Source organism: Saccostrea cucullata, unplaced genomic scaffold, assembly GCF_032062105.1.
Source record: "Saccostrea cucullata isolate Sc308-1 unplaced genomic scaffold, CSIRO_AGI_Scuc_v1 ctg741, whole genome shotgun sequence".
Classification (NCBI taxonomy): Eukaryota; Metazoa; Mollusca; class Bivalvia; order Ostreida; family Ostreidae; genus Saccostrea; species Saccostrea cuccullata.
The window spans coordinates 80,526-152,614 of NW_026927006.1; the positions used below are offsets into that span (position 1 = coordinate 80,526).

General features: G+C 33.8%; 3 protein-coding genes across 7 annotated transcripts; 1 reads left to right on the forward strand and 2 right to left on the reverse strand.

Annotated features, from left to right (window-relative positions):
- Window positions 1–6,663: 6,663 nt before the first annotated feature.
- LOC134273222 (conserved oligomeric Golgi complex subunit 5-like) lies at window positions 6,664–29,368 on the reverse strand. Of its 4 annotated transcripts, none has more exons than XM_062755413.1 (22): window positions 29,284–29,368; window positions 28,943–29,082; window positions 28,468–28,580; window positions 27,956–28,025; window positions 25,890–26,010; window positions 25,570–25,700; window positions 25,043–25,208; window positions 24,415–24,527; window positions 23,795–23,872; window positions 21,732–21,819; window positions 19,592–19,787; window positions 19,159–19,314; window positions 16,975–17,074; window positions 16,696–16,806; window positions 16,404–16,466; window positions 14,558–14,572; window positions 11,499–11,602; window positions 11,161–11,289; window positions 10,602–10,787; window positions 9,910–10,036; window positions 8,835–8,914; window positions 6,664–6,807 (listed from the first exon to the last, which is right to left on the reverse strand). In XM_062755413.1, the coding sequence occupies exons 1-22, from the start codon at window positions 29,324–29,326 to the stop codon at window positions 6,693–6,695; spliced, it is 2,445 nt and encodes an 814-aa protein (XP_062611397.1). In that variant the 5' UTR covers window positions 29,327–29,368; the 3' UTR covers window positions 6,664–6,692. The 4 variants fall into 4 exon arrangements, with proteins under 4 accessions (XP_062611397.1, XP_062611396.1, XP_062611400.1 ...); XM_062755412.1 differs by having other exon boundaries at window positions 21,723–21,819; XM_062755416.1 differs by lacking the exon at window positions 14,558–14,572.
- Window positions 29,369–29,559: 191 nt separating this feature from the next.
- Window positions 29,560–35,833, forward strand: LOC134273223 (tRNA-dihydrouridine(20a/20b) synthase [NAD(P)+]-like). The gene is made up of 7 exons (XM_062755417.1): window positions 29,560–29,817; window positions 31,772–31,893; window positions 32,143–32,218; window positions 32,395–32,436; window positions 34,515–34,655; window positions 34,962–35,256; window positions 35,651–35,833. Exons 1-7 carry the CDS (start codon window positions 29,714–29,716, stop codon window positions 35,822–35,824), a joined length of 954 nt encoding a protein of 317 aa, XP_062611401.1. The 5' UTR covers window positions 29,560–29,713; the 3' UTR covers window positions 35,825–35,833.
- Window positions 35,834–36,608: 775 nt separating this feature from the next.
- On the reverse strand, window positions 36,609–56,154 carry LOC134273224 (serine/threonine-protein kinase Wnk-like). Of its 2 annotated transcripts, XM_062755419.1 has the most exons (17): window positions 54,403–56,154; window positions 53,554–53,729; window positions 52,523–52,743; window positions 51,590–51,747; window positions 51,062–51,150; window positions 49,263–49,488; window positions 48,760–48,957; window positions 47,708–47,852; window positions 47,488–47,552; window positions 47,135–47,227; window positions 46,748–46,822; window positions 45,358–45,545; window positions 44,847–45,063; window positions 44,308–44,502; window positions 41,325–43,475; window positions 40,273–40,487; window positions 36,609–40,032 (listed from the first exon to the last, which is right to left on the reverse strand). In XM_062755419.1, exons 1-17 carry the CDS (start codon window positions 55,402–55,404, stop codon window positions 39,060–39,062), a joined length of 6,387 nt encoding a protein of 2,128 aa, XP_062611403.1. In that variant the 5' UTR covers window positions 55,405–56,154; the 3' UTR covers window positions 36,609–39,059. The 2 variants fall into 2 exon arrangements, with proteins under 2 accessions (XP_062611403.1, XP_062611402.1); XM_062755418.1 differs by lacking the exon at window positions 46,748–46,822 and having other exon boundaries at window positions 40,911–43,475.
- Window positions 56,155–72,089: the final 15,935 nt, after the last annotated feature.

The following is a 72,089-nucleotide window of genomic DNA, read 5'->3' on the forward strand; positions in this document are numbered from 1 at the left end:
CTCAAATTTTGAATATAAAAAGAACATATTGACTCTGAGCATTTCTCTTTTGATTTTTACTTTTACAGAATTATATATGTGAATATTAATTTTTTTTTGAATTTGTATCAAAATTTATGAAAATCAGTCCAAATTGTTTTACAGGGTAACTAGGTCGTTTTTGAAAGTTGATAGGAATTAAAGAACAAAGTACGGTATTGGCCAAAAAATGCCGCTTGTCAGACCTGCTCGGTTCAAAACATTTTAAAAAGCTTAGGATTTGTAGAATTAAATGATATATAATTTATATACCTGTCTCAAATTTATGCATTGCAAAAATAACGCTCAATACTGTACCTTTCATAGCAAAACGTCAAGATTTTACGAAGAATTTTGACGCGACGTCATACATTTAACCACAGGAGTCTGAAGTTTTTATCGTCAAAAAAAAAAAAAAAAAAAAAAAAATCCGGAAAATTTTTTTCCTACCCTTAACTAAAAAAACCCCAGGATGGCAACGTGTTTTGGGGTGACCCACCTAAACAAATAGATCTGGGCTTGGCCAGAAAAATCTCGCGACTAATTCAGTTTCCGGAGCGTTTTTGTTATTCATTTAATGTGAAAAATTCAATCTGCTTGACGACTACGGGCTGTTCCTAGCCCCTTTTCCACTTTGACAGCTCATCCTGGACTCCATGCCACTAAACCGGAAGAGAATCTCGCAGTGTATATTTGACGTTTAAGAAAACTAGCCTAGGTCACGCAAGTCGTTTGACCCCCCACTTTGGTGTGAGACCATGCATCGATGCAACAAACGTGTAGGTGACCTAGACTATTAAGAAAACTTGTTCAAATGAAATAAAATAAATAATTGTTCAACGTAATTTTATTCAGTTATTTTAAATATATCTAAGAGAACTTTAAAAAGTTATTTATTCTTTTTCTTACTTGTACGACGATGTGTACCAAGGACAGATAATTCAGTTTTTACAAGAGCCAAATTTAAATCACTGAAAAGCCATGTCGACAAATAGACTGGTACCCTGACATTGGTTAACGGGCGCAAGCGCCCTAAAAAACCAACCTAGCGGCAGCGACTGGAATCAAGGGCAGAGAACCAGTGCTATGTCGACAAAGAGCCAAACAGTTAGACTAAGCGCCCTTATAAAGCATTATTTTGTTTGAAAAATATATCTTTTTGTTTGAAAAATATATCTTTTTATTGATCACGTACGGTAACATAAAATTGTACATGAAGTTTTACATGCATTTTTTTTTTGGTTCTTTTCTTCAATTACGTCATATAATCACCTCGGAGTTCACTTCCGGTTTAGTGGCATGGAGTCCAGGATGAGCTGTCAAACCACAGGTACTTGGGTCGTGGTTTATAAATATTTATAATGTACCTTATTGAAAGTACTTTTTTTACATATCAATAAGGTACATTATAAATATTTATAAACCACGACCCAAGTACCTGTGTGTCAAATAGGGATGTGCGATTTTATCGGTATACCGGTATATCGCGATTTTTTGTTGCGTGATACGTATCGTGATACGGAGACCTTATACCGGTATTTAGGTACATATTATAAACTCCAGAAATTATTCATTATTTGTTCAATATTTCAAATTTCACTTACAGAAAGTCTAAAAAATGTTATACAAAGTGAAAAGAACGGCATCTTACCATCCAAACATGATTAATTTATGTACATAAAAATTTCAAAATAGTGAAATTTTGTTTTTCTAGCATTTTTAAGAAAAATAATGACTATTCATTAAAAACCATTGTAAAAATTGCTTATAAAAATATCACGATATTATCGTGATACTTTGGGAAAAAATCGTGATATATCGCGATATGAAATTTTTGGCGATACCCATCCCTAGTGTCAAACTGGAAAACAGGCCATGAACAGCCCGTAGTCGTCAAGCAGATTTGATTTCTTAACTTGAATAAATAGGACAAACACTCCGGATACTAAATTAGCTGCGAGATTTTTCCGACCAAGCCCAGATCTATTTATTTAGGTGGGTCCCCCCAAAACACGTTGCCATCCTGGGGTTTTTTTTGTTAAGGGTAGGAAAAATTTTTTCCGGATTTTTTTTTTTTTTTTTTTTTTTGACCAATTAAACTTCAGACTCCTGTGGTAGAATTTAGTTCGCATCTTCCTTACTTCAAAGCATAACATCAAAAAATTGTACAAAGAAGATTAAAATATCGTATTATTTTCGGCGAATTACTGCTTATACCGTACTTTGTTCTTTATCTAGATGGGCAATCCGGTTTTGGAATTTTCAATTTCACCCTGGAGGTCAAATGGGAAAAGAAGGACGCTTTTCACTTTACAAAAACCTGGTTCCCAAAACTCCTCAGAGAGTGTGTCTTATGCAATAGCCATTTCACATTTGCAAGATGATTTGGGGTATCCTGCAGATGTGGAATAAGGTTTCGAAATTTTATTTTTACCCCTGAGGTCCATAGGGTAAAACTAGAACTGTCCAATAGGGACAAATACCCCCCGCAGGGTTTTTCAGAGAAGGTGCCAATTCAAAAATACTTTATGGATCTAGAGGTGTTCACAATTTACTTACAAAAATTTGCAGTCTGTGAAATATAATTGCTCATCATGTTTCTTAATGAATGAAACAAAGGTGCAACCAAATGAAACATCAACACTAATTCATTGTAAATCCATTGTAACATTATTTTTTTTTATTTAATTTGTTTATTTCTGCATTAAAAAAATATATTGCAATTATGTGTTTTGTCACTGAGACTGCAACTGATTGTTGAAAAAAAATCATATTATACAAAATCAAATTAATCTTGATAACTTTATATCAAATTCATTTGAAAATAAAGAGCTGGTCATCCAATAATGAAGTGCTTTGACAGACAATAAATTACAATTAAGAGAAGAGAGATCTTTAATTCCTGTGCCTGATTCCCAGGAGATTACACATGGTTGATAATGAGATGCCTTAATGTTCAACTTCCCACACCAAACTCATTAATTTATCTTTAACTGGATGCATGTCCAGTCATTATTCTCAAGAGATAAATAAAAACATAGGTAATCAGAGATTACAGAGCTCACCTCAACGAATGTTGTCTTTAAGTAAGGCAAAGTCACACAATTAACCAACAAAAAGTGTACATTCCAAAAATGAAAATATTTAAGCAATTTTGATCTGATACTTTGAAATAGACCTACATAAACAATTTAAACTAGTTCTTCTTCATGAAAATGTAATCAAAATCCAGCATCTGAAGCAAATTTGAGAATTTTCATCTCTTGATGAAAACTTTAACCTGTTCACTCAACCGCAAAATGTAGGTCAGATTCAGCATCCGAAGCAAGCCCGGTAGTGTGCATCCTTAGATGTATCATCCATGCAAGTTTGGTCAACATACGGCTTATAGTTACTTGGAAATGAAACCTGCACCAAAAACTTCAACCTGTTCACTCAACCACAAAATGTAGGTCAGATTCAGCATCCGAAGCAAGCCCGGTAGTATGCATCCTTAGATGTATCATCCATGCAAGTTTGGTCAACATAGGTCTCATAGTTACTTGGAAATGAAACCTACACCAAAAACTTTAACCTGTTCACTCAACCGGAAAATGTAGGTCAGATTCAGCATCCGAAGCAAGCCCGGTAGTATGCATCCTTAGATGTATCATCCATGCAAGTTTGGTCAACATAGGGCTTATAGTTACTTGGCAATGAGACCTGCACCAAAAACTTTAACCTGTTCACTCAACCGGAAAATGTAGGTCAGATTCAGCATCCGAAGCAAGCCCGGTTGTATGCATCCTTAGATGTATCAACCATGCAAGTTTGATCAAGGTAGGTCTCATAGTTACTTGGAAATGAAACCTGCATCGAAAACTTTAACCTGCTCACTCAACCGGAAAATGTAGGTCAGATTCAGCATCCGAAGCAAGCCCGGTAGTATCCATACTAAGATGTATCATCCATGCAAGTTTGGTCAACGTAGGGCTTATAGTTACTTGGCAATGAGACCTGCACCAAAAACTTTAACCTGTTCACTCAACCGGAAAATGTAGGTCAGATTCAGCATCCGAAGCAAGCCCGGTTGTATGCATCCTTAGATGTATCAACCATGCAAGTTTGGTCAACGTAGGTCTCATAGTTACTTGGAAATGAAACCTGCATCGAAAACTTTAACCTGTTCACTCAACCAGAAAATGTAGGTCAGATTCAGCATCCGAAGCAAGCCCGGTAGTATCCATACTAAGATGTATCATCCATGCAAGTTTGGTCAACATAGGGATTATAGTTACTTGGAAATGAAACCTACACCAAAAACTGCACCAAAAATGTTAACCTGCTCCAAAAACATTAACCTGGTCATTCCTTTGCTGAAATTGCAGCATCTGAAACTTTGACTGGTACAATGAAACACACTAGAACCATCTTCCATGCATGTCTAATCAATATAGGACATAGAAGTACTTAAAAAGAAAACTGCTCCAAAAAACTTAACCTTAACCTGGGACGCCGACGCCGACGTGGACGCCGACGCCGACGCCGACACCGACGCCGACGCCGAGGGTATTACATAAGCTCCCCCAACTTCGTTGAGGTGAGCTAATTACATTATCTTCTGTGCAATGTAAAAACTGTGTTTTTAACACTTGATGATGTTTCTTTTTTTTTAGTTTATATGAGTTGTTTTAAGCTGTACAGTAGTATTTTTGTAAAGATATTCTAGATTCTATGTCTCAAACCTTATACATGAGCCCAAAATGAACAAGTCAATTAAAATAAAAAATAAAACCTGTAAAATGCAAAAAAATGAACAAAAAGAGATGAAAATTCCAGTTGCACACCTTCATATGGTGAATAATAAGTGTACAAATTTTCAGATTAATCCTTGCAATAGTTTCTGAGAAACGGTCCGGACAAAACCACAAAATAAAAATGGAAAAACACCTGTAAAATTCAAAATAATAATCGAATCAAGATGAAAATAGCAGGTGCACAACTTCATATGGTGAATAATATTTGTACAAATTTTCGGACAAATCCTTCCAATAGTTTCTGAGTAATGGTCCGTACAAAATCTCGTCTACAGACAGACAGACAGACGGACAGACAGACAGACGGACAGACGGACATGATGATTCCAATATACCCCCCCTAAACTTCGTTTGCGGGGGGTATAAAAAGTTTTTGCTATTAAAAAAAAAACTGGTTCCCCAAACTTCTTGGACTACATTTTACTCAGTATCTCATCTTTTGCAATACCGGTATGATTGAAAGTGTGCTATAAATGTGTAATAAGGTTACGGAATTTTCATTTTCATTCTGCTTAGCCAAATAGGGTTAGTGTTTTTTTCTTTTTTTGCAAAAAAACATTGGTTCCCAAAACTCCTTTCCTATTTTACGCAATAGCCAAATTATCTTTTACAAGATGGTTAGAGTGTCCTGCAGATGTGCAATAGGGTTTCTTTTTCATTTTTTCTGTGAAGGTCAAATGGAGGTTTAAAAATTACGGTTATTTTACCTAGTAGTCTCTTTTCTTTTGCAAGACGATTTGTTAGTCTAATTTTAGTACATTGTGTACATGTACATGTAACCATATGCATGTAAAAAATCATTTCCTGTATTTCGTTTTAAGTCAGTGTTTTTGCAAATTCTGTGGCCGATTCAATGACTTTTTTTTGCAAATACAATCTGTCCTTGGGTCAAATAATGACTGACGACTTTCATACAAACTGTTAACTAGCCATTTTTTTTTCTCAATGAATTGACTACTGATTTTTTCAGTTTACCCAACTGTGACAGGCACACGTTGGTGTAACCGATCGGCAAGGGAATGCTTACTCCCAAATGGCACCTGATCCCACCTCTGTTTTAAGAGGTCTGTATGTGTTAGTTCTGTTCTTTTAAAATTTGTATTGTATTAATGGACTTTGAGAATACTCACTCTTTGTTTTCTTAACATTTGATTAAAAAGAAGCTATGGACCGGATAGAAATTTTAAACCTTAATTTGTTCTGATCTCTGCTACCATTGACTTGACTTTGACTATATGACCTTCGGGCAAAGTCGAGGTGTTTTTAGGTCATTAATCTTCTGTTTCACCTGAACGAATCCAAACGACATTGCGACAAGATTATGACACATTCTCCACTTAAACTTTTTATGTATAAAAGTATTGGTTTCCAAATTTTCCATTACACTGATAGAGAGCAGACAATAACTGAGCTAAGAAAATATCAATAATAAATAAATGTGCTAAGCATTTTCTGGTCTCTTTTTTCAGAGCTACAGGACCCATTTGACAAAATAACTTTAGTATAAGACCAAAGTGTGATTTTGCTTTTAAGTTCTATTTTTACAATAATATCAAAAATGGTTTTGATCATTTTTAAAAGAATTTTGGAAGATATGTTTATGCAGATAATTTCTAATAGAATCATTAATTTTGTGAGACTTTATAATCACCTAAGGTTTTTGGTCATAATTGTACCTTTTTTTTTTGGTAAATCTGTTCTACCGCTAAATGAAAGTAATTAATGAATATAATTTTTAACTTTTCCATTCTATAACTCTCTAATCAAAGACTCAATACTGATATAAAAGTCAAATAATATTTATATTTATACACAATGTATTCACTATATTTACATAATAAATAATATGTTGAATTGTAAAACATTTAATAATAATCATCAAGAACATGTTTGAAGCCCTTTTTGTAATAAGTCCAACATGATTGGATAAATTTCAGCAAACTCTTTTGCTTGCCTGGATTTCATTTGATTTACATATCCCTCCAAAGCACCCCTGCAAAAAAAATATAAAAAAAAAATAAATAAACAAAAATCAAGACATCCATGGACCAAAATGATTCATTTGGGGTCATTCAATAATTCAAAAATTGTGAGCAATCTGTTGGGTTTCAGATATTTTTACAATGTGTTTTCTTTTTATCAAATTTTTTGGCATATCACCCTTGCACTTTTCTGACCCAAAATCAAAGTGCAGAAGAGGCAGTTTCTCAGGAAATGGGGTTATTGTAGTTTTTCCACAAATAAACTATTTTTCAATTTGTCAAATTACAACTGTGGTTTATGAAAATGTAAAAGAAAAATTGACAGACAACATGCAGCTGGATGATAGACACACTTTGATCAGCAATGCCTACTTGCGCTTTTTCACAGCTGAGCTTGAAATATTAGTACCTGCCAAACTGCTGGAACTATGCTAAGATTGAACAAGAGGCCCATGGGCCACATCGCTCACTTAAGCTCATTGGCTACAGAAAAAAAGCAAAAACTGGTTCAGCATTCAAAAGTGAACAAGGGTAGCGGGAGATTGAATATTAAACTACCTGATGATGCTTCCATATCGAATTAACAAACGTCAAGATTTGTTCTATTTATTCATTTTTAAAAATCTGATCCCCCATTGTGACCCAGCCCTACCCCAGGGGTTCTCATTTGAACCAATTTGATTCTACACTACCTGAGGATGCCTCCATATCAATATGCCTAATCATGGTTTTTCTGTTCTTGAAAAAAGATTTTTTTTCCTGTGTATTCCTTTGTAAAATTTTGATCCCCCATTGTGGCCCCAACCTATTCCTGGGGTCATGATTTGAACAAATTTAAATCTACACCACCTGAGGATGCTTCCATATAAATATGACCAATCATGGCTTTGCTGTTCTTGAGAAGAAGATTTTTAACGATATTCTCCTATATATTTCTATGTAAAACTTTGATCAGCCATTGTGGCCCCATCCCATCCTCGGGGCTCATGATTTGAACAAACTTGAATCTACACTACCTGAGGATGCTTCTACTTAAGTTTCATCTTTTCTTGCCCAGTGGTTCTTGAGAAGAAGATTTTAAAAGATGCCATTATTTTTTTTCAATTCTTATTATCTCCCCTTGAAAGGGGGTATGCTCCTTCATTTGAAGAAACTTGAATCCTCTATACCCAAGGATACTTTGTGGCAAGTTTGGGTGAAATTGGCCAAGTGGTTCTGAACCCCTTCCATGGCAAAGATTTTAAGCATTTTTAGACAAAATTATATTAAGATTTCAATGCATTTTTTTTGGGGTATTTCTTGTAATTTTTGTATATACCAATGTATATATATTCTGAAACCAGGTATTGTGTTGTTTCTGAAAATGATTATAAAAATTTCATTTCAGTTGCCATGGCAACGAAGTACACCATAACCATGCTGGAATTTCCATTTATTAAACAATGATTTTTATTCTAGTTTTTTGCATAGTTAAATATATAAAAAAATATTTTATTGTTGTGGACATTAAAAATTATGAACATGTTGTACATGTTTTTACAAACCAATTTTAAGTATTTGGGGGGATTGGGTAGGGTTGGGATGTAAACATGTACCAGAATTAAGCATTTTTACATATAATGTGTTACCCCCACATTGATTTCGAGAATGGCAAAATCGCTCAAATAGTGATCAAAGTTTTACTCAAACTAGCACAAACTGGTACGACCAATTAAAAATATTTTCTGAATATTATTTTTCCGTATTTATTTTCTCTTTCCAACGGTGCAAGATTTATTCTGATATGTCTATTATTCAAAAAGTTATGAATGTTTTTTCACACTATACTTGTTCTTCAAGTCAGAGGCGTAGAAATGCGTATATGCCATGTAAGGGGTTAAGAAGAAGTTGAAAATGTGAAAAGTCTACGGACAGACAGACAGATAGACAGTCAGAGGGTCAGCTAGGCAGGTGGATGTCAGACAAAATGTGATCAGAAAGGCCCACTTGAGCCTTCACCTCAGGTGAGCTAAAAAGTGACTCCATGGTTAATACTTACTTGATAAGAGTGAGTCTATCCTTTTCAGAAGGGTGGTCCTCTAACCATTGTGAATACCTACTGATGGACCAGTCAGCTGACTAAAAGTATTTTAACAAATTATTTAAAAAATTTTCTGCAGGTTTTGAAAAGTTCAGTCAATTACAACAAATGTACAGTCTTCAAACACAAAACAAAAGAATCAAACAAATTGTAGGATTTTTCTAGCTTTTTCAATACTTTGACACATATTCAATCTCACAATTTGAATTCCATTAAGAAAATATAATGTTCACTTTTTTTTTAAACCATGTTACAATGAAGCGCATTGAGGTGGTAAAATTTTCCATTTGGATGGAACTTCAAACACAAAACAAAAGAATCAAACACATTGTAGGATTTTTCTAGCTTTTTCAATACTTTGACACATATTCAATCTCACAATTTGAATTCCATTAAGAAAATATAATGTTCACTTTTTTTTTAAACCATGTTACAATGAAGCGCATTGAGGTGGTAAAATTTTCCATTTGGATGAACATTTTGAGCTATCTTTAGAAGTTGATTGCCATATGACGAAACACCCATTTCTTTAGAAAGGAAAAACTTGAACAAATGGTTCATTAGAATACCTGTGGAACAGGTATTCCATAAATATAATAGCCAATCAAATTGACTTGCTACATAAACACAGAGTAAGCATGTGTTTGATCGAAACATGTGTTATGGTAACTCCAATAAATATAATAAATTCATAATTATGGACAAATTCATTGCAATATGTGTTTTAAAGAAGCAGGAACTCTCTAACTCTCTCTCTTATAACGTTAAAAATCTCCACTTCGGTGTAATTCATGTTGCTTGTCACGAAGAGTGGGGTGTTCTTAAACATTACGACGATTGTTTCTTTTTCGTTTCTAAAGATATGGGCATGTCATTATGTTAAAATTGATACTCAAAACATGACTCGGAACGTTTCATCCAAACAGAAAAATTTACCACTTCGATGCGCTTCATTGTAATATCAGTTAAGAGAAATTTCTAAGGGTAACAGTAATGACAAGCTTCTGTTAAAACTTTAAAGTGTGTACTGTACCTGATGGGGAGATTTCATTTCCTGTGGAGCTCTCGCGAACAAGAAGTGCAGAATGGTACTGTATGGAATGATGTCACCAATGGCCTGACTTTTACTGATGTGTTCAGCATTCTGGAACAGGAGAGGCCTGAAAATAAAGAGAACATAAAATGATTTATTTTTTTTATATACCATTTAAGGAAAAAGAGAAATTATTTCTGTCAATCCTGAACACAATTAACCGCTAATTGATAATCCATTCTATTGCTGAGATTAAACCATTTTTGACTAATGGACTGTTTTGTTGTAAAAAATAAATTGCATGGTAAAAAAATATAAGAGTCTTAAAAAATTTTAAGCTTCTGTGACAGAATGCTAAGGAGCATGTCACGTGACTGCCCCTATCACGTGATCAGTGCATGGGCAGAATGGTTGCAGATGCGCATTAAAATCAGAGAGGAGTACTTTGAACACTGAAACCCTATATCATTTCTTTTTTGGAAGTTATTCAGTTAGTTCGCGAACTTTTTGATCACCCCTCGTACTTTCAGCTTATATGACTGCATAATCATTTTAAATGAGTATTAACATTTTTAGTTGTAACTTAAAACAGCATCAATTACTCAAATTTCTTTGTATTTCCTTACTATGATAAACTTTTAAGGAATATGTTATATTGCTCTGCTCCTTATATGAGCCTATGATGAACCTACCTAAATGCCCTGAGTAATTTGTAGTGGTTTCCAAGATCAGACACTTTCCTACAGAAGGGTGATATGGCTAACTCCATCTGGGCAAAATCAGCGGCCAGTCTCATCTTACCGCCCTCTCCAAGAGGCCGAATCAAACTGGCGTGCCTCACAAAGAGCTCAACGCAGCGACAGGCAATAGGTTTTATACTAGTAAAAAGAATCGGCAAATACAGCAGTCTTATGTCACTTTTGAAATCATATACCATGAATCTTGAGACTTTGGATGCCCCCAACTTTATATCTTATTCATTACTTTCCATGCCAAGGAGAAAAAAAATTCAGATCCAAATTGTACTTCAAAAATGTTGAGTGAAGTATGTTGTATAGATCTCATATTTGATGTGTAGAGGTAATGAGTTGTTTTTGGCAATAGTCCTAATTTGATTAAATGTATTTGTAAAGATTGCCCAAAAATTTGAAGAAATGTAGCAATAATGAATTGAAATTTTTGGCAATGTAGCAGTAATGTTGACCTCAGCTTTGTTTGTATAGAAGGATCAATTAAAAGCCATATATTTACCTATCATATATAAAATCCTGACACTCGTATCTAGATAAATAGTCGGTCTGACAGCGAGACACAAACTCCTGGAGCTCTCTCATGTACAGAGAACACTGTGCCTCTTTGCTTGGGTCTGGTGTAGCTGAGCTGTAAACAGAAAATAATTTTATCAAGACTACCTTGGCCTGTAATGATATTTCTTAAATCATTGAAGATTTTTTTATTGTATATAATCCAGCTTGGTCAACATTCCAACTTCAGAAAGAGGAAAGTCCAGCTGGGAAACATTCCCTCTCAATTTTCACAGATTTTTTCTATAAGTTCATTACTTCCACAAAAGTGTACTAAAAAATTACCTTGAGAAGTCCTCTTGGTGCATGGTAAGAATGATGGCTTCTACAGCATCAAGGACCGAGGACATCAGAGGAGAAATAGCATTACTCATGAGGACCACCACTCCCTGTATACAAAACAGATAGTTCTTACACTATTCAGTAAGAATTCAGTCAACATTTGTGATTTTTCACAGAGTTAAAAATGCTCTTTTTTCATGCAGGATAAATTTATGTCATGTATACATAATCTTTGAGATTTCCTAAGACCCTAGAAAACAAGGTTGAAAAAGTAGTTGGGATTTCCAACTAATTTTGACATCTCTCTGATATTGTAAGAAAACAAAGTTCTACTTTATATGATAATTTGAATTGTCCTACATTGCATAGTGTGAATGGCATTGCCTATGAATGAGAGTGCATTTCCTCCAAACAAGCCAGAATGCCTTTGGTTGATCCAAGTGCAATGGTCTTAAAAATTCTAAATATTTATTAAATAATAAAGATACTTGTAATGGGCAACATGCATTGACAACATTATAGAATCAATATACAGTTGAACTTGTGTATCTTGAACAGTGATATCTCAAATACCATGGACATGTTGAATTTGATTCCAAAGTCCAAACCCCTATTCTTTAAATATGTATCTTATCCTGGATATCTGGAATCCTTTACTATCTCAAACGTTTTTTTCTCAGTCCCATTGAATTCAATATTAAGGTTTGACTGTAAATTTAGCCAAAAGTCACCTGAATAACAAGGGTGATCTTAAGATTATGCCTTTACTGTTAATTGACATAACCTGTCATATATTATGCCCAACTTTTAAATGCCAGTTAAAATTATAATATATATCAATAATTCTCACTCCTATCCAAATGAGCTTTAATCCCTTCCATGGCAAAGATTTTAAGCATTTCTAGACAAATTGATATTAAGAATTCAATGCATTTTTCTGAGTACATGTATTTCTTGTAAATTTTGTATAATTATTATACCAATGTGTATATATTCTGAAAGCAGGTATTGTGCAGTTTCTGAAAATGATTATACAAATATCATTTCAGTTGCCATGGCAACAAAATACACCATAATCATGCTGGAATTTCCATTTATTCAAGAATGATCATATTTCATTCCAGTTTTTTTTGCTTAAATATATTAAAAAATATTTTATTGTGTTGAAAATTATGAGCATGTTGTACATTTTTTTTACAAACCAACTGTATACAGTAAGTATTTGGGGGAAATGGAGTGGGTTTGGGAGGTAATCACCAAAATTTAGCATTTTTACATATTATATAACGAGTTACACCCGCATTGATTTCAATAATGGCAAAATCGCTGAAATAGTGCACAAATTTTAATTCAATCTAGCAAAAAACTGGTACAACCAATTAAAAAAAATTTTATACATCATTTTATCATAATTATTTTCTCTTTCCAACGGTGCAAGATTTATTCTGATATTTGCAGTAGTAACGAAGTTATGAATGTTTGTACACACTATACTTGTTTTTCAAGTCAGATGCATAGAAATGCATATATGCCATGTAAGGGGTTAATTGTCACAAACAGCAAGAAAATAATCATAGTTCATATCCCAATTATCCCACTCTTTATTTATCACTCCAGGTGTTTTTAATAATAAAATTATACTCTGCAAGAAAGATTACCCAGTAATTTTTTTTAAGTTTATACATCTAGAACAATTTCTACAAGTGTAAATCTTCTTAAATGTTCCTTTATAGACAAATGAGCTACCAAAATGCTTTCAATTATATGGTATGTAACACATGTAATAAGTTGGTACATGCTGCCCACCCCAAACCCATTGACAATTACTGATAAATATTTACATACACTGAATATTTTCTCCTTTATTTCTTAAGAAACCCCATTGCGTTCATCACTGCATAAAACATAGGCATTCGCCTTAAATGTAATCCTGTTATATGAAACGTATAAAGATGATCATTAATACAATAATTAATCAACTTTAATTGATTTCAAACATATATAAATATGTAAAACACATGTAATAAGTTGGTACATGCCCACCCCAAACCCATTGACAATTACTGATAAATATCTCTCTCCAGTGAATCTTGATATTTTTTTCAACCACAGTAATCTTGCCTCTCTCCCGTATCTGTTCTGAAGTAATCTTCTTCCAAAAAATGAAAATAATTTTTCATCTTCTTGTGTTAGGGAAAAGTGCAAGGTATGAGTTCGAATCATATAATTTGAACATCATTTGGTGCCATGGTATATTGTGAAAAAGCAAAGATTCATGTGTACGATTAGACAGAACTCCTACTTTTGTAGGTATAATGCAATTCTTTAAACTTCGATTTATCAGTGCATTCAGAATGATGCATTAAGAATAAACACAGGACAGATAATTTGTCATGATAAACAGGGAAATCTGCACTTCTTCATTAATTTTTTATTGTTTTACAATGCAAAAAAAGCTTATGATTATGATGAAGCAAAAGTAAAGGTAAGGTTTTATTTAGGGAATCTTGGTTTTTTGCAGATGCACTTATTAATAAATTATCATTAATATATGAAGATGCCTCTCTGTTAATAGACTACTCTAAAATGATAGATTACTGTGCTTCATTTATAGAACAAAAAATCATTATCTGGACTTCATCAATTTCCTTATACAATTTGAGTGCTTTCAATACATTAACAAATTTGCTTGAATTTTATGTGTACTTGCATATTTGAAGAGAAAATATTTATAATTACATAACATGCAATTTTGTATAGCAGAGGATTGCTCTCATGAACATGTAAGTTGACAAGGGTGGATCCAACATTTCAAGTTCTGGGGACTGGAGATGGGAATTAAAGTTTTATAACAGAAGAATCTCACAATTCTTCAAGTTGAATTAAATTGTATTACATAATTAGTTTTTTTTTTTTTACTTTTAAAATGGAAAGGGACAAGTTGCCTTTTTAAGGGGGGAGGGGGGGTCTAAGTGCCTCCATTTGCATCCGCCCTTGTTAAGAATGAATGACAAATATGCTCGTAGATATTTCAGGATAAAATGATAGAAAAAACAGCTTACCGGAGGAGGTTTACCCTGATATATAATATGTATGATGTATAAAGCATTAATGAATGTTTTTCATTATAATAATGTCCAGGACTTTCATACATGTATATTGTTTGGTGTTACAATTCGAATATCAATTATATGAATATGTATTTAATACAATTAGGATACACATATATATATTCAAAATTAAATTTATACGTACATGCATTCTGATTATATTTCACTGGAGAAAAGTTTAACAGAAATATATTTGTGCAGCAGGTATACATGCATTATTTTGTTTAGTGTAACCATACAGAAATCTAAAAAATATATTAACTTTTTGAAAATTTGATACAAACATCAACCTCGTTAAAGAAGTATGCACAATGGTGTCTGGTTTAGGATACAATTAATAAAAAACTTTTTACAGATATAAATTCATTTGTATCTACATTACTTAACTAGGTTAATTACTAACTAAATATCAAGATATGTGCCCCCAATGTCTTTGCAAAAACTTGCGAGTGATTTAAAACCAAGGACAAGCGTATTTCTCCTATACTCAACCAATAATCCATTTAAATAGTGCCAATACATTTTTATTCGATCGCTCAATTTCTGATCATCAGCATCCTTTTAACACTAAGTCTTGTATGTGAAATTGCCTGTTCAACTGATATTTGTCATGTTAGTGACAACAATGGTGTACATGCATAAGATGTCATTATCAATGAACAGCTTTGTGTCAGTTAAATGCAGTAGTCAAAAAATTGTGTCATTGATTAGTCTGTGATAAGTGATTAGTAAAAGTCTTTGGTCAAAACATGTTTTGGATTAACATGCATTTGATGAGTGAGCTTGATCCGCATATGCCTTTGATCAACATCTTGGATCTTTGTTTACAGGCAGCATATGTCTTTAATTTGCATGTCTTTAGATAAAATGTAGCAAGAATTATTATATCTACATGTACTTAGTTAGTATTGAATAAACAGATTTCCCACTAGGCAATATGGAGGATGTCAAAATATCCCTTATCAAAGAGTCTGAAATAGTCTGAAATCATATCATGCATTAAATTTATAAACTTACAAAAGTCCAAATAAAATTAGCAATAATGTTAGTACATGTATTAAGTTTGACAGTTAATTAACTTTATTTTATTGAAATATACATGCATTAATTAAAATTCATGAGCTGAAATTGTCAACTCAATTCGTTTTGAAGGACCTGAAATTGATTTCAGGTTTTTAAAGATTATATACTGTATGTGCATGGAACAAACTTCAATGACTATATGTAAACTCATATACAAATGTATTTTAAATAATTAATAAATAGAAATAATTACTATATACTTAAACCCATATTGTATGTCATATTAGCCCTCAGGAACAATTTCAGCTCATGGGCTAAGGCCTAGAAAAAAATATGTTTGTTTCCGCTTTCAGGCTGAAAAAATATAGGGTAGGTAGGTAGGCATTTTTTTTTTTTTTTTGGAAAAAAATTTTTTTGCTTCTTTAATCAAAACAGTGTATAGAAGTAACATTAATGACAAAAGAAATGGTGTTTTCAAGCATTACTGTGACTTAACTTATAATAGAAAGGTGACCCAAACTTCTTTCTGTCTTGAAAAGCTTGCAAAGTTGGAGGCTATAATTCCCTGGTTGAAATCTTGCACATCATGGGACAAAAGCATTAAAAAAATATTTAGGGTCGGCACTATAAATTAGGGTCGGTCGGGAAAGCGGAAACAAACATCTTTTTTTTTCTAGGCCTAAAGGCCACAGGCCCTTAAGCTGAAATGGGGGTGCAAGGGCAGATATGACATATGATAGGGATTTTAGTGTATAGTATTTTTTACATATTTTACCTCCAGAGACTTCTGAATGGATTCCATGGCCTCAGGGGGGAAGTGATTCAATCCTTCCAGCAACTGTCAAGAAATATGTGGGGTTCAAATGTTTCATATATTTTTAACAATGAAAATTGTATTCACTAACAAATAGAAGACCAGTGTCTTTTCTTGTCTCATATTTCTTTATTTATTGTCAACATTCTTCTTCTTCAAGTAAGTAAGTTGCCAGAATCCATGTTATTATGAACCCTGCCCTCTTTCAACAAATACCCACTCCTTGATTGAGCCAGTTTAATAATAGTCCTACCTTTGTTATGGACTGGTGCAGTAGATACAGTATATTGACCATGGTCACGTTTCTCTGTTGACCAGGAGTGGACGGTCCAATCACCTGACTGGCCTCCCCATCTGTTACCAGCTGTAAAATACAGGTTCAAATTATTGAAACATGCTGTATGTTCATGGCCAGTACTAGATACTTTTGGTTTATTGTCATCTTCAGATTAAATCTTTCAGGACTAGCTCATTAGAAAATGGCTTGTAGATGTATGAGTCCAAGGTGTATAAGGAGTGTAGGGATACAAACCAGTTGTTCACTTTTCACTGCAAAGAGCTGAATTGTCTTGGCAACATTTTTAGCCACAGTGTTGCAGAGCTTGGCATCAACATTGGCAACATTCAACTCACTACGAAGAAAATTCAACAAGAGGCCCATGGGCCACATCGCTCACCTGAGAAGTTTTGACCATTCTGTTCTTTACCAGATTTCACCTTTGTTATACATAATGCATCCCCACATTACCCCACTGATCATAACTTAGACATTTTGAAATCTACACTACCCCATGATCCTTCCATTGGCACATATGTTTCAGCTTTTTTGGCCCAGTGGTTCCTGAGAAGAAGATTTTCAAAGATTTTTCCTATATATTTCTATGTAAAACTTTTATTCCCTATAATGGCCCCGCCCTTCCCCCGGGGGTCATGATTCCTACAATTTAGAATTTACACTACCCCAGATTGCTTCCACAAAAGTTTCAGCTTTTCTGGCCCAGTGGTTCTTGAGAAGAAGATTTTCAAAGATTTTTCCTATATATTTCTATATAAAACTTTGATTCCCCATTGTGGCCCCGCCCTTCCCCCGGGGGGCATGATTCGAACAATTTAGAATCTACACTATACCAGGATGCTTCCATATAAGTTTCAGCTTTTCTGGCCCAGTGGTTCTTGAGAAGAAGATTTTCAAAGATTTTTCCTATACATTTCTATATAAAACTTTGATTTCCCATTGTTGCCCCGCCCTTCCCCCGGGGGTCATGATTTGAACAATTTAGAATCTACACTATACCAGGATGCTTCCATATAAGTTTCAGCTTTACTGGCACAGTGGTTCTTGAGAAGAAGATTTTCAAAGATTTTTCCTATATATTTCTATATAAAACTTTGATTCCCCATTGTGGCCCCGCCCTTCCCCCGGGGGTCATGATTTGAACAATTCAGAATCTACACTATATCAGGATGCTTCCATATAAGTTTCAGCTTTTCTGGCCCAGTGGTTCTTGAGAAGAAGATTTTCAAAGATTTTTCCTATATATTTCTATATAAAACTTTGATTCCCCATTGTGGCCCCGCCCTTCCCCCGGGGGGCATGATTTGAACAATTTAGAATCTACACTATATCAGGATGCTTCCATATAAAGTTCAGCTTTACCGGCCCAGTGGTTCTTGAGAAGAAGATTTTCAAAGATTTTTCCTATATATTTCTATATAAAACTTTGATTCCCCATTGTGGCCCCGCCCTTCCCCCGGGGGTCATGATTTGAACAATTTAGAATCTACACTATACCAGGATGCTTCCATATAAGTTTCAGCTTTTCTGGCCCAGTGGTTCTTGAGAAGAAGATTTTCAAAGATTTTTCCTATATATTTCTATATAAAACTTTGATTCCCCATTGTGGCCCCGCCCTTCCCCCGGGGGTCATGATTTGAACAATTTAGAATCTACACTATACCAGGATGCTTCCACATAAGTTTCAGCTTTACTGGCCCAGTGGTTCTTGAGAAGAAGATTTTCAAAGATTTTTCCTATATATTTCTATATAAAACTTTGATTCCCCATTGTGGCCCCGCCCTTCCCCTGGGGGTCATGATTTGAACAATTTAGAATCTACACTATACCAGGATGCTTCCACATAAGTTTCAGCTTTACTGGCTCAGTGGTTCTTGAGGAGAAGATTTTTTAATGACCCCACCCTATTTTTGTCTTTTCTTGATTATCTCCCCTTGCGAGGGGATATGTCCCTTCATTTTAACAATTTAAATTCCCCTTTACCCAAGGATGCTTTGTACCAAGTTTGGTCAAAATTGGCCCAGTGGTTCTTGAGAAGAAGTCGAAAATGTAAAAAGTTTACAGACGGACAGACAGACGGACAGACGGACGGACAGACGGACAGACGGACAGACGGACGGACGACGGACAAAATGTGATCAGAAAAGCTCACTTGAGCCTTCGGCTCAGGTGAGCTAAAAATTAGAACTTGTATTTTTCATTGAAGAAAACACTAAAGTTTAAAGAGTTTATTTTTTGAGAGAAAAACTGTAAAAGCAGAAATATTTATTTATTGGGCAATTAAATTCTGTTTAATATATTTTTTAATATTCTTTTAAAAACTTTATATATTCATTGATATCTTTTATTTCACCTCATAAATCTTAATATAAATAGTATTGATACTATCAATATTATCATGAATATGATCAGATGTCAAACCTGGAAATAGTTTTGACGATTGTTTCCACTTCCTGTGTAGTTGGGGGGTTCGCTGAACTGAAGGCAAGGTTAATGGGGTCAAATAATCTAGATAACGACTTGGACAGGTAAGCATTCTCAAACTTTGTTAGTGTATTCCTTAATGCTTTTTCTGAGCTGTAAAATTACAAAAAAAATTCATACATCAACCCCTATATTCTAGTAACTTTGAGTTTTGTTTTGCCCTACTGAACTATTAAGTATTGTCACTGTTTCTAACTTGACCAAAAAAGGTGCTTGAGTTGATAACAAATTGAGTACTAAATTCATGGTTGAATTCCAGTTATTTTATTTATGACAGGTCATTCTAACTGCATAAGTCTACTACAGAATTAGAACTCTTTTGTGTACAGTGTATCGAGGGTCCTTAGGATTGGGAAGATGCTAGGCTTACTCGTACTGGTTCCGTTTACTTCCTGGAATAAAGATGTCATCCTCTGTATTTGTTTCTTCTTCACCTGAAGGCTCCGATTGCGACACTGACGTTGCAGTGGTGATACTGAATTGTTGAAGTCGTCTCCAAAGGTCATTGTATAATCGTAACAACTTTGGATATTCTCCCTCAAAGGCCTGCTTTAGGTGTGTAGAGGCTATTTATGGTAAAAAATGCAGTTTTTATGTACATTTCTCACACTGGTATATTTACACATATGGAATATATATTAAATACAGAATTAAGCAAAAATGCATTAATTATATATGAAAAATGTTTAAATTTATATATGCATAATACATGTATATACCGTAAATCTGGAAATTTTTACGTCGATTTATTTTTGCGAATTTGGGTCAAAAAGCTATTGATTAATTTTTACGCTTCAAATTTTTGCGAATTGTCACTGGCGCTAAAAATAAAAATCACTTAAGATTTTCATATCAGTTTATATATCTATGTTTCAATTTAGTATGCACAGTTAGGATACCACCAATATATACTCGCAACGTGGCAAGAAATTGCAGAATCGCTCCGAAACAATTTTGAAAATAAAAATACAAAAGGATGTGCACTGAAAATAACTTCTTAATCAATGATTATAACCATTTAGGAATTTGTGGAAGCCTTTTTACCTAAAATATAATTTAAATAAAGAACAACAAAATATAATTAATTTTCTCAACGTTTGGTTTTTTCTCACCTAAAATTTACACGCCGTGTTTACATTTGGAACTCTCTAGTAAAAGCACTGAGTTCGAGTTATCGTCCGTTTTGATACATGGGTGGATAAATAACTGCCTCAGTGCTTCTCAAATCATCGGACGATATAATGAGTGCAATTTACACGCAGGGGTAATTAGCTTGTAGTTACAGTAGTATAAAGAGGTTTCTTTTTAAAAATGACCAGTGCTTATTCAATGAGTTAAAAATAGATACCAACTTTCAGAAAAAATCTTTACATGTTGATTTATTTATAAGAAAAATATTTTTGCAAATGCATTGCACGCGCAAATTTGCTAAAAAATTATCTACAGTAAAAATTTCCAGATTTACGGTAGTGGAAATTATCCACTCAATGTGCAAACATACTTCATTTTCAGAAATTCTTATGTCAGATTTTCAAATAAGTTACATGTACATGACAGGTTAGTATTGATTTGCTGTTCTTGATACAGTATGTATATATTATACTGTTTTAACTTGTACATGTAATTTTTCCTGGCCCAAGCTCTAAAGCAAACAGACTAATATCAAATAAAATGTTTTAGTCAAGTCAGAATTTTAAAACTGTCTGTGAATCACAATTCAGAATGATAACTTCACTTAAAAGAGAGATTTATTTTGGAGTCTTTGAGCTCTTCACAATGTCATAGATCAATAATTTGACTCATTTAAATTGTTTCTAGATTCTGGGGCCAGCTTATATGTACATATACAGATAAAGGACCTGATACAAAGAATACTGTACATCAATATTTTTAAATACTGCTACAATAATTAGTTATACAAAAGGTATTTGTCCTTACACTGAAATTTCCCACTGAAGAAATATCTCCAATACAATCACAGTAAAACATGCTTATAGGTAATTGGCAGGGATGAACAATTTTGATTATTTATAAACATAACTTGTTATTTACAATAAGTTTTCAATTAAGTTTTCCCTGTTTTAAAATCATAAATAATGAAAACCACTTTCCTTTTCAAAGTTGAATTCATTATAAACATGTTTGTGATAATCATGTTTTACTGTAGATGTATCCTGTACTTTTGGTTAACATTGTGTTTATGTTACAAAGTAATGTATATGGCTATAAAATCAAAAGTGAGTGCATGCAATGTGAGAGAAAAAAGGGGAGGATCACACTTCTTTTGTACTACAGTGCCAACTGATACAGTTCAGTACTTACCTTTACTTCCTAATGAGGGCAGATTTAATTAGGATGGAATAAATAATAATTATACTGAAATTCTATGTCTCATGCATTTCATTCAACAGTGCTCAAATCAAACATACATACAATTTTCTATATATCATGAAAAAATTAAAATATTGTTCATAAACAGGGCATCAAATATATCATGTAACCAAGGTTACCTTCTGAAGCATTGTTGAATTCATTGGTCAGCATGTGTGTGATGCTTTCCCAGAATTCCTGCATGATGTTGACAGGTCCCTCCTTGTGCTGCCAATCAAATAAAATGGGTGAGAACATTAGACAATACAAAAAAATAAGCCCTATTAAAGACTTTTTTTTTTTTAAAGACAAGAGACCCACGAGCCTTATAGGTCACCTGAATATCGTGTAACAACTTTTAAACAATTAAAATTGGTTCGTGTTTTACCCCAGGCCATGAAATTCACAATTCACAATTTTGAAAGAGGCACCATTGCTTATCATAATTATAAACTTAGCATGCTTACTCTATTTACTTAATACCCAGAGGTAGATCAGAGTAACAAAGAGAAAATGCACTTCCACTTTATAACCAGTTGTGCACCTCACCCCAAAGGAACCACTGACCCTGGGGCCACATATTTCAAAATTTTGCAAATTTTATCATAAAATGGTTGATTAATACTAAAGAGCATATTTCAAAGCATTAATTTATTTTCAGACTAGGTACCCCCCCCCCCCCCCCCGACCCAGGGGGCATAAAAAATAACCATTTTGCTAGATGCACCTTTCTTCATCATAAATATATACATACTTGGATCACTGGCCTAAAACCCAGGAGAAAAGGAAAAGATTTTCAAAGAATTAATGCATTTTCACTATATAATCAATAGAGCCCCGTCCCAATACCAGAACCCCTGACCCTGGGGCCATAAAATTCACAATTTGGGAAGTGGCACTCTTGCTCTTCATAACTATGTACTTAGTTGATTTATTTAATACCCATAAGCAGAGAAGAAGATTTTCAAAGAATTAATGCATTTTCACTATATGATCAAAAGACCCCCGCCCTAACACCAGAACCCCTGACCCTGGGGCCATAAAATTCACAATTTTGGAAGTGGCACTCTTGCTCATCATAACTATGTACTTAATTAGTTTATTTAATACCCAGAAGCAGAGAAGAAGATTTTCAAAGAATTAATGCATTTTCATTATATGATCAATCTATATTTTCACTATATGATCAAAAGACCCCCGCCCTAACACCAGAACCCCTGACCCTGGGGTCATAACATTCAAAATTTTGGAAGAAGCACTCTTTCTCATCATAACTATGTACTTAATTTGTTTATCTAATACCCAGGAGCAGAGAAGAAGAGTTTCAACGAATTAATGCATTTTCACTGTATGATCAAAAGAGCCCCACCCTAACACCAGAACCCCTAACCCTGGGGCCATAAAATTCACAATTTTGGAAGAAGCACTCTTTCTCATCATAACTATGTACTTAATTAGTTTATTTAATGCCTAGGAGCAGAGGAAAAGATTTTCAAAGAATTAATGCATTTTCACTATATAATCAATAGAGCCCCGCCCTAACACCAGAACCCCTGACCTGGGGCCATAAAATTCACAATTTTGGAAGAGGCTCTCTTGCTCAACATATCTATGCACTTAGCTAGTTTATTTAATATCCAAGAGCAGTGAAGAAGATTTTCAAAGAAATAATGCATTTTTACTATATAATCTATAAAGCCACTACCTAACACAAGAACCCCTGACCATTGGGCCATAACAGTCACAATTTTGGAAGAGGCACTCAATGCTCATCATACATTCATGCCAACAGTTTATTTAATACCCAGAAGCAAAGAAGAAGATTTTTCAAAGAAAAGCATTTTCATTATATGCAATAATTTTGGTATATTCAAAAGGCCCCCCCCTAACACCAGAACCCCTGACCCTGGGGTCATAAATTCAAAATTTTGGAAGAAGCACTCTTTTCATCATAGATGCTGTATACCAAAATTGGTTGAAATTGGTTCAGTGGTTTCAGAGAAGAAGCTGAAAATGTTCAAATGTTAACATTTTCACGTATGATCAAAAGAGACCCTAACACCAGAACCCCTCACCTGAGTTACTCAGGTGACCTAAAAATACTCATTCTCTTCTGTACAAATGTTGATAGTGTATATAATCAAGACACATTCCTATTAACAGCAGCTGCTATTATTTATTATTCATGATTTCTTCATTGTACCTTTCCCAGTTCTTCTATGAAGCAAACATGTGTCACTGGGTCCCTCTTCTTCACCAAAACCTTCTGTAAATGTTGCACCTGTTGTTGGAAAGAAAAGAATTCCTCTGGATACTCATAGTCCCAATTTTCACATTTTAGGCTCTTATCTACATGACTAATTTTCATGGGATTGTTTTTGAAGTATAAACGACATCCACAAATTAATTTCCTATTTAAAGTGTCAAACTTTCATACTGCAATACCATGTTTATCTTTCCTGAACAATAGTGAAGTCAAGTTCTCAAACATACATCCATTTTTTCCTGGTTTTCATCAAAACTACACCCCATGTAAATAAGTAATGCTGCATTTTCAAACTCATCTTGCAAGCAGTAGGAAATTAAGGAGGCTGGGGGGTCAATAAATTAACCATAAATTAACCACCAGATTTAACTTATTTTTTTAGATACGGTATCTTAAGCTGTCAACTATCATTTGGCAAAGAAAAAATTCATACATTTTAGTTTTAAAATTTGATCATGTTTTTATATCTTTATATGGAGCTCTTCTTTTAAAGGAGATCAAAATAGTCTGAAAATGGCTGCCACACCCCAGCCTCGTTAATCAGTAGGTTTTTTGACCTGAGCACAAGAAGCATAGATATTGTCCATCAGCTTCTCCATGTTGGTCCAGAGAGAGGCTCGGAATGCTGCAGTATTTCCTGTGACTGGCATGGCTGCCCGACCTGGGCCTCCTAGAAAGTTGTATACAAAAAAATAATGTATGAATGCACCACACTATAACTGCATATCATTCTGCCTAGAAAGGCAATATAAAGTTAACTACCAGTTATCATAGCCTAACTATGCTGGGGAACCCTATTCACTGACTGTTGCAGAAGCAAAAACATTTCTATATAGTAAACATACTTTTTCTACAGTATCATTATTTGTGGAATAACAATTCCTGTTCAATCCATTGGTAAAAAAATAATGCAGATTTCTTAAAGGCCATACATATTGCATTATATGGTTAGGTAAGGTTAGGAAGGGAGGTGGGCTGAAAAATCTGTCTTCTGTTATATTTGTAATGCTCCCTAGGGATGAGAAGGAATAAATAACTCTTCCCAATAATTGTTTATGTAGTAGATAACTACCTGGTTGATTTGTTTTGGCACTGTTTGGTTTGTATAAGTCACTCAAACACAGAGTAATAAATTACCTACAAAAATCATCTACCAAACCTTAACCTTTTAATCATAAAACTGACCTCTGCCCCTTGGAACGTTCTGTTGGGCCAGACTCTGAGCGTCCAGACTGGTTCTGACGTTCTTGTTCAGGTTTTCTATACAGTTCTGTATCACCCTCTCCACTATGTGGTGTAAACTGCCCAAGTTGTGAAACACTTGGAGAGAAGTCGCTACTTGTGTTGGATTCTATATTTCCAAAACAAAAGGCACAATTTCACCCACTAAAAATTTCTTGGATAAAAAGGAATAATGAGCACATACATTCTTAAAACCTCATTCCTGAGCAGTATATTAACAACTGTAGATACCAAATTTTCAACACATTATACTTGTATTTACAAGAAAATATTTACATGTACAAACGAAACATAATTTTTAAATATATTGGTTATGGTTGAAATTTTTAGGAGCATATTTTCTTGCTTAATTATGCCAACAAAAATTCTGGTGGATAAAATATGTTTTACAGTATTAAAATTTTATGACTCTTTTATACAAAACAAAACAACTTTCAGAAAAAATCTATATATCTACTGAGATAGCTGACCTGTGTTTCCATTCCCTGCTCTAACATTTTGTGAGCCTGTGACTCCACGTCTTTTCTGGCTTGTTTGATAAAACGACGATCCTGTTCTATGATTTCCACCCCACTGAGATCCACTCCCTCACAGATATAATCTAAATGAAAAATAAAGTACTTTGATGTTCACACTCTCCATGAAATATTAATAACTTTTTAGCATACAAATGAAAACATTCCTTTCCAGTTTTAATTTTATCATATAATCAGTATGTACATCAGTACATGTACATGAATTTCAAGCACCAGCTTGAGGTAAGGTATTTTCAACAATAAAAATCTTTCACCTAATTCGTTGAGACTTTGAGCAGCCTTGGTTATTTCCCTTGCTCCCCCCTGGAGCTGACTGTTTAACCTCTTGCCGAGGTACATGATTCTAATGATTCTTCTTAGGAGATCACAGGTATCCTAAAAAGGAAAATATTGAAAAGTAAGTAAAGGTATGTAGAACTCTCAATCGTAATTACGGCAGCAGTGTGCTGAATTTTAATTCAAGAGTATAATGGGCCTTAAGGATTATATGAGCAATAACAACAACTTTCAGTGAAAATTTGTTCATGTTTTAAGCCAGATGCTATGGTATTCACAATTTTGAAAGAAGCACCATTGATCATCATAACTTACACTTGATCTTAATTTGGTTAGGTAAGGTTAGGCAGGGTAGGTGGGCAAAAAATGCATTTGTTGTAATTTGTAATATTCAGCAATAGAAGTAATGCCCCTACCACGCATAATTGTTTAGGCCTACATGTAGATCCACACATTGCACAATTTTGAAAAGGCATCCTTGCTTTTAAAAGTATTTAAATAACACAAGGAGGAGATTTCAAAAATCATTCATTTTCCTTATATCATACAACCCCCCCCCCTTGGTACCCCTGACCCTTGGGCCTTGAAATTCACAATTCTCGAAGATTTGGGCCCTTGCTCTTCATAACTATAAAGGTAGTTCATCTGCTTAATACCCAGGAGCAAAGAAGAAAATTTTCAAAGAATTCATGTATTTTGTTATATAATCATTAGATCCAAACAAAACACAGAACCCCTAAAAACCCTGGGGCCATAAAAACAATTTTAAGAGGCATTCTTCTCATCATAACTATGTACTGAGTTAGTTTATCTAATACCTAGGAGCAGAGAAGAAAATTTTCAAACAATACATGTATTTTCACTATATAAAATATTTACATGCCCAAACACACATAATTTTTAAATATATTGGTTATGGCCATAAAATTGAAATTTTGGTAGGAGGCACTATTTTCATCATAACTATGCACAAAAGTTTATTTAATACCCAGGAGCAGATTAGAAAATTTTGAATTCATATATTTACTAAATAAACAACTATGAAAAAATCTATATATCACCAGAACCCCTTACCCTGTGGGCCATAAAATTCACATTTTGGAGAGGCACTCTTTTCATCATATTCATAAAACTATGCACTAAGTTAGTCTATTTAATACAAAGGAGCAGAAAAGAAGATATAATCTAAAGAATTCATGTATTTTCACTATATTCACACCCTCCATAAATTTTAATAACTTTTTAGCATACTGGGGAAAAATTCACAATTTTGGCAGTTTAATTTTATCATAACTATGCACATTAGTTGTTTATTTAATACCCAGGAGCAGAGAAGAAGATTTTCAAAGAAATAATGCATTTTCACTATATACGTTGAGTTTAGCAGCCCTTGGTTATTTCCCTTGCTCCCCCAGGGCCATGAATTTCACAATTTTGCCGTACAGGACTAATGATGCTGAATACAATCTCAAAAGTTTGAATGCTTGATGTCCAAGTAAAGGAAAAAGATTTTTAAAGATTGCACAATTTTAAAAGTTATGGTCCCTTGGCCCCAGGGGGGCAGGGATAAACCCATAAATTCACACATAGCCTTTGTAGTTTTCAGGTTTGTAATAGATGCTTTGTAAAAAATTCTGCCTTTTGAAATTGGTTGCCCCAAGATGTGGTACCCAAACATTGAAAGAAACAAAATGAACACAATGTTAACGCACGACGGACGACGCACAACAACGGATAGCAATAGGTCACCTGAGTTTACTCAGGTGACCTAAAAAAAAACATTAAATGTGGAAATTTCAATGTGGGGTTTGAGAATTTTATGAGAAGTAAAATTTGGAAAAATCATCACCTCACAAACTGCTTCATTTAAGGTACCATATTAAACAATCATTAAATATTTTTAATTTTATCACTTTTGTAAAATAATCCCTGGCCATATAAATGCTATGTTCTGAAGAAAAGGCAAAACTTTACCATGTAAAAAATAAAAACTTTTTCAATGATATAAAAAAAATTTACACCACTTTCCTCCTCAAAAACTTACTTGCAGATTTCTTAATTGTGTTGTTCTTGATGAGATTTTGTTAAATGGTTCTGACACTTTAGAATGGATTCTGAAACAAAAAAATTCATTACATGTATTAGAGAACTTGTTTTAAAATGTGATGAAGTTACAGAAAAATATGCCAGTGAATAAAATTCATTTCATTGAGAACTACTGATTCACAGGATTCTAACACTGATCCTGATGTGTCAGAAAATTAAACTTGATATGAATAGGGTAATGGGAAGGCCCCACTCTGCAATTACTATAATTAACTTGAATGCTTTTAATTGCATCTTGGTTGCCCCAAATTACTAAGTCAGAACAGATGCAAAAAGTTTGGATATGTAAAGTGAGTTGGTCAACATGCATCCAACCCATTTCTTCTTTAAATATATAGTTTAACCTCAATATCTCAAATTTTCTGATATCTCATTGTTTTATCATAATTAAATCAGTCCCCATTCAGTTCAAAGTATCAAGGTTTGACTGTATATGAATATGACATATACCGATCCATTGCTGCCAGCAGGGACTGAATCCTAGACTGCATCATCTGAAGAACACCTTCCAACGTCTCCACACCTGTAGCTTGTGATAGCAGGTCCTCATGGTGTGCAACAATCTGTAATAAATGCACATAAAAAATAGAGTCATAGTTTGAAAGTGGTAGTAAACATAAATAGTATAGGTGTTACACAGAGAAGAACACGCAATAAATTTTATATGTGCTTGTACACAAAGTTTGCCACGAATTATAATAATTTCGGTGGATTTGGCTCGGCTAAATATTTGAACTGACGGCTTCATCGCTGAAGGTGCCTGTCCAAATAACATGCAGAGCCGAATCTCCACCAACACTGAGATTAATCTGCACTTAAGCTGCACCTGAAAATTTGCATATTGTAGACACAGAACAATACTGCATAATATGTGAGTTTGATCCAATGATTAACCCCTTTTTAATGAAAAAAGAACAAGACTTACCTGAGAATGAATTTCTCTGTCAAGCAGAGAGATGCCCTCAGCTAGTTTTGATAACTGCTCAGATATGGCCTTCCCTTGAATCGCCTGATTTGCATGAGCTTTCACATCAAACGTTTCATCTAAAAATTTTCTGAACTCCTCTACAAATAAAGATGGAGTCTAGAGAATACAAAATTTACTGTTTGCAACATGATCACTGAGGTTTAAACAAAATTTTACATAAATAACCGTTTTGTCTCTTCAGAAAACTAGATAGTTTACAATTGTGAGCAATTAATCTATTAAAGTCAAAATGTAAAACAGTTGCAACTAAGATACTTTATGAAATAAAACATAATTACCATCGCTGGCTAGTTGTTCTATGACATGGTGACGGTCCTCCATATTGACAAGTATCACTTCCGGTTTTCTAACTTTTTAGTTTCGTATCTATCCTAGGCGGAATGTTTGTTTTTAACACCAATAAGGAATATTCCTTGAAAAAAAAAATTTAAATGAGGTTGAATTCATTATGATTTTGGTCTAAAAATCCTGTAAGATGATTTTTTTTGTAAAAAAAAAAAATTCAAGAGCCTACTTTTACTTTCACTTTGACTTCAAGACTTGCACTGTGCACATGTTTTATGCTGTTCATTTTTTAGGAGATTTTGCTGAATATGGACGCATTACAAAATCTGATCATGTAAAATATAAGAAGAAAATAATATAATGACATTGTTTTAATAGATTCAACATAATCAGCCAATGATTTAACCTCAAGTTTTGAAGAAGATGAATGGACCTACTGATCATGGATTTTCTTGGACTAAACCAATGAATCTCTTCTCAGAAAAGACGATGGTTAAGATATGTGCTCCAATGGTCAGATATTCAAAGTTAGTGCAATTGTTTTTTTTTTTGTTTTTTTTTTTGTTTGTTTGTTTGTTTTTTTTTTTTTGATATTGTGAATGCAATGTGCGCTGTGCTTTGAATGAATAACAGAGAACACAAGCAAATTCAAGGAATTGTGGTCCCCCGCTTTCAGTGCCATTGTGGGTGAGATGTCATTTTTTATGACGTATTTTGTGTAATATGAACACCCTATCATATGTCATTTATTTAGAAATCATCACTGAACCCAAGGTCAAGGTCAAAGGGTTAAAGTTCTTGGTATCCAATGTAAAGTCTTTTCATAAGGATTACATATTTGAAGTATGAAAGCCCTAGCCCTTACCATTTTAAAAGTTATAGTCAAGGTTTAAGTTTTTTATTAGTACTAAAAATGTCCAAGGTCAAGGTCAAAAGGTCAAGGTTAATGGTATCAAATGAAAGGTCTTGCCAAAAAGAATGCATATGTGAAATATGAAAGTCCAAGTACCTACTGTTCCAAAGTTGTGGCCAAGGTCAAAGTTTTTGAAAAGTAGGTCAGACTCCAAGGTCAAGGCCAAAGGATCAGAGTTCTTGGTATTTGATGAAAGGTCTTTTCACAAGGATTACATATTTGAAGTACGAAAGCCCTAGCCCCTACCATTCCAAAGTTTTGGTCAAGGTTAAAGTTTTTTCATAAGTACATAAATCTCCAAGGTCAAGGTCAAAAGTCAAAATTGTTATCCAATCAAAGGTCTTGCCACAAAGAATACATATGTGAAATATGAAAGTCCTATAGTATCCACCGTTCAAAAGTTGTAACCAAGGTTATAGTTTTTAAAAAGAAGGTCAAACTCCAAGGTCAAGGTCAAAGGATCAAATTTCTTGGTATCTAATGAAAGTTCTTTTCTAAAGGATTACATACATGAAGTATGAAATTCTTAACCCTTACCATATAAAAGTTTTGGTCAAAGTTAAAGTTTTTTCATAAGTACATAAATCTCCAAGGTCAAAAGGTCAAGGTTGTTGGTATCCAATGAAAGGTCTTGCTACAAACAATAAATTTGTGAAATATAAAAGTCCTAGTACCTACCATTCAAAAGTTATGGCCAAAGTAAAAGTTTGGAATTTTTGTGTAAAAGTGGGTCAAACTCCAAGGTCAAGGTGAAAATGTCAAATTTGGTGGTACCCAAAGAAAGGTCTTGTCACAAGGAATACACATGTGAAATATGAAAGTCATGGCTCCACTAAATCAAAAGTTATGGGCAAGGTTAAAGTTTTTGTGACAGACGGACAGACTGACGGACAGACAGATGGAGAGAGGGACAGACGGACAGACGAATGAGATTTAATGTCCCCTCGCTTTCGCGAAAGCGGGGGACAATAAGAGGCTATACATGTAATGAGTAAAATTTGATTTTGAACAAGTCCCATGACATATCATTGAAATAATTTCAACAGTTGCAAAACTTTGAATGAAAAACTAAGTAATATAATAATATTTGAAGTATTTAGTGATCTGTCATTTAAAAAATGCCATGTATCTTGATGCCCGAAACCAATAACACTGATTTCACAGGTTGTGAAAGTCAGTCAATACAGTAAAACTCGGTTATAAAGAAGTCAATAGGACCTATGAAATTACTTTGCTATACCCATATTTTGTTATATCCATATAAGGAATTTGTTAAATTTGGATATTAGATAACTTCGCTATATCTGTGTATTCCCACTATCTGTGTTTGTACTAACCAAGTTTTACTGTATGTGGAGTCTCAATAGCTCAGTGGTTAGAGCGATGACATTGTACGCCAGAGGCTCGGGGTTTGAATCCTGATTGAAGCTTGATTTTTCACCACCTGTGATGCCAATGTCTGTGCAAAATCACAAATAATGCCATACATTTATTTTCATATCTTATATCTTTTAGTTTTTGTGCAATTTTAAATAATGTTATCTTTCATTTGTTTGTTGTCATTGTAGGTTACCGTTTAGGACTTTGGTGAGAAAGTATGACTGTGATCTGGCATTCACACCAATGATCATCTCCAATTCATTCGTTCACTCAGTGAAAGCAAGGGACAGTGAATTCACAACATGTGCTAGTAATTCTACTTTTAGAGAAATAGTTGACAATTTTGCTTTGAATTGATGATTGTGTTTTGTAAGATTTTTTTCAATAGATAATATGCTAAGTTTCAAGTTTCTTTATGAATATGCCATATGCAATAATCAAAATGCAAATCTGTCAAAAGAAATAAAAGGAAAAGGATTCTCAGGGGAAAAAAATCTGCATAATTGAAATGTGATAATCACAGAGCAAAAAGCAATACATGTATAATTGAATATTTCAGCTGATCGACCATTGATTGTACAGTTTGCTGCAAGCAACAGTAAAGATTTGGCAGATGCTGCTGAAATTGTTGCTCCGTAAGTCACTATAATTCTATGATGTTTAATTTTGTATAATTTTCCAATGTTGTATGTCAGAAAGACTTTTTTTATCTAATAACATCCATTCAAACATTGAGAATGATAAGCCTATATGATAATCTCCACCACAAAAATTATTAATTTTTCATTTATTTTTTGTTTTATATATTTAGATATTCAGATGGTGTGGATTTGAATTGTGGATGCCCTCAGAGGTAAACATTCATTATAAGTTCAGTGGGACCTGATAAATATAGGATCTCCGACCCATGATTTGTAGTTGGATTTGATTTTTATCCAACGAGTTTTGTGTTTTTTAGGGAATAAAAACACACAACAAGTTGGATAAAAATCATATCCAACTATAAATCATGGGAGATCCTATATTTATCAGGTCATACTGAACTTACTGATAGGAATTCACTCTATTTTATTTCATTATGCTAACTCAAACCCATTGTGACGTCACAACTGTGGGATAGGAAAACGATATCGCATGAGCTACTGTAAACCAATTTGCAATGACTTTATTTACCAGGGGTAAACTACCAGGATTTACTAAGGGTAAACTACTTCATGACGATTAATTTTTGGGATCATGTTTGCTTCTGAATATATATGTAATTTGTCGTTTCTGTAAATTTTTTGGGATCAGGTCTTTTTGGATCTGTTGTGAAATAGATACAGAGGCTTTAAGGACCGGTTTGCGGAGAGAAATATTTTGCAATGACGATGCTCTCGCGAACTCTGCAAATATATCTCGCACATGAATAAAAGTTGGTTTACAGTATATCCACAGGATAAAGAGGTAAACATGGGATAAAATTTTGTTTTAGTCAAGGGCTGTGGATGGGCCCATAATAGGATACATGTATAACAATTATCTTTTTAAAACTTTCTTGAGATTCAAATAGAATTATTAATTTGCAAATAATCCCAAGCTGTGTGGATTCAGCTTTCTTTTCAAATTAAGTATCTGGATAAATTTTCACAGTGCTAATGTTTCCATGAAAAAATATTCTATAACAACATGGTCACTTTGATAAATTGAGTTGAAATTAAAACACTCTGATGATGTATGAATTCATTATAAACCCATCAGAGTAAAAGTTAAGGTGGTGCCAAGATATTTTTTCATTGTAACAAGACTTTCAAAGTCTGAGTAACCATAAGCAGGGTTATAAGGGCTACTCAGGTGAGCAATGTGACCCATGAGCATCTCATTGAATTAAACAAAATTTTACACATTAGTTTAACATATGTATTTGATTAAAATTCCAAAATGTTTTTCTTAATGAATTTTATTGAAGATTAATTTATATGTACAAAATAATCACAAACACAAATATAACTGTAACCTGAACAAGGCCCCCCACACTGGCAAACACCCTTTTATTGTCATATCCCCTTCTTAAAAGTCCATTACATCTATCTATGTTCTAAATCCCACCCTGTTTGGTTGAAAACCAAGGGAGTGATAGCTATTTAAAGTTTCAGCCAACAGATTGCAGCACACGTACTTGCACGTGTATGCATGTGCATGGTGACCAAACCTTCTTGTAGATGTCCATTATATATATATATCTAATGTATATTCCAAATCTCAACCTGTTTGGTTGAAAACCAAGGGAGTTATAGCTGTTTAAAGTTTCAGCCAATCAGATTGCAGTAGTCGTATGCATGTGCATGGTGACCATACCTTCTTGTAGAAGTCCATCATATATATCTATGTTCCAAATTCCATCCTCTTTGGTTGAAAACTAAGGGAGTTATAGCTATTTAAAATTTCAGCCAATCAGATTGAAGCGCACGTGCATGCACGTGTTTTCATGATAATTGCTATATATCATGTTCTAGGATATTCTAATGCATGGCTATGTTCAAAATTTCAAAGGATTTTGTCAAAAAACAAGAAAGATATTGAAACATAAGCATGGTTATAAGGGCTAGCGCAAGTGCAGGTGAGCATATTGACCACGTCATCTTGTTTATACTACTAATATATCCTTACATTATGAGTTTCAAAACATTTCATCAAAAGATAGAAAAGTTTAAAATATTTGTCATTTCACGTGTCGCACGTGCACGCTCTTGCAAGCACGTGCGCGCAAAATGTTTACATAACATGCCTACTAACCCTAAAAAGGTTTCACCTAAGTCGGATTATTTACAAGATCACTCGTGGACAAAATTTTCCCAGGAATAATAATAATAATAGTAAGAAACAGAGTAAAAACAATATGTTCCCCAACTTCGTTTGGGGAACATAATTAACAGCATTTTTTTTTGTTAGATGGGCTATAGCAGAAGGCTATGGAGCGTGCTTGATAAAGAAACCAGAGTTGGTGCGAGACATGGTGAATCAAACTCGATCACGAGTGTGTAACTCAGACTTCACAGTCTCCATCAAAATCAGGATACACAATGATCTCAGGTAATTGTCTACTCGAAAGAGTTATCTCTCTATCAATGCTAGATTTGTTGAAAGATGTTCACTTTCTATATCTGATATTATTCTGGAGAGGGCTCCTCCCCCCCCCCCCCCTTTGACAAAATAAGGGAGAGGGCTACATTTTTGTAGCTATCAGGCACTCTGGTCATACTTGATTTGTTTGAAATTTCTGATGTGTTGATTAGTAATTTGATCTTATTCATGTACAGGTAAATAGTAGGGAGTTTTAATCTAAACTACTAATGAACTTTAACGATGGCTATATAAAAGATATTTTTTTCTGGTCAGGGAAACTGTTGACCTTTGTCAAAAGGCAGAACACGCTGGTGTATCTTGGATATCAGTCCATGGTCGAACGAAGGACCAGCGGGCCGAACCAGTAAACAAAGAAGCAATAAAGCTCATCAAAGACAGTGTTAATATTCCGGTGATAGCCAATGGTGACATTAGAAGTCTGCAAGATGCAGAAGAAATACAGGGTGTAACAAAAGTGGATGGGGTCATGGCAGCAAGAGGTATTCTTCAAAATCCGGCCATGTATGCTGGTTTTGAGAATACACCTCTACAGTGTGTCCAAGATTGGGTAAGAACTCCCTTCAGCTACTGTACTTAGAATGATATGTAAATACGTAACTATATTTATTGTGATAATATACAGCTGAACTTTGCAACACTGATATCTTGTATACCATGGATCATGATATGTCTTAGTGATTTGGAACTCCCATGCAGCTACGTATTCTTACAGTATTTTACCCTCAATTTCTTAAATCCTCAGAGGACTCAAAAAAATTTTCCTCATTCCCATCAAGTTTGAGAAAATGAGGTATGACTGTGTACCCAAAATATCAACTTCAGAATTTCAAGTACTCTTTACTGACTTTATTCTGTCAAAAACTATAGGTATAAATTGCAGTGTACTGAAGAAAGGGTTCCTCAAGTTATAAACTCAACTCATCTTTACCACTAATTTTCAGATTGACATTGCCCTGTACTCTGGGGTGACGTACCCAATTTTCCACCAGCACCTGATCTACATGATGGAGAAGCTGTTCTGTAGAGCAGAGAGGAGGGTGTTTAATGTGCTAGCAAGTACTTCTGCAGTGCTGGACTATCTAGAAACTCATTACAATATATCAAATAAATCTTAGCATAAATTACCGATATATTTTGTAGTTTTCTTCATTCTGTTAACAATATTATCATGTGCACAATGGAGCCTGACAGTATTTTTTTCCCAAATATAACGTCTTGTATACACAATCCGTCATTGAAAGAACTTATTTTGTCCACATTTTCAAATTTCTTGATCAATGTATGAGGCAAACAGCAGATGTGACCAGTCAACAGGGGATGTTTTCTCTACATGTATATAACACTATTCTTTGACATAGTTACATGTATTTACATGATGTATGCATTCTTTGATGCTTTGACTGAACTTAGTCATTTTTTTCTATTCAACCATCATTTTCAATCGGGTGTTACAATCTTTATCCAATCATAACATTTCCACAATTTCAACATTTTCAATCTGTGGGAATATTTTTCAGCAAGATGGATGAATTTTTTCCAGCCTTTTTTTCTGTTGTCCTACTGCATTATTAATCTCATTAGCACAGTCCAAATACAGGGAACAGGAACAGGAAAAAAATGTCCCTAAGGCCATTTCTTGAATAATGTTTGCTTGTCCTCTCCTGACTCAGTGTAAAAAATGATATGTTGGTAGGTTGAAAATCAATTTTTAAACTAACATGAATAATTATTAGGAATGAGAAAATTCAGGATTAAAAAGAAAAGAAATTGTTTCCTGAACATTTAAAAAGTTTTGAGTCAAGCCATTTTTAGCCAGTCAATCAAAAGAGGACCAACAAACATATTTTTAAAGATGACCTAATTTTCCAGGTGGAAAAGGTCAAAAGACAAGAAACACAGTTTGTCATTTCTGGCACGCTTTACTGCAAAAAAGCTTTACCTTGCATTGTTCAACTTTCTTAAAAATATAACATTGCAACAAAACTTAAAAAACCAGACAGCAAAAAAAGTGGCATTAATTAAACATCAAATTACCTGAAATTTGTCAAGCATTGAAACAGTTTGGTTGACAATACCCTATATGAATGAAGTTGAAGTCATAATAAACTAGTGCAGTACAACGATAGTATCACAGTATTATTATGTAATTGGATTTATAGTTACATTGCACACAAAAGTACAAAAACAAGCCACTTCTTGACGTCCTTCACAAAATATAAAGGACTAAAAAGTTACCGAAATAAACATTATTTTCTTTGTTCATTTCACATCTAATATTTGAAATCATTAGAATAAATACAAGATTGTTCTTTGAAAGTAACTGTAAAGTACATTGATGATTTTTGTTTTTAGTTTGTTTTTAGCTATTTAAAAATAGGTTAAAAATTGTTGAATTTGTAAACATCCAATTTATCAAAAGCTGGAAATGCACCATATTTCTAAGAACCCTTTCCATTTGAATAATTCCCTTGTTAGAACTTACAATTAAAATTAAACAATTAAAACACTTTGTCCACTCTCTTGGAGGTTTTAATCACAACATGCAGTTAACATCAAAACTTTAAATAAACTGAGGTCATAGGACTTAAATTTTCTACCATTTCTCTATGTACAGTGCCAAAAAACTTCAACTATATGCGATCAAAGAATGTGAATGCCAATAATACTCTTCTGTGCAGAGAGAAAGGTTTTTAGTGTTGATACTGAAAAAAAACTGTCCCTTTATACATGTATCTGTCAAATGTTTCAAATGCTACATTAAAAGCTTGCTTAAACTTACACATTTTTTCCCACTTGCCATAAAAGCTTTTTGTTGACTGTGTTTCTGTGCTATCCCAAATTTATACAGTATAAAACTGGTCTAAAACTACATCCACTTTTCTTGCAATTCTCTTTATACTTGCAAACTTAGTGGTCATTTCTTTGTTTTTTTTCCCATATTCCTTGACATGATGTGTATTATAATGCACACAGTCTTGACACAATTTACAGCTTACAAGTGATTTTATTTTAACAATTTTTTAAAAGTAAAACAATTTTTGAAGCCAAAAATGTAACATGCCATGAGAACAATTAATTTTTGTTCCAATGCTTAAGAAACATGAAATGACACAAATGGAAAATACAGATATTTTACAATATTCTTATGGCTACTTTTCTGTAATTTTTTTTCTATCATGAACAAGTGCATGTATATTAATCACTGAAAATATAAATTGATCAATCCCTTGCTATACTTTAAACTGTTTTCATAAATTTATGGCAATTCCTTTTTTTTTTTTTTTTTTCAAATGTAGCCATCAATAAAAAAACAATGACAACACTACAAGCCGTCATAATTTACTATTTCAAACAGATGATTATGTGTGAAAATTATCCTTATTCAAATCTCAAAAAACTCCTATTTTTACCCTCAACACCAGTGCAACTTCTGTGTTTTTATATACAACTATGCCAAGTTGGTGCAAGTTAAAAGTAAAACCAATTACATGTACGGACATTTTCATTCTAAGAATGATCAAACCAAAAGCCTTTGCAATGTTTTTCTTTTTTTTTTTTGTTTGTTTGTCTTTTGTACAAGCTAAAACACAAGATTTTCCACAAGGTAACTTATTAAAAACAGACAATAATGCAAAATACAAGTGTATTTCTTCAACTGAAAATAGTAAGTCAATGTTCTTGACATCATTTTTAGTAATGTGATTGCATGGCAACCAGTTAAGACAATAACAATGCTCGCTCTGATCTTTTTCATACAATACTGCTATGGAAGTTGCACCTTTAGTGTTTTCTATTAGAAAAAGTACAGCATTCACAGCTCTTCTTTGTAATGGACATAAATTACATGTACATTGTACCATCAAAAACATTCTTATAAAGGATATTTTTAAAGGCTCTGTAGCACTTATGGATGTACAACTGTACAATTTAAAAAAGACATACATACAGGGTTCTTACTGTATTTGAATATGATAAATTAAAATTATTTTTATACATATTTATGTCAGATAACTTATATAAACTTTCAATAACTGTTATTCAGTCATTCCTTGCACACAGATTGAGAATACACATAAAGTCTTGCACAAAAACACACATTTTCATGAAAAATATCAACCCATTCACCCATGACCTGAAAAAAAGGTTCATTTTGTTCCCGTATCACCAGGGTAAACTCTGTCTACAGACATAGCAATGATAAATGTAATGGGGGTATCTCATCCTCTTTTAAAATTCCCCTCCTTAATGAAGTACATACAGTAGTATTACTCATAAACCATGAAACTTCAATATTGTATCGATTAATTAATAATGGAACAATATTATGAAAGACAATTGGCGAAAAGTTGTTCAAGGTTGTGGTGGAGATGAGGACGAAGAGTTGACCGATGGATTCGTGGACACAGGGCTGGAATCCGCGGCCGGCATTTGTGCCGTCGTTAGTGGGAGGGTCATCCCAGACTGAGTCACCAAACTGCTCTGACTGCTAGGAGGCATCATACCGTGTGCAGTTGTTAATGGGAGAGTCATCCCAGACTGAGTCACCAAACTGTTTTGACTGCTAGGCGGCATCATACCATGAGGAATGAACTGGGGGTAGGAGAAATATCCATGGCCTGTAAAGCTCGGCTGTGCATAGGGTGAAGTTGGGTTGGTGTAGGGAAAGCTATAGGAGTAAGGAGGATTGGAGAAAAGGGGTGGCTGATTTGTCATAATGTTTAAGGGCTGTTCTGTGGAAGCAGAATGCTGCAACAGGTTCATCTGTTGTCTGTTCTGCTCAGTCTCTGGAGAAAACGAGAAATCGGCACTTGATTTCCTACTACTTTGGTTGGAGCTTTGCTTCATTGAGTCTACCGTATCACAGTCGGCTTTGACATTTTTATCTAAAGTCACACTATCGGACATCACAGTCGTATCTCTATCTGTTTTCCTCTCACTCTGACTCGAATCCCTCTGCGAAAATTCACTTGTGTCCGAAACCGAGTCAGAATTCTTCGTTTCTCGAGATCGCCTTACGGAGGAAACATCACCCTCCTTTGACAGATCACTTAATTTGGACGCATCTCCTGAATTGGAACGTTTGTGTTGTTTTGTAAGGCTTGGCATGAGTTTTCCAGAGATGTGTAAATTCCCCAACTGTTGCAGAGAAGAGGTGAGAGACTGCATCTGCGGACTCATCATGTTGGGTGGACCTGGGCCTCTCATCTGGAGTGGGGGAGGGGGAGCAGGGGGAGGGATAGGAACAGGCAGGCCTTTCTTCTTCATGAACTTCTGGATCTCTCTCTGTTGCTTCAGGTTCAATGACTTTCGTTCCTGCTCATGTCTGAAATTGCAAATTTAAATTTCTATTCAATCTGTTAAGGTTTGAACAAAAATGTTACAGAATGGCTAAATTTACCCCCATTTTTTAAAACCTATTCAAATGTAAACTAACTGTTTAACTATAAACCAATCTTTCTGAAAATATACAAATGCATTTATTATTTCCTTTGTTTTCAGCGGAAAAGCCTCTAAACAATAACCCCTATGAAAATCTTAATCAAGTTCTTGGAAAAATATTCACCTCATCAGAATCTCCTGATATTCTGGGTCATCCTGCCACCAGACGGGGGTTTTGGACTCTGCCCCCCTGTCCTTTGTCTCCTCCTGGAACTCCTCCTCAGGGAGAGGCTCTAGAGGTCCCTCCTCCTCCTCCTCATCCAGCTCTCTCACTGTCAGAACCTCCGTGTCCCCCTCAGACGATTCATCATCTGACCTCGAGGGTGTCTTTGGAGAAAGCTAAAACAGAGATTAAAATTCATGTTACAAAAATACAATTTGTTTTACAGCTTGCTTTTATTAGGATAACGTTTCTCTATCGCTTTAGCGTGATCAAGAGATCAAGATCTATCAAACTTCCAAATCCAGAAAAGAAATTATATAAGGATGGGGTAGAGATCCTAAACCAATTTTGTCTTTTTTTTCCCCATATGAAACTTCTTGAAAAATTTCAGGAGCATAATGTCACAAATTATACTGGATAAATATAAAATTATCCCCTTTTCAAAGTATACAAGGTCATATTATAATTTATAGTACTGAATAACATGCAGCTGCGAGATACATGAATATACATAATAGTGCCAAATCAGTGCTCCTTTTAGAATATAATTACATTCATGATTTGTTAGCTGGGATTATAAAACCTTTTTTTCCAATTACCTTTTTACAAAATCTGGGGACCCGGGACTTCCAGAAATCAACAACCATCAAGGCTGGAGAGGTTTGAATACCAGTTTCTACTGCCCTACGCTCATCATCACCCGACCCCTCCTCAGAAGAAAACTCTACCCTTGTTTCAGGCACATGTACATGCAAGCCATGGGCCTTTTTGTTAGCAAGGTAAGAACCACCACCTTTGAAATGCCCATCACATTGATCACTTGATAAATCATAGCTCCCCGTGGACCTTAACCTACGTCTATGGGGCAATGCGAATTGTAATGTATGTTCTGGGTTAAAATGAAAATTAGGGTGATCATGAAAGTTACTGAATCTTCCCAGACCAGAGTTTGTCAAAGGTGATGGCTCCAGAACCTTAGGATAGGGAGATAGCTTTGTGAGCGATTTACTTACAGTGTTGCTAGCAAGCTGGGAGGATACACATTCTGGATTAGCAGCCCTAGCCCCTTCACCCAATACATTCTCTTTCTCAATGCTTTCAGGCCTTACAGCCACATTTTCTGTTGTGGCTTGAACTTTTGTCACTTGGAAACGACCTTTCTTGGTCGTCTCATGTTTTTGTTCTTTATCATCCGACACTTTGTCCATCATATATTGCATCGCCTCTTTCACATCTTCAGAAACCTCAGTCAAAGTTTCTTCATTTTCACCTGCCGTTGAAGCACATTCATCAGACACAGATCTATTTATTAATGGATCGTCCTTAACAGCACTTACTAAAAATCTCTTCTTTGAACCACCCTCTTGTGAAACATCTGAAGGAACTTTCTTTACATCTCCTTGTTTGAGACTTTCAAGGGAAGCACTTGGAGTAACCACCCCTGATTCGTATCCACTTTGACCTATGTTTTGTGCATTTTGACTGTCACTTCCAGAGGGACCGACGTCAGCCCCTCCCACATTTTTCTCCCTCCTTAAGCCAGCTGTACGTAGCTTCATGAGTTCCTGATCCAGTTTCTGAAGATTTGTGACATCTGACTTCTTTGATCCACCAGCCTGCTGGTCAGAAATATTGGCCATCTTACCCTGACTATCTGTGTCCCGTCTCCTAGATAAAGTAGGAGATGGGGGATGGGAGGATCCAGAAGGCACGGACTGGTCTGCCATCATGGAGGAAGGAATCTGCTGGTGTTGTTGTGTCTGAGTTGTTGCCCCTGTGACTGTGTGATAAAACGGTCCAGGAAACATCCAGTTAGGATTAGGCTGCATAAACATTTGTGGATGTTGAGGATGCTGTGGTGCCTGATGCGGTTGTTGTGAATGAGCCTGCTGGAGGAAAGACATGTACCATATATAGTTATTGTAATACTGCATCTGTAACTGATACATGGGATCCATTGGAGGCATAGGGGGAATCATCATGGGCATTTTGGCATACACTGGTGCCGGAACTGGCTGTTGCTGTCCAGGAATGTTCTGGGCATGACTTATAGGCACTCCTGACAGATTGGCTGGGAGAGACTGGCTTGAGTTAAGTCCATGCTCCATATACTGACTACTGGACAGAGGGTCCACTTGTGGAGGAGCAACCTGGTGTTGAGAAACTGGTGGCACCGTCTCTTCTTGTTGTGGTTGTTGAGGCTGTGGCTGAGCCATTGGTGGCACTTGTTGCTGAATGCGCTGACCTTGCTGTTGTTGCACAGTCTGTTGCACTTGAGGTTGTTGATGCTGTACAGGTTGTGGCAGTGGCTGCTGCCCTGCCTGTTGATGTTGAGCAAGCTGTTGGCCAGATGGTTGTTGGTGTTGTTGCACTGGTTGCTGAATTTGTTGCACAGGTTGTTGTTGTTGTAGCAAGGTCTGTTGCTGCTGTTGTGGCTTTGACTGTGGCTGTTGTTGCACTGGTTGTTGTTGCTGTTGCTGGGGTACCATTTGTGTTTGAGAGGTCTGACTTGTCTGCGGAGGTGCAATCTGAGATGTTTTCTGCTGAACAGGCTGCTGTGGCTGTCCATGTAAGCTTTCCATACTAGCATGTCTCTGATGAATAACCTCTACAGGAGCAGACGGATCATCCACAATTTGAGAAGGTTGATTTTCCGAAATTGGCGTGACACTTGGAACACTCGGAGATGATCCTTTTTCTTGTGAGACATCAGTTTGTGCTTGTTGCTGAGAAGAATGGGTGAGCTGGTGAAGTTGCTCCTGCAGAGATAACAAATCCACTGGAACGTTACCTCTTCTTGAAATAGATTTATCAGAGTCCGTGCCAGTTCCTGTATCACTATCAACCACACCTCCAGGGTGCTGGGTTGTTTGACTTGACGACGGTAGAGAACTGTGCGTGTTTTCAGGGGAAATATAATTATCAGAAACATTAGTCTGCTCCTCATTATCATCCTCTGATATTTTGGTTTCCAGGATCCTGGGTTCCAAGACTTTGCTGACAATGAAGCTCCTCTTTTTGCTTTCAATGACTCGAGATTCTGACTTTTTCTCTCTCATGTGAACTCCATCCACTCCATCCAGCAGTAGATCACGGACTCCCATGTCATTTCTACTGTCATCAGACGCTTGTCCACTGTCTCCATCCGTGTCAAAGTGCAGCCTCTGAAATAAGGGAAAAAAATGATAAACCTTTTTCTGACTTAAAATTCAATCTGATTCCATGCAGTGCAAACACCAGCTTTCAAATAATATACGGTGTAGAGCAAATAGTCAGCATATGAAATCTCAAATACTGCTATACAGCTTTTTTTTTGGTTGTAAAATGTTACAAAAAATATGCAAGAAATTTAAAAGCAATGCTTCAAATGATTTCATTCTCCTTTTTGTGCTTTGAGATCACAAAGTATGACTATACCAAATATCTTAAATTATAAGCAACTGTGATCCTAAAAGAAGGGAAAAAGAAAAATACTTACTTTAAAGGAAACTAAATTCCAATTTTAATATCAAAAGACTTTAAACAATAGGGTGAACTATGATATAAATACTGGTGTAGTTATACCGTGTACAATAAGTTAGTTACATTTAGTATCTAGCCTACAATGTAGATCTGTCAAATATATAAAGGGTTTTTCTGATACATATATAAGACACCACATTGGACAAGATTTTTCTTTTAACCCTTCACCAACACAAAGACACACTGACATGCAAGGGAAGATTGCTGTACTTAAAAAAGAAAGTTCAAGATGGAAGAACATCAAACCTTGTGAGTATGTCGTTTTCCTTTATGCCCTCGCTTATTTGCCTATATTGACAGTTAAAAGAGAATTCAGAAGACAATAACAACACTGAATTAAGGCGGAGAGAATGAATTGTAGTGACCAAAGAATCCAGAGAAATTCTTTTAAACTAAATCATGCCAACAACAGAACTTCAGAAATTCAACTTTTAAAATACAACGTAAACCGACTACTGATAGACATGTAATTACCTTGGCGGCCTCAGCATCTAGTGCTGCTGGACGTATCTTTCTGACGGTACAGGGACTGGAGGTGGGTGTGTTTGTGTTACAGCTGAGGATGTAGGATACAGCGGTCTCAGGGTTCTCCTTCACCATATGATCCACCTCCACTAGTAACTGAATCACCATGCCTGACTGGGCTTCTGGAAGTAAGTCCTCCTGTACCTAAAATAGCCAAATAAATCACAATTATATTGCTGTTGTCATGATGCAAAGAAAACATTAAATATTTTTGATTATATGCATTACAGCTTTTCAGTGCAATGATTTTCTGTTACTTAATGTAAGATCATGAACTGGAAACAGACTTTGGTCAAAATTTCAAATAAATGTTACTTTTTAAATAATTCTGAAAATCCAAAACAAATTAACTGCATTTAACTAAAAAAGTAAAATAAAATTTTCTAACAGATATTGAAATAAAACTCAAGATTTTAAGAGTCATAATTTTGATGCAAGTCTGTTCTCAGTTTATGGTGTTGAGCCTGGTCTTCATCGCTACCACATACCAAACTTTCTGCTATTTCTTGTGGTTTATCATTCTCAAGTGAGAACTTGAATGTAATGTTGTTTTTATTGGAGATTTCCAGTCGACATTCCACCTCTCCATCCTCTTTCTCATAACTTAGGATAGTTAGACGCGGGTTCTTCTCCAAAGTCTTTCGCCTTTTGACCCTTACTTTCCTTTTCCTCTCTTCAGTTTTGGCCGCAACAGATTCATTTTCACTTTGTAAAATGAAACCAAAGATTTTTTTAAAAATGTTCATATCAAAAATACTGTATTTTGTATTATTTCCATCTACCTTGAAGAGACTATGATCTATGTTAAATCTGCGAGTAATAACCTTCCATTTTTATGTAGTTCAACATTTACAACAAAAATAGCAAAAAATTAATATCCCCCATTCTACAATGGCATGAACATAAAAAAAATAAACAAACTGCTGTTAACAATAAATGGAAAATGTTTATCCTAGCTCTGCACACTTTAAATAAACATGTTCACTTTTCTTCCCCTACCTTTCCCTGTTGCTGTGATCCTGTAACTCGGGTGGTATTGCACTGCTTAAAGACAGACTAGAACCTACATTGGTCTGGGAGGTACCGCTGGAGAGAGAAGAGCTGGCCTTAGGGGTGGTGGTACCTGGCTGCGGTTTCTGTTGACTCAGCTGGGCGGCTGAGATGTTCAGCTGCTCCAGACTTACACCCTGTTATGAAGCCAATTATTCCATTAGAGAATGCAAAAATTTTAACATAGTGCAATGATAATACCATAGAAATTTTTTTAACTAAATCATGCATTTTTGACAAACTCGCAATACATTTGAGAATAACACAAGATATAATTCACAAGTTTACTGCTGAAAAACATGCTTTTACATGCCCGAAAATGCACACACTTTTCCTGTATTATGTATTGTAATTTTTAAAAACAAGCATTCTTAAAAAATATTTCCTTGAAATCATTAGAGACAAGTTTGATGTCATAAAAAACAGACATTGCGAACAGAACCCAAGCAAAACATAAGTGTAAAGTGCAAAGCATGGGTATGTTTAACCTAAACAAAACAATATTTTTAAGGTTGCGTGCTAAAAAATAAGATTATGTAATAGTATTTTTCATAGATTCAAATATGCAGCAAGATACAATAATATGACAACTTGCCAAAAGTAATGAATTGAATTGTAATTTGATGTATTTAGAATTTAGAATTGAGATGAGCAATATCTCTCATGTCTTTACAGGTGAAAAGTATTAATCATGTACACTTTGGTACCAATACGTTTGCCCAATTCTCAATGAAAGTGCCATCTAAATCCAAATATGTAGCTCTACTAAGAACACTAGAGAAAAGTATCATAGTGAAAGATTATGAATAAATGAATAACAGAAAACTATGATCAAGAGCAACTAATGATAATAATTTGAATTTCAGAAGCTGAGTGAAAAAGAAGGATGTATATATTCCTTTTGAAAATGATGATCAGAGCTTGTTTATGTTACATTCTGGTACTACTAATTGCAGTATAAAATTGACTTAAGTATGAAAAACATCTGAAGGCCTCTAGAATTATTCCATCTGTAATGAGTTATTACAATTCACTCTATACTACACTGGAAATGACTTTAGTATATATACAAGTAATACATGTACTATACAACTTGCTTACATATAAGGCAGATTTCGTGCTAGCTTACTCCTAAATAAACAGTCAAGGTTAGCATAAAACACATCAGTTAAGAAGATGTGTGCTGTTCTATTATCTAGCTTCGAAAAAAAAAAAAACCATTTCCACAGGGTTAAGGGAGAACAACCAAACACATAGGTTATATCAAGTGAAAAACTGCTGTGCTAAAAGCCTGGGTTACATAAAGAGGTTCAGAAACCGTCAAAGGTTAATGGCACACCTGCTTGTGTAATCGAGTGGGGACACTTGCAACTTTCTTTAACATTGGGAAAGGAACGTCTTTCACCATGGTCACCTGATTAATAGATGATGTGGTGTACATTAAGTAGAAGTCCACAGTGTATTTGCCATCTAGTATATTTTTACATGTTAAACATTGTGAGGAAACAACATATTAAGACAGTATTACAGAATGAGGTATAGTGATGAAATGAACAAAATGATGAAACCAATGAACAGATCTTCAAAGCTGTTGCTTATAAACATACTGATACAGACACCTTTACGGTATCAGCATTTTTTTTCTCCCCAACATCATCTTATGCTTTCACTCTCTTTAAGCAAGAACAAAAAAAAAATGAATTATGCTTTCAATTCATACAAGTACCTGACTGAGTTGTTTTTGTTGACTAGCACTCTGTGTTATTCCTGGGCCTACACTTGATGTAGAACACACACTGTCAGATCTCTCCTTTTTGAACTACAAGGAAAATTAAAAATTTCTCATTTTCATGATACATATATCTCTTTACAGTAAATAAAAAAAAAAAAACATCTCGGTCCTTTTAAAAAAATTTTTATATCAATAGGAAGAAGATTTGCTTATCATTCCACAAGTTTGCACACCTTTCTTTCATTAAAGTCTTTAAAAATTAATATCTTTATGTTGCTACTTATACAAATATAAGATTATTTTTCTTCACATATTATTTATTTTATAAGATACAGTTCAACACAAACCTGATTTCCATCAAAAACACCCTCTAGTAACTCTTTGGAAATGCCTCCGGGTAATGGTGCTGAAATTATGAAATAAATATTGTATCTGAATTGCCTCCCTTTGCCTAGCTTCTTCAGCATTCAGCACAGGGTGTATGGTTAACCTAATTTCAATTTTCATACTGCCTGTGCCAATTACCTAGTTAAAGTTAACAGAGGACTAATTAGGGTATTCCTTTACCTTGTGTATCCTCCACATTGCCTGGGGGCTGAAGCTGTTGAGTGTTGGAGGGTTCAGGGGGTGGGGGCTGTACTTGAGATGGGGGTGGGGGTTGAGCTGACTGGACTTCACAACTCTGACCAGGTGATGTCTGCCCCTGCTGTTGCTAAAAGTATAAAGGTGTATAAAGTTATCAAATATTAACTGCTATTTGATTGGTAAAAGCTTTCAACCGACATAACACTTTCACCACACAAACTTGTTTTTCAGAGTCATGTTATTTAAATCAAGTATAGCTTATACATATACATGTATTTGTAACAAATACGTGTATATTCTGTCTGTACCAAAGAATATATTTATAATGTATTTTCTAATAAATATTCATAATTTTAACCCCACCTTATATAATCCCTTTTATTTTTAATTAGAAATCAATTTCTAATTGCAATAATTAACTTAAATCCAGTCTTCACGAAAACTCACTGGTCCGAAGACCGAGGCCAGTGAATTTTGAGGTCGGGTCAGTGAAAATCAAAATTCAAGAAGTCCGATGGGCTCGTTGATCATAAAAATCATACAGTCAAAATTTATTTCAACTGACTTACTTGTGTAAATTTCATTAATATATAAAATAAAACGAAGAAGCTCGTGTTGTTGAATCCTATTATTATAACCGTATTATAACATGGATGTATTACGTAACAACCGGAAGTAGCTAGTAATTATTAACTAGTACGTAAAATGTGCAAAGTTCCAACGAACAACTTACCGAAACGCGACAAAGGGCGAAAAATGGCGGCATTTCAAAAGTTGAAGTACGTAAACATGTATAAATTTACAGTTATGAAAATGTATTTATTTTCTTTTTTTATGAAAGGGACCAGTAAAAATTTTTGTGGGCTAGTATATTTTGAAAGTTCACTGGTCCGACTGGCCAGTTAGTTTGAAAAGTTTTCGTGAAGACTGTAAATCAAAACTAGGAATCACCTGAAAACTACCAACTTAAACCAAAACTGCACTGAATGTCAATAGACATGATACTGTTAGTAATGAGTGTAAGATAGGTGTACCTGTGGTTGTGGCTGACTAGATTGTTCCTGTACTTGCTGTGGTATAGAGGCTTGGCTGGTGGACGGTACCAGACTGGTCTCTGATGAACTGCCCTCGGCAGCTTTGGCTATCCTCAGGGCTATGATTGGCTGGATTCTGTCTTTAATCTGTCTTGTGACAGTCTTTACATCCTCCTCCAGCAAAAATCCTGACTTCACCTAAAGTTACACAGATTTTATTTTTAAAAAAATTCTCCATGATAAATTCCTTACCTCTCTTCAAACTTAATATTTAAGTTCTAAAAAATTCTTTAACAAAGCTTTACTTTCAGAAGAAAGCTATAGAGGTAAAGGAATTTCATAAACCATTCGGGTAATTTTCTTTACGAAACAGCTTGCTAAGGTCTGCTTGCCTTTGAGAGATATTTACCAGAAACTTCCAGAAATGAGAATTTTCAGAAAAGAATCATATTTTATCATTCAAATCTTGGCAACAAATTTATGTCAAAAACGTCCCTCATTACCATTTCTACAGCCACTTCCTCAGCTTGATCATTATCTAGGTCAAATTCAAACTGTATGGCCTCGTTTTCCTTGTGTTTGTCCCGGCGTTTCTTGGGGTCCACTACACGGAGGTGCATGGCTATGATGTTAGAAGTAGCCCCCTCCTCCTCTCTGTTAGCAACTTCCACTGTGAGACCAGTGTCCTCCGTAAAGAAATCCAACTGGAGTAATGTTTTAGCTGAAGGTCTGTAAAGATATAAGAATATGTTAGCTGAAGGCCTGTAAAGACATAATGTTTTAGCTGAAGGCCTGTAAAGATATTTTATCCGAACAAATCTTATTAAACACATCCAATAAGTAAAAAAAAAAACTCTCTGATGTTCAATATTTTTATCTGTGGTCAAAACATGGATAAATATATAATGAACTCTAAATGCATATAATGAACTACAGAGTTCCCGAAACTAGTCAAAAATATGTCGGACAATTGTCCTGTAAATATTCAAAATTCACCGGACAGTTGTAAAATTTACCGGACATTAATTTTTTGTATGTAAATTTAACATATTATAGGATTGGAAATTGTAACGATATAATAAATAATATGTGTAAATAAAAAGATGGCAAATGCAGATTTTTAAAAAAAAAAAATATTAAAATATTTTCTATAAGGCCTGTGTATGCAGGATTTGACGTCGCCGACGGAGTGTGATGACCAACGCTTAATTCATCGTATAAAATTATTATGTCCTTTCTGACAGATTTTTTTTATTTTTTTTAAAATAAAATCTGCAACATGACAACTCTTGGTTGATTGTTTGGAATTAGTGGGAAATATATGTTGTTTTCCAGGCTTTTTTCTTTTGGATTTTGGATTTTGGTATTTTATGTGCCAGGAAAAATATTACATAAAATATCAAACTCGTTTTAAAAAGCCTGGAAAACGTCCGATATTTCTGACTAGTTAAAATTTATTATACAACCTCCACACAGTTAAAAATATGTACTAATGATATAAAGATATGCAAATTTATCATGAAAATGATGATTTTAAGTGAATTTGTTGTCGTTTTACTACATTCAAGTCAGTCCGCTATTTTTAGAAAAGGGGAAAAACGCGCATGTATTTTAAATGCTATCAAATACATTAAAAAAAATCCAGAAGTTGGTATGATATTATCATGCTAATAGATTAAATTATAGAGAAAATAATAAATGGTAACAAATTGTCTGTAATCAAGCAGAAATAGCAGGCAACTCTTGCAACCCTGCAAATTCGTCCTTCAAAACGAAAGTAGATTGTCACATTTTTTTACTGTCAGAACTACAGAGTGCATATATTTATCAGAGGGAAAATATTTGTTTGACAGTGTTTTTAAAACTGTTTTTCCTCCCAGACTTATGGAAATTATTATTTTAATATGTAGCTTTTTATATTAGACAATCACCGTCTACATTTTATTTGAACAAGATCTGGCGCGCCCCTGACGTTTTTTTCATTCCTTTAGTTTTGCATTTGTTTATTGTCAGGACAATTGAATTAAATGATTTTGTTAAGATTATATGTAAACGTTATACAGTCTGTAAAAAAAAACCATCGGACATTTTCTAAAATTAAGATTTTACCGGTCCCATTCAAAGTTTACCGGGGATCCCCGGTGGACCGGTGCGTTTCGGGAACTCTGGAACTAATAAGCTATTGAAGCACTTTCTCTATTTCTACAGTTTATCTCTCTCTCTCTCTCTCTCTGGAATTCAAGAGGTACCAGTATATGTACCTCTCTTTCTTTCTCTCTCTCTCTGAATGTCACATTTTTACCTGTCCTGTCTGTTTGTTTGTATGCAGCTATCAATAATTCTTTTGATTTCTTCATTCTCCAACCTATCAAATGCTTCAGGTCTCACACCCTGTTATAAATAGAAAATGCTACTGTTCGACTCTTAAAACATAAATAATCTATTTTCATCTTTTAGTCCTAAATTTTATTTTCATTTTGTGTTGGAACAATTCATCTCGAATAATGTTTCATAGCCTGTCAGATTTAGAAATGCATTTCTTGCACATGAAAGTGAAAGGATGAGACATGAATCAACATTTACTTCTGATTATTTGTTGTCTATACTACACAGGGTCTGGGAAAAAACATGGATCATAGGCCATGTGTTCCAATTCAATGTTAAGAAATAATCCCATTATAAAGCAAAACAAAGGCATGGTTCCCTAAGGAATTTAAAATAATCCAAAAATTGTCTTATTGTAATATTTCCTTACAGCAAATGGTTTAAAGGATCAAATTCCATTTCCCCAGAAATTTATTTTGAGCTTGAAATAGAAAATAGCACATACTGTTGTTACTCTTCTATAAATCTGAGCTGCATTATGGCACTCTTTGTAGGGATATTCGGATGTTGCCATTTCCAACATGCACATCCCAAACGCGTAAACATCTACCGACTCGTCGTAATGTTCCTCGTACATTTCCGGGGCCATGAACTCGGGCGTACCTTAAAGTAGACAGAAGACGTTCTTTGTACCTAGAAAAGGAAAATTCGAGGGGGAACCCTGATTAGACTTGCGGAATCAACACACCCAATTCTGCTGGCTAGAGAAAAGGAAATGTTTTGTTAGGTACCTGTAATACATAAGCAGTGTGCACACCAGAAAGCTGCACATACATGTAAATCTTACCTTACACCTGGCTAAATCGTAATAAAGGACGGGTCTATAAGAGAGCAATCAAAAATGTTTATACATGTGTTTTTGTTAATACATGTTGAGAAGAATTTTTCCCTTTAAGAATTTCACTAAAATTTTGAAGGACTTTGATTTTAATTTCAACCCCTCTAATTTCTTTAACTTAAATGAAATATGTATTCAAAAAAAATTCGAAGAATGCATGACTTAACTGAACACTTTATTTGAATATCTATTTATACTTTATTATACACTGAGAAAAACCCATACTTACTTTTAATACCTACATCAATTTCGTAAAATGTTTTCATCTAAGAACTGAAACTTCATTGGTCAGGAAATACAAAAAAGTCAGTTATCTGACATATACAGGCATTTCCAAATATAGTATCAAAAAGAAACATAAAAGTAGGTATCATAAACAGGGAAATACTTCTTTTTATCATTATATGTTTCATACAAACATATATGTACATACTAGTATATACTTACTTTTCCTTTAAAAACCTATAAGGAAGCAAATAGGAAAAAGAAAAGTAAAAATAATCTTCTAAATAACATAAAATACACTGAGTAGATATTTACCTATGACGCTCTTTGCAAAAGATTTGTTTTTGAGTGTGGCCAGCCCCAGGTCCCCGATCTTGACCGAGCCTGTTGTGCCCGTAATGAAGATATTGTCACACTTCAGGTCTCTGTGTATCACTGGGGGGTCCCTGGTGTGCAAGTAACACAGACCCTTCAAGATCTGCTTACACCAGCTCTTCAATACTTTGGCATTTATTTTCTTGAATCTCTTGATGTAACTACAAATAGTATAAAGCATTGTTTAATATATGCCATACAGACACAGGATGGTACTTTATAATCAATATCACACATTTGCAGCCTTGGAACTGCTTCTCTTGATATTGGCAATGTGACAATGTTCCACTGCATTGGTAAATGACCATATTATGCTGACTGAAAGGTTGCTCAGAATAGCCAAGTTTTTCAGGCTAAACCGAATATTGCATTAATGACAAAATTTCTATGCTATTTCATGAACATACCAGACATTTTACATGATCACGATGATATACTTAAATAGAATTCCTCTTTTATTCCTTTTAACATGCTTAAAAAGTATTAAAATCAAAGCATATCAGAAGCTGGCATAACTGGGAAGACTTCCAAGGGGGAAAAAAAACTATTATTAAATGTTACTGCATAATGCTGCATATACAACGGAAAACATTGCTTTTTCTGTATAGCAGGGAATGAAAAGCATTCTGCTCCACTGCAGTGATAATGTTATGTGGGAGGACACTAAAATGTCACACAGACATTGATTTTCCTGGATCCAATGACACTTCCAGCCAGCTCAATAAAATCTCGATCAAGGACAGCTTTGACATCCATAATACTAAACCTTCATTTTAAACGTTTCTCTGACTTTCAATTATTCATACAGGTGCAATGATACTTGCAAAAATGCCGTTTCAAGACCCCATGACTGAGGCAAGCAGTAACGTTAGGCTTATCTCACATCTAGGATTTCTAGCTGTAGAGTGCATACACACATAAAAATTCTGAGACAGATTTATGGTTATATCAGTGTCGTTCATCATACATACGTTTTAAGGGTCCCAGATGTCATTAGCTCTGTAACCAAAACAATGATTTTTCTGTTCCTCATATTTGGCTCTTCCCAGGAATCGTAAAATCTCACAATGTTGGGATGCTGCAGTTCTTTCAACATTTCAGCTTCCTCACGAAATCTCTGTCTCTCACTCTTGTTCCATTTCTTATCCTGAAATTCATTTTTATGACATTAAATTTGACATGCTCTCACAAGATTTTTTTTTTTTTAAATCCATATATATACCTTAGTTTAACATTAGCAGATTAGATATTAGGTCTCAGAATAAAACTTGTCATGTGACAGTATCACTCTTTTTTTATTTTTACCCATTTTTATTTAGCTGCCTTGACCTTATCAAAGCCTGGAAAAAGATTTCCATGTGTCTTAATCGCAAAACAACAGAATCAAGTGGTGTTTTGACCTGACCTACATATTTTTATACCATTTGAAAAAGGAAATGATATAACAAGTGAAGATAATTGGAAATACATTTTTTGACTTCCTGCTTACTTGTCAATCATTTTTATCATGTCTGCATGAATTTGATTTTTACACAACAATGTATTTTTATACACAGAAATACCATTACATAATACAGATGTCAGATAAAAACTATTTTTATGGGCAACATTAAAAATTTTCATGCTTTGGTTATTACTAAGGAAATGTTAAATATCATGAGACAATTTTCTCATCAATCTCATGCTACATCACATTCATACACGAGTGACCATGGCCACAAGACTTTCTACATGAAAAAGTTGGGATTTTTTTCCAGCTAGAGCAAAGAGAATTATGTGTATTAGGTAATTATCATTGTAGATAAAAGCCCTATATGTACCTGCAGTTCACACCAAGCCACAGCAACACCAGTTTCTGTGTCCAATCCTTTGTAAACAGTCTTAAAAGATCCCCTACCAATTTCTACATCAAACTTTAAAAATCTCCCATCTGGAGATGTTGCCACAGCTTTTTCATCATTTTCATCCTCTTTTTTCACCGTTTCGTCGTCGTCTGTATCTTTTTTCTCTGTAGCACCATCAATTTCAGAAGTATCCTCCTGCGACAAAACTTGGTCGTCTATTCCTTCGGGTTCTTTAGAATCGAGACTTTTTCCCAACGCACTGTCATTTGTTGAACCTGAGCCATCATAGCTCTGAACTCTAGTTTTTTCCTTGTTTCCATCAGCTCCTATCACAGTTGTTGTTTTATCAATTGTAACAGATCTCCTTGATGATCTTGGAATGACATGAAATTTGTGCTTGAGTTTTTCAACACCTGGTTTTTGAACACTTTTTGGATCTGGTCTTGAATCATCAGAATTATTACTAACATTACTTACACTAGCATCTACTTTGTTGGAATCTTTTGATACGGAATCATTATCAACAGTTTTCTCCTTAACATTGTCTTTATGAGAAACTGACATTGCATTGTCTGTTGAACACGATGGTATACTTGCTGACCTGTCTCTTTCCCTTTTTAATCCCACACTTTTGAATTTTGAACTAGAGGGTGAAATTTTCTCTCTCTCACTCCCATTTATTGCTTGAACTTTGGCTGTCCAATCGTCAGACGTACACTTTCTCTGCTTGCCAAGTCCTCCATACCGGTTCCTTGTGCTTACTTTTGAGACATGATCTGGAGATTGCCTTTCACCCAAACTTCTGTCAGTAAGTCTACGATGTGTATTTCTCTGTCCCATTTCATTACTTGCTCTTCTGCTGATTTTGCTTGCTGCTGACAGTCCTTGATGTTTCATTGGTTTTCTCTGAATCTCAGAAATATTCTCATCCGAATGTGAAATGTCTCCATTTACACTGGGTGGGACAGTTTTACTCATGATTTCAATGTATCAAACTGGAGTGAAGAAAAACTTTAAATCCAACTAGCAAGTCTTTTAGCTCTAGTCCAGATTTAAAGTACAACTATATAGCATGAACCCATTATGTCACTTCAATCGTCCTTTTACATGTATGTACAATAATACTGTATTCAACAATACTGTTATCTACACACTACTTTAAGCTTTAAATTACTATCCCACTTCACTGTATCACAGAGTAAATCCACACACTATATATCTGTTACGTGTCTTGCTATACGTATAAACACGAGAATAATTGGTTGTCTGACCTACTTCCAAAACCTAAACAAGGTCGACGATTATGTTCAATCAAATCGATCGACCTTAGATTTTGGATTGAAACACCAGTCAAAATCCTTGCTTTGATGAAAGAAATGTTCCTCCACTTTTCAGGATTCGTAAATTCCACTTCACTCGTCATGCTTGATATTAATCATGACCACTTATTGAACGACAGCATTCCACAAACCAGACAGGAATGATTTGTTACTAGTGCACTGCGTTATGCCTTTTATTTTCTTCACGTTTCCTTCGGAAGTGACCGTTGGTTCTATTCTATCAAATAGAAAGATATCCGATGGATGAAATATCCATATCGGACATCCAAATATTCTATTAAACGTTAAATCCACATATTTGCAGTCAATTTCTCTTTCCTGTATATAGTCTACTGTACAATCACAGCCCTTTCAATGGCGACGATTCACCTCAGATCATGCATAAGCTTTGGCGTAGGAATATGACTGATATTTATTTCTCTTAAATTATATACTTTGGTATTTCTTTTTATAGTTTTTGAAAAATAGATACCAAATATACTTATATATCTTAAAATACTAACGTTAATATCATAAGCAAGTTATTTCAATAAACAACAGCTTAGAACTATACTTTATGATGATGAAACACACTTCGCCGGAAGTATGACTACCTAACTGTTCGTCTGCTATGTCTATTTTTTTTTTTTTTTTTTTTTTTTTTTTTGAGGAGTGCATGATGGCCCTACAAGGAATATTCATAAGAACTTAACATAAATACATGTAGGCCCCTAATGTTTCTGAATTTTTTTTTTTTATTTAGTTGGTAAATGAAGGAATTATAAAAGGCTACATTTTTATAGATAATTTTATTTTAAATAGCGCACCTAGGCGAACACGTCACTTATACCAATGTGTTTGCTGGCTGTGTTTTATCTTATAAAAATACTTTAAGATAATAGATTATGAGGAAAATAATGACAATTAAAATATCTGATTGACTTACCCTGATTAAAACTAAATAGATTCAAATTTTAATCGCAAAGGCTGTGAAAGGGCGGATCAAAGATTTGCACGGTTTACTTTTACGGTTACCCCTCCCCCACCCCTTATGTTGCACTAAAAGTGGGAAAATGTAATGAGAATGGGAAAATGTAATGAGATTATAATGTATGAATAAAATTTGGTTATGAAAAAAAGTTGAAACTACCACCCTCACCCCCCACCCCCGTGGTGCCTTTGCTACGATAAAGGCCCTATATAATATTTGATGTCATTTTGTGGGGGAAGAAAAAAAAATCGTGTGAATTCATAATACTCCTTTAATTTTCAAGACCCAGATATATACATACAATGTATAGTGGTCACGGAGCGTGGGTTACTTTGCAGGAAGTGAAACACTCGATCTCGTAAAATTTATTACAAGTGAAAAACTTCAGCTACAATATGTACATGTATAACGCGGTCAACACGTAAAGCAAATGAGTTCAGGGTACTCTTGCTCTCTCTCTCTCTCTCTCTCTCTCTCTCTCAGTAGTATAAATTGTAACCTGATTAAGCTTTATTGCATTTCAAATCAGTTAAAAATTTCGGTCCCAAAATTGATCAATAAGTACACTTCTGCAATATCTTTTTGATTTTTTGTACATACATGTATGTATATAAATTACCGACAAAGGATATTGCATGAAACCCTTAACATATATAGTGAATTTTGACTGTGAGGATTGTGTTTTCAGGGAAATATTATGATTTTTAAATGATCTTTTTCTTAACTTTAAGATTGATTAGGGGGGGGGGGATATCAATGTATATGTTGTGCTTTGTCTGGATTGGATAAGGCGAAATATCTATATATCTTTTCTATCTTTAGTGTATCAACCCGTGCGATAAAGAAATAGGAAGTCAATCAAAATAAAAATGAATGTCTTAATTAATCGATGGGTATTCCAAGGTTGAATGTACCACTCTTTACCATGCTGGCTTATCGTACACGTATAGTGTGGATGCTTGCTATTTTCTGACGTGCAAATACTGGGGTAAAAGTAAATACATGTAGGTCTATACATTTAGAATGCTAATCTTTTTTACTACTCATATGTCATTAAGTTCATTTTACACACACTGTTTCTGGGAGGGGGGTGTGAGAGGGAGATATAAAGAGTTTAATTAATTGAATTTTCTAGTTCCAGAAATTCGCGTTTCCTTTAATTTCTAATTTTCTATTTTTCGACTCCCGTTTCGTAATAATTTTGACATGGTGATAAATCACTTAAATTCACACTTTTCACACATGACGGATTTTAAATATCAATTCTCAGAAAATAAAGAATTAAATTTAAAAAAAAATTAAAATCACCACAATTACCTTTTAAAATTATATATATTTAAAAAAGAGAAAAGAGAGAGAAGAAAGGGGGGGGTCAAACTTCTGTCTTATTTTAATTGGATGAATAGTATTTATTATATAATTCTTTAAAAGATTAGAGATTATAAATAAATTTATTAAATCATAATAAAATAGAATTTAATTATACTCTGTAATTATATAATCGATCAACTCTTTATATTTTCTTATCAAACTGTGCCAGACGAGTGACAGCGACGAACTCACTCAACTTTACAGGTGTTATATTGGTGAAGTGTCAATTTTATGAATGAAAATTCAATTTTAAATCCACTTTTCCTTTTTCTATATAGCTCATAAATTTTTACCTACATTGAATTGAGCAAACAGACGACATTCGTCACGTGTAAAAGGGATCGCCCAGTTTCAACAAGCAGACGATAGCCCCATGTGAAATCTAAGGAGCACTGAACCACTAGGTAAATCGGTGAAAGCTTTGTCCTATGTATATTTCACAAGCCTATATATACCTGACCGCCAAGAGGTCAAATAATAACTACATTCCAATAGCCAATCTCTTGTTTTGGTGACTGTGAATCATATAATTCGTTATCTTCTGTTTTTGACAGATGGGGACATCTGTGTATATCTCATGCTATCATCCTTTACACCTATAGCTAATAATAAGTGTATTCATCAATGAATTTTCGCACGCTTGATGCATGGACTCTATATCTTGTATAAATATCCCATAACGTACACAAAAGCCTTGAACTTTTGCACTGGTGTATAACACATATATATACATACGTAAAACACTATTTTTTCCTAAATAACTTGTTTGTTATCCTTATGGTGAATAAATATGTAAATAAAACCACAAACTATATTGTGCATGTATTTTTTTCCCTTGTTTTCCAACTTCCAAAATGTTTTCCCCTTTCCTAAGGAACTTATTAGGTTTGTTATATACAAGGAACGGTTTTATTCGACCCTTTCATGTACGTACGTACGTGACAAAATATATCTATAATAAACACTTTTATATTTTTAAGATAAAAAGATTTAAAAGATATGAAAATATGAGGAAAAAAAACTTTCAACTAAATGTGTCGATGGAGGATAAAGATTGCACAGGAAATAATGTTTCCTTTGATTCCTGTGCAAAACAAAAGGGGGATTTGATATCCTCCCAGATGTACCGTTATTTTTAAAGGAAAAAAAAAACATGCAAGACAAAAAAAAATACAGAAATCATGTGTCAACATGTGCTACATATTTAAATATAATCAAACAACAATTGACAATGGTTGCATTTAAAGTTAAGTAATTGTGTCATTCCGTCCAAGGGATTTTTTTTCACTAATTAGATACCTTGTTTATTCACATTTTTACGGTAATTACTACCACAATAAATAATATGCTTCGATGAATTGAAATAGATCACAAGGAAGACCTTAAGTAATTTTTCATAACTTACTTTAATATTTGTATAATGTTTCATAATCATATATACATTAAGGCTTAACACATTTAACTTTAAATCAATATTCCTTAAACTGATCATTCACAAAGTCAAGGGCAGCTTTACCTATATATCGGCATTGATCTTTATTGTTAATCGAATAGGCAACTTCGTGCTTTATTCGTATACATGTCTGATATTTTGACAAGGGCGCCTTGTAAAATTTATTGATTTAACACTGTATGATACGGGTATCTGTAAAAAAAGAACGAGTTCGTGATTATTTTATATATACTGTAAAAGCCCTTATTATGTGTAACTTTGGGAGTTTTTCTCATCCTCGGAACTAGAGAGGATCGAAAGACAGAACCCCGACCCCTGGATTTCGGAAAGTTATTTCAGTGAATAGTATGCGTCAATAAAGAATAACCATAAACCCCCAAGCCTCAGATAACGCAGACCCCTCTTAATTTGGTTTACGAAACCTGTGAAAAAAAGTGAAGTTAAGTTGCCCCCTCCCCCCGCTTCACACAAACGAACACGAAATAAAGTTTCATTTGGGAAATTTTCGTGGGTTGACTTTTTGTCAACAATATGTTGGTCTTGTTTTGGAACCCCACCACCACCATCATCACTATAAGAAATCTTGAATCCATATAATCCGCATTTCGTCTGTTGGAATGGGTTTATATCTTACTCAAGAGTTTTTATGATAAGTTCAATAGAAAAAAAACAATTTTAAATTAAAAAACTTTTTCACTGGAATGCTTTAAGGGCATGTCATGTAGATACTGAGTATTTGTAGTTGCATTCATTTAAGACACTACGAAACGTTTTGAAATTGTTGTACTAGTCTTGATTTGAAAAAAAAAACACATCTTAATTCCTTTGTGAAAAAATCCAGATGCTTTTGTTGTGCATATCAAACGCTGCATTTACAAAGGAAAAATATCGGCTAATAATGTTTATTGTCAAATCATTGATCCTTTAATTCGCAGAGAATTTATCCGCATAAGTTTTTTTTTCTTTTTCAAAATCCTGCATGCATATTCGATAATTATAGCCTTTTAGAACCTGGAGGAGAGAATCAAGGACTTCGTCGGTAAGTAGGAGAAAGCATATTGATTTACTGCTGTGCTGCCCAACAGCTAACATCTATAGGTATATTCCATGATACATATCAAAGGAAAGGTGTACAATATGGATTATTCACATGCACGTGACAATTTCTATTATAGCTCAGAGCAACGTCCTTTTTAAGAGCCAATACTGGATGAGCAATACAAGGGTAACATGTTTTCCTCGCATACCCCCCCTCTTTTTTTAGACAGATTTTGCCAGCACCTTCCCGATGCCCTATCATTCATTCACATTTCTCGTCTGTTTACCTATTCCCAATGTCTACATCTGCTGCTTTATCGATTAGACCTGAACTTAAGTGTCGACATGTTATTGCCCGTATCAGTGTCATATTTAAAGCGCTGAAGCGTCTTTCCAGCATCTTAACCTTTCTGATTATAAGCATGGCACCAATAGAATTCGCGGCTTTAAGCGGTCGTATTAATATATTGACCCATAATTTTCATACCTTGTGCAAATGATTTTGGGGTAATATACAACACAATCTGTTGTAAAGTTGATTTGCAAATTGTGCACATTCCATTGATGAGAAGTGTACAAATTCATACATTCGCATGTTGAAGAGTAAGACAGACCAGTACAAAAAGTCATATGGAAGAACACAATGCAGAAGCTAGGGTTCTGGTCCCTTTTTATTTTTTAAAGGAATAAACATTTATGTTTTCAATTTCCGAATTTCTTTTTTTTTTTAAAAATCTTTTTTTTTCTGGATCCTCCACTCTGTGCCAAATTTAGAAGCATAATTAAGGAATCCCAGCCGACAGATGGGACATGACATAATAGCAACCTTTCTATATATTGATAATAACTAATTATCTTACAGAAGAAGACGTAAAACAATTAGACGGAATCTGGTATACCTCAATCATCGATAATACAAAACGCTGATGCTGATACTGACTTGCCAATGTATATCCTAGCTCTACTTTTCTGCGTAGTATTGGTTCCTCATTCAATATAAATCCTAATTAATTTTTAAGTATTTTTAATCAGAATTTTCCTAATTATTTTACAGTTACCCGGACAAGATCAAAGGCAGAAGTCAACAAGAAGGTCCTAAATGTGCCGATGACGTCACTGCTATTCAGGATTCCTCTTCTTTAAAGAAAAAAAAGTAAATAACTTGAATTTTATGTCTACTAGTATATATGGATTTGTAGATCTGCACTGTATTAAATGTGTAATTTTTGATGGAAAAAAACCTGAAATTTTATGAGCTTTTCTGTAGTATTTTTGTAAAATTTTCACACTTTTTACTTTTTCTCAAGAACTACTGGACCATAATCTTACAAGCAACTTTTTCAAGTTTATTCAAATTTGATCCAAAGAATCTAAAAGATCTATACAGTGAAAAATTGGCGGCATCTTTTTCATGTTTTTAATGTAAAAAAAAAATCTGAAAAAAAAAATTAACCGTTCAGAAAAATTAAATCTCTTATGAAATCCTCATTGCATAAAGTAAAATTTTCATGTTGAGAGTTGGGGATCAAATTAAAAGTTTTACATAGGAATTCATAGATAAAAATCTTCAAGAATTTTCTCAAAAAAGTAAAAGCATGCTTTATCATATTGACGCGGAAGCATCCTCAGACTGTGTAGAATCAAATTTGTTAAAATCATGATCCCTGGAGGAAGGGCGGGCCTCAATGGGGGATCCCAGTTTTACTTATGAAAACATTTTCTCAAGAAAAGCAAAAACTTGATTAGTTATATTGCTACATGTCTTGTATAAAAAAATGATTTATTTTTATTAATGTGAAAATATAGGGTATATAAAATTTATTATTGCAAAAAATGATAAGGAGGGGTCACAATGGGAGACCAATGTTTTACCTTAGAATATCTACAGGAAAAGGATCGTTTAATTTCTTTTTTCAAGAATTGCAAATTAATTCATGAATTTTAGAAGTCAATCAGAATAGATATAGAAAGATAAATGTCCCACTCATTCAATGAATTCATTCAACTACAATGTATTGCATATCCTCACCAACAAATGTGTCTTCGACTGAGTTGATTCGCAAGATCATGCTCTACGTATTATCTTTTTCTGAAATGAGACAAGTTATTGCGAAATAAGTTTATAATACAAGGCTTTCAAAAGTTTCATTTAAAGCAATATCTCTCCAATTCTGTGGTTGATACAATGGCAGTGTTAGGAATCTATATATGAATTATTTACAGTAAAGCAACTTTATGCTCTTCCTGGAGTTGAAGAGTTCCACTAAAAGAAGGACATGAACATTATTGCCCTTATGTCAGTATATATGGATTTGTAGATCTCTTCTAAAACAATTTTTGATGGAAAAAAATCTGGAATTTATGTTTCGTAATTTTTGTACATTTTTCTTCGAATAATACAAAATTTTTCATAATTTGATATCTTTCAAAAACCCCTGGTAATGCATGCTGATATTTTGTCTATGAAAGTCTCATGGCACTATAATCTTAAATTAAGAATATCTTGAAAATTTATCAGTAGGTAAGGTACCTTGCGTATGTCCTTAACTGGTGTTTTTCAGACTAATTGTTAAGCTATTATTTTCATACTGATTACAGATTTAACAAACATACTCTTTGTCATCATTAAATTTATCATTCAATTATTTTCAATTTTCATACTGAATGTACATTATTTTTGATAAAGCGACAATGACAAGAAATCTCAACGAGTATGGTCATTGACAGGGGGTGCTTACTCCTCCATTGCACCTGAACCCACCTCTGCAGGATGAAGAGGTCTGTATTCTGTGCCCTAAATATGTAAAAATTCAAAAGATTTTTGAGTTCAATCACTTTTCATTATCTTTTTATTGCATATTGCATACACTGTACTATAGTACACTGAAGTGAACAAAAAGTGCACACCAAAGGGAAATCTTTAGTCATTACTATTATTATAGTCTAAGAATGACAGAATGAATGATGGCAAAGAGTTATGTATGTTATGAACAGTATCAAATTACAATCGGAAAAAAATAGAGACAACTTGTCATATAAAACTCTCTGCAGGAGGGATGGAATTTAATTTCACCATCGGAAGGTAGAACAATATCCGAGAGAAAAGGGATATATTTAAGTGGTTTTTATCATGGGGGAAACCATTTAAAAAGTCACACTTTTCTGCCAGTGCACATTGTTGAAATATATTTTAGATGAAGTAACATTGGTTGTCAATTTATTGTTTCCTTACAGATGCATTTTATAGATACTCAATCAATACAAAGGGCGCACGGCGGGTGTGAAATGTCAAAGGTCAACAGGGGATGTTTACTCCAACAAAGCACTTGATCCCACCTCCGGAGTTTCCAGTGGTCTGCGTTTTTTTATACCCTATTCACAGATTTGTATTGATTGAAGTTTTAATGAGATTGATTCCTGTTCGTTATCTTTACCCGTATTCATTCAAGGCTATCCTTATTTCTCAGGAAGGAAATAGGCAAAGATAACGAACGATGATCGATATAATAAATCCTTTAATCAATAAACATCGTGGTCAGAGTACAACATAAAAGCCCGGAAACGCCAAAGTATAGGATCAGGTGCCTAGGAGGGGAAACATCCCCTGTCGAAATGTCACATAAATACATTCATTTGGCATTAATTTACCTTTCAGGTGTTGTTGAAAAAAAAATTGTGAAATAGACTGACAGATTCAAGTGACATTTAATCATTTTTAACACCTGTCTTTGGTATTGGCTTAAAGCGATATAAGTAGTTTTACCACTTGATATAAAAATATATTATTAAGACATGTAAGAGTACACAAGAGATTGATTCTTTTCAATACAGTTTATTTTCTTTAAAATGAATTTACTTTTGGTGGATTTTTTTTTTTTATAGAATTTCCTAATTCAGAAACAATATATTATTTTAGCAGTTTCTCTCAGTTTACTGTGTTATTCTTCTCGAATTCTGCTTTATCATGCAAGACGTAATTATTCTAATTAATATTTTCAATAAATTAAAAAAAAAATTGCAATTAAGACATGAATTGAATACCCATGATTGTACTTATTGAGTGACCTTCAACTTCAAAAGATACACACAATCCTGCACTTACGACACACCTTTATATTTTTTATCTCTATCGACGTCTTTTTTATCTCATACACAGTGAGCGATGTCCACTAATGCATTCTGAGTCATATACACTACACACACGTGAATATTGGTGTTTTTCTACAGCGGGTAACAATGCATGTTCGTTATTCATGAAACATCATGTATTAACACATCACTTACAAAACAGATGCTATAATGTTACTACAACATCTGTTCTTAAACATTTCTGTCTGTTTCCTTCATATTTTTGGGTGATTTCTTAGTACTGTTTTTGATAATTCCATAATTGCATAACAGGATGCTTTCTTGGTTAAATGCTTTTGTTTCGTGTGTTCTAGTTTTTGTATTGTTTTTGTTGACTTTTCTTTCCCTGATGAGGTTTTTGCTTTATCTTGAAAAGTTGTGTTCTGTCCAATACCCCACAGATAAAATATCAGTAAAACGTTTTTTACGATCTGTACACCAGTGCTCAATTTTTTGCTATTTGTTGGTGTTCGAAATGGATTATCGATATGAAAAATTATTTTGATTACAAGTTATCATAAATACGTGTACAAAATTAAAAAGAATCCCAAAAGCAAGACAAATGTGAGAATTCAACAATTCAAGTATCAATTTAGAAAAGTGCGAAAACACAATCAATGATTTGAAGAAATATTTTGATCATTAATATTTATAGATTTTTTTTTTGTTCATTTGCCTTTAAAAGATTGAAGTGGGTGAAAAGTTATTTCATTTTAACGTTAATGATTCTTCTAAACAATTAAAATATTAGTAGAACAAGACATTTCTTTTTCCAACACAAGTAAATTGCTTAATAAATGAATTAGTTCTGTATATATCAGTTGTTAAAGTCATTATTTCACACGCAGAACACTTATACTTAAGTTCTTAAGAAGAGGTTAAATTACACGGTAAGTGTTTTGTTTAAGAACATACATTATTTATCTATTCTGTTGCAATGGACACTTTGTGGACGTACTGTATATTTAGGTTTTATACTTTGTTAAATAAATGGGTTTGCACCTCATATATTTCAGTATGAATGAATAAAATATGGGTTGCATATTTATATCAGTTTTATGAGAAAGAAAGATTCTTTTTTAACAAATATTGAAAATATGTCATTGTTGAATGAGACAAAGATTATAAATGCTTCGAAATCAATAAGTAAACTACATTTTGAAACAAAATTTTTATTGAATACCTGTGAAAAATAAGCATTTATACCAAATGACACTTGGCTTTTCATTTTATCTCTTTTCTAATACCTAGATTTTTACTCTATAGTACGAGTCTTAACCATCGAAATAGTTTACATTAAACTTCTTTTAATTAAACTAAATTTCAACCATGTCAATTTTTGACAGTTTTGTGCAAGATCTGGTTTTCTTTATTTTTACCCCTTATATTTTTTTCTATATACACAGTAGTGTAGACACCACATTTTATCTAAGAATCTCTCTTGTGCTTTTTGGGTAATGACATGCTGCTAAATAATACAAAAAAATTGTTTTCATTGTTTTATTAGAATAAATAAGTACACATGTTAGTAACATCTGTCAGCAAGTACCTCTGGATGAATACAAAATAGCTTCCCAAACGCCATGCATATAGCCAACATATCTTCTACACATCTTCTACGCGAAAAGGCGCAATAGAAAATCAATTTAAAACATTTCAAGTGAAATTTACTTTGGAATAAAATATGCAAATGGATAAAAATCGTATAGAATATTCAACAGCGAGAAAAGTACTTAATTATAAAAACGTTCTATGAGATCTTCATTTATAGAAGACCTCGTGACAATTCAGACTGTAATTCGTTAAAAACATTTGGGTGATTGAATACTAGTATCAGAAAAGAGAATATCAATCTTGAATATGAAAAGATTAAAAGAATATATTAGCAAAATCTTTTGTCCGCGCCTTTGTTTTATGACATTATTTGTTTGATTTCATAATGTGCAATTCATAAGTTCCCAAAAATCATTTTAATAAGTATTATTTAAGTAATAAGGTGAAGAGGAATTTTAAGCTCTATGAACTGTCAATGGCATTCAGTTATTTAAAGAGAGACAGATAATTAGTTTTTTTTAATCATTTTTGGAATCGTTTATGAAACTTTTTTAGTATCGGTAGATGCTTCGATGCCCTCATTGGAATCAACAGTCGATGAAATGCGTTGTATGTGATGTATATAGGTTTATATGGTGTCAATTGCCCTACATTTTCTAGATGTGACCACGGTCGACACGATATTACGTACTTTCTAGACTTTATTTCCTTCTGTTTGTATGTCAGTTTAGTTCCTGAAGCCGAAAATCCTAGATTTTACACATGTATACTACGTTTATTAACCTCTTGTCGTCGTAGTTATAAATAATGAATGATTATCCATTTAAGGAGTAAAACTATTTCAACTTTTGTTATGCAATATGATATACTAGTAACTTGGGAAGTTTACGCTTCATAAATTGCGAGGCGGTTTATAAAAAGAGTAAACTGCTCCAAGTTATGTTATATCGTATAACCTAAGTTGCAATAAGCTTCATTCCCTATACGAGTAATTTATTTTCAGTTTAGACAATGAGACAATTTTTCAGGCTTCAAATTTTGCATATATTAAAGAAACGTCTTGAGCGGAGTAATGCGTTTTTGACGTAACTCATTGTGATGTAGGTAAGTTTTGTTACCAAATCAAATGAGGTGTTAGAATTAAAATTAAGTTATTCACAGATATCACATGAATTTACAGTTATAATGTACATTAAACATTCACTATATTTACGTCTACCTAAAAAAACTATCCTATTAAAACACTGTCTATGAAAATTTATGCAGTTTGTTGTTTCATTAAGATTGTCATCATGCTATACGTACACTTTATATTAGGAGCGGGATAACATGGGCACAAGCAGATCAAGATAATTCACCTTAAAGTACTTATCGTGCTACTAAATCCTTCCTGTGCTTGTACTTCTATTTTAAATTGTATGTTTATATTCACAGGCACCTATATGTCTTGGTTTAATATATAAATATGTATTAGACTATTGATAGGTATAAAGAATACTCTTTTCATCAAAAGGAACATACTACATATTTTTAAAGTTATACCTATAGACCCAAGTTCATCTGTTCATTTTCACTTCGTTCATCTAAACTTATAACCATGCATCATTTCTTTGTAATTAACATGTAAAAATATGATGGTACAGGGTTACATCCCATTCACGAATTTACACTATTTTTTCAAGAAAATGACTTTCGCAGACCTCCGTTAAATATAAAAAAGGTTGTATATTGTTATAAAATTTGTCTATAAACATAATTGGGTTCCTCACAAGTACTCAGAAGTTGTTATAAAAAGATGTCCGGGTTTTTGTTTGATAGTAGCAATGTGTAGTTATTGGAGATCAAGTTTTTCAACAATCTGTCGGGAATTTCCTTGGGTATTAATTGCGCCCTGTTATTAGCAGACCTGTTTTTATATTTGTATAAAACAAAATTTTCAAACAATTCTACATGAAAAGAAGTCTTGCTACGGCCTTCAGCTCAATATTTAGATATATCGACGACATTTCATAAATTTGCAATATTCATATTTCAAACCTATATCATTCCGACTCGAAATAAAAGATTCTTAATAGTCGGAGGAAAATATCTTATATTTGGATATTAGTAAAATACGTTAATGATAACATCACTTTTAATGGTAATCGAGATAACCTAAACTACTCTATCTTCAACATCCCTTGTAAGTCCCCACGGGTGAAACCGGTGGGGACTACGGGTTTTTTTTTTAGCCTGTCCATCCACCTCTCTGTCTGCCTGATCGTCCGTCTGTCTATTAGTTCATGTAAATTATAATTTTGTCTTCATGCTATACACTTTATATTAGGCAGTGTGATAACACGAGCACCAAGCAAACCCAGAAAATTCACCTTAAAGTACTTATCGTGCTACTAAATCCTTCATTTGTTTGTACTTTTATTTCAAACTGTATGTTTATTTTCACGGGCACCTATGTCTTGGTTTATTTAATAAAGCTGTATGAGCCTATTGATAGGTTCTATAAAGAATACCCTTTTTACCAATAGGAACATATTACATATTTTTACATTAAACCAAGACCCAAGCACTATACATTTAATTTTCACTTCGTTCATTTTAACTTATAATCATGTAATTAAAATGTAAAGATATGAATGTACAGGGTTGACCCATTCACTACTGCAGTATTTTTTTTTTTTAAGAAAATGACTTTCACAGACCTTCGGCAAGATAAATTGGGTTAATTGTGTCACGCCATAATATTTGTTTATAAACGTAACTGGGTTCCATTTGTACACACAAGTACTCAGAAGTTATTATTAAAAGATACCATAGTTTCTGTTTGATAATATAGCAATAATTAATTAGTTTTTAGAGATCAAGTCTTCTGATGATCTGTCGGAATTTCATTGGGTATTAATCGCAACTTGTTATTAACAGACCTGTTTTTATATTCTGAAACAATATATTAATTCAAACAATTCTACATGAAAAGATGTCTTGCTATGGCATTCAATTTGGCATTTTGATACAGTGTATATTGACGACATTTCATGAATTTGCAATATTCATTTCTATATCCCTTTATTCTTCAAACTTGAAATAAAAGATCCTCAAGAATCGAAAGAAAATATGGAATATTATTGAATATTGCATTTAGAAATTAGTAAAAGAAGTTTTAAAATAATAACCTTTCTTTAAACGCAATAACTTCAACTTTCCAATCTTGAGCATCCCTTAGTTAATTATATACCAGTATCCCATTATCACTGCATAATTTTTTTTTAATTTTATCTCCCAGTTGATTCTACTTGCAGTGCGCTCCTCGAACAATTTATAAAACGAGGCAAAGATATTAACAATCTCATCCAAAGTCTATGGTCGACACAATGACCTAATGTTGACTGACGCTTCTCAAATGGTTAAATCTTCATTATCACAATGAATCGTGTAGGATTTTCCCTTTGACAAGGAGGACATGGCGGGTCTGACGGGCCAATTGGGGATGCTCACTCCTCCATTGCACCTGAACCGGATTCTGACGTTTTAGAAGGTCGTGTTTGCTCGCTCCCTATTTGTCTTGTTTCACCGGACTTGTGATCTTGGTTACTGTTAATTCTATATCTTTTAAAATATTTCATGCTCTCCTCTAGTTTACAAGACTTAAGTCACATAGTAAAAAGTTTTTATATATAATTTTATATTGAGTAAACACTTAAAGTTCAAATTTATATCATATTTATTTTGAAATAACACAAAAACAGTTAAATGACAAAATAAAATCATGAGGGATAGATTTCTACCTCATCCCGTTTTAATGTAACTATCATAAACGACATGTACATATAGCTCACGCTGTTGTATATATTTATAGATTTAATCATTTTAAGTATGGATGGGCTATGATAAGTGATATATTTAAAGGTAACAGTTGTAAAATGATATAAGATTGGATATATCATATTCTAGATCCTTTTGTTATACTATGTCCTGTTAAAGCTTACCGCATGCATATTGCATAATTAATTTTCTATGTTAGGATAAAAGAATCAAACTGAAAAAGTAGGGGAAAAAACACAAAATCAAACTGAAGAAGACTAATAAATCTAAAAAAAAATCACCAGAGTTTATTGAAAGAAATAGAAAGAATTTTTAACATGAGTTTTGTATTCGTGACACATCTTTGAAATATCCGCTTTGATAAGCTGTTATCTGAACATGTTCTAAGAAAAAAATCTGCACTTTACTAAAAGAACTATCTTTTTCTTAAAAATAATTATACAATTATCGCCACATAGTTAGGTATATACACACATATTTTTCTCGTGTCTGGTCTTTATTAACACCTAATTTAATCCTATTTCCTCCTATGATATGCAACCCTGAGTTATATGAGTAACTTGTTTAGTTGTTCACGTACATGACTGTATATTTGTGTTAACATTTTCTTTACTGTACTAAATGAAATTCGTTACCTTTTATAATCAAATTTAACTTATGTTTGACAAAGATAATATCAATCTTGACTTTACTGCATTTTAAACTCAACTAAATACTCACAGCTATATGCATTTAATTTGGTTATTATAAAGATTTCTGAAATTTGTTTTGAAATCACTTGCTTTATCTTAATTAAAATAGAATTAAGATAAATCATGAAAATCATTGCTTCCCTAAATATCATGTTTGAAAGGGTGAAAATTAAACAAAAATATGCAGCAATAATGTTTCAATTAAGTTAAGTAGAGACGATACAACAATAATGGATACCTGTATTGATATATATTGTTGGGTATTTTCACTTGAAATGATTGGAATATTAAACTAAAATATAAAGAAATTGTAAACTTCCTGTGATGTTTTAATTTCGTTCATCAAACAATAATTTATACATGCTTTTTTCTCAATTTTAATTGAATTATTGTAAAATTTTGAATGAAAAATTATAATTTATACTTTTACAAACAAGACATTAATTTTTTTTTTTACGATTTTTTATGAAAGTTTTTCTGTATCATCTCTCTTTTTGAAAGAGTCTGATTAGATAATAGAATAATATTATTTTCTTTCTCTCTAGCTTTGTTTTAAAAGTAGAAGTGCAAGAAAATGTGCAAAAGGAAAAAAAAAGAATTTTGTTTCGACTTGCAAATTCTTCGGTACTTTCTAATTTTCAATCTGAATAAGATTAAAATTTTTGCAAAGGTCGATTTTTTTCCTTGATCCCTCCATAGATTCTGACAAGTGACGAATCAGACATATAACCCAAGTGAGTAAATCATTTTTTTTGGAAATGCATATCATCTGAGTCACACGTATGTTTGGAATATTTTTCTCAACTATAAGACACCCTGTATCTGATAACGTTTCTTCTAAGACTTAATTCCCAGGAGGTATGAGAGCAAAAAATTGAAATAATGTCTAAAGAAGAAAGTTACATCACCACATAGATAAACTCAAGACAAATTATGTGTCCGTCATGCAAAACTTGCCAAATTTCAAAGAACAATTCCCCAACTGCACAAAAAAGCAAAAGCATACATTAGAAAAGAAAGTTCAAAGGAGGCATGGAACGCTAAACAAGCAAAAAAATTATCACAGATGACTCCCAGCCCGATGTTGTTAAAGAAACCTGAATATAGCTAATAAAGTTTACTCAACCCGATATATTATCCATAAACAATCTCTCTCCAAACGTTATACGTAAACATGTAGGAGCTTTGTTTGTATGTATAAACTCTCTGGCACGGACGGGACAGGCCAGTGTACTTGTGTACTTGTGTACTTGTATATAAATACTCTAGCTGTTGTCCACTTGACCTAAAAGTTGACA

Coding starts and splice junctions, on each gene's coding strand:
- LOC134273222 (XM_062755412.1), bottom strand. CDS start 29,326: ATGGAGGACCGTCACCATGTCATAGAACAACTAGCCAGCGATG. Junction 21,820..23,794: donor TCATAGAAGAACTGGGAAAG/GTACAATGAAGA, acceptor TTTGATTGGCAG/CACAAGGAGGGACCTGTCAA. Junction 16,807..16,974: donor CAGTGAAAAGTGAACAACTG/GTTTGTATCCCT, acceptor TGTATTTTACAG/CTGGTAACAGATGGGGAGGC.
- LOC134273223 (XM_062755417.1), top strand. CDS start 29,714: ATGAATGGACCTACTGATCATGGATTTTCTTGGACTAAACCAATGAAT. Junction 31,894..32,142: donor TGAATTCACAACATGTGCTA/GTAATTCTACTT, acceptor TGAATATTTCAG/CTGATCGACCATTGATTGTA. Junction 32,437..34,514: donor AATTGTGGATGCCCTCAGAG/GTAAACATTCAT, acceptor TTTTTTTGTTAG/ATGGGCTATAGCAGAAGGCT.
- LOC134273224 (XM_062755418.1), bottom strand. CDS start 55,404: ATGAGTAAAACTGTCCCACCCAGTGTAAATGGAGACATTTCACATTCG. Junction 51,151..51,589: donor TTTATAGAAGAGTAACAACA/GTATGTGCTATT, acceptor TATTTATAACAG/GGTGTGAGACCTGAAGCATT. Junction 49,489..51,061: donor CAAACAAACAGACAGGACAG/GTAAAAATGTGA, acceptor ATATCTTTACAG/ACCTTCAGCTAAAACATTAC.